General features: G+C 34.8%; 2 protein-coding genes across 2 annotated transcripts; one reads left to right on the forward strand and one right to left on the reverse strand.

The window, feature by feature from the left end:
* Nucleotides 1-10,438: 10,438 nt before the first annotated feature.
* On the reverse strand, nt 10,439-31,904 carry LOC140860932 (uncharacterized). Its single transcript, XM_073263930.1, has 5 exons — nt 31,569-31,904; nt 30,970-31,035; nt 30,753-30,891; nt 24,480-24,664; nt 10,439-10,576 (listed from the first exon to the last, which is right to left on the reverse strand). Exons 1-5 carry the CDS (start codon nt 31,665-31,667, stop codon nt 10,439-10,441), a joined length of 627 nt encoding a protein of 208 aa, XP_073120031.1. The 5' UTR covers nt 31,668-31,904.
* On the forward strand, nt 26,285-30,542 carry LOC140867382 (histidine kinase CKI1-like). Its single transcript, XM_073272456.1, has 7 exons — nt 26,285-26,338; nt 26,433-26,672; nt 26,781-27,461; nt 27,548-27,935; nt 28,029-28,606; nt 28,757-29,941; nt 30,336-30,542. Exons 1-7 carry the CDS (start codon nt 26,285-26,287, stop codon nt 30,540-30,542), a joined length of 3,333 nt encoding a protein of 1,110 aa, XP_073128557.1.
* Nucleotides 31,905-59,682: the final 27,778 nt, after the last annotated feature.

The raw sequence follows: 59,682 nt of genomic DNA on the forward strand, positions 1-59,682 counted from the left end.
TGTGCACATTGGTGAAATCGGTTCATCAATCGGAGTCACGATGAATTTTATATTAATTTCTGAACGTGCGGGCTTTGCTTGTCGGGCCCTAACTTATGACTAATGGGCCCTAAGGTGTTAGTGGCCTGCATTATAAATAAGTTATTGCAGTACAGAAATTAGACACAACAGCTCATAATTTTTGAGACAGAAAATCGAAACCCTCCTCTCTCTCAAAAGTTTTCGGCCGTCCCCTCCCTGTTCTCTGCCCGAGAAATTCCGGTCTGTGATTTTGAATTGCAGTCAGGAATAACGAATCAGATTCGTTTAATCTCTTCGCAGAAAACTTCTGATAGATTTTCTAGTGCAATCTATCAGAGGGATTTAAAACCTCATTCGTGGACCTGATTGAAGGAGTTCATCAGTTCCTGGGAGATACAAGAAGCGCAGAGAAATCTGTGTGGTGTCCATTAATCTCGATTCGAGATTGAAGGTAAAATTTAATTAATTGTTATTTGAATTTTACACACACAATAATTTAATCGTTGAATGGTTGATACCCACACCATGGAATTGTTCCATGATAAAAATTTTAAACTTCCGCTGCACCGGGTATCAATCGTGATTGATCTGACCGCCAGTTTTAACCAACAATCAGATGGCTGAGTTGTATGTTAGCAATGTGGTGAGATTGCATGGTGTGCCGAAGTCGATCGTTTCAGACAGAGATCCTAGATTCACTTCGCACTTCTGGCACAGTCTTCAGGGGGCACTTGGTACTCGATTGCATCTTAGTACAACTTATTATCCTCAGACCGATGGACAGTCAGAGCGGACTATCTAGGCGTTAAAGGATATGCTGCGAGCGGTAGTGCTAGACTTTGGCACTAGTTGGCAGGATTCTTTGCCTCTTGTCGAGTTTTCTTACAACAACAGCTTCCAAGCGAGTATCGGTATGGCTCCTTTTGAGGCTTTGTATGGTAGAAAGTGCCGATCTCCGTTGTTTTGGGATGATTTGTCCGAGTCACCAGATTTGGGACCGGAGATGCTTAGAGATATGGCAGAGCAGGTTAAGATCATTCAGACCAGAATGAAGTCAGCTCAAGATAGACAGGCGAAGTATGCGAATGTCAGTCGTAGACCTCTGAGTTTTGATCAGGGAGACCGAGTCTTTTTGAAGATTTCTCCTTTCAGAGGCACTGTCAGATTCGGTAAGAGAGGGAAGTTATCTCCGAGATTCATCAGGCCGTACGAGATTCTCGAGAAGATAGGCGATCTTGCCTACAGACTTGCACTTCCTCCGTCTCTATCTGGTATTCACGACGTTTTTCACGTCTCTATGCTGCGAAAGTATCATCCAGATCCTTCTCATATCCTTCAGCCTGATGAAGCCGAGTTAGACGAGACTCTGAGCTATTTTGAACAACCGATTCAGATCCTTGATCGAAAAGAAAAGCAACTCAGAACCAAGTTGATTTCGTTGGTGAAAGTGCAGTGGAGCCGTCACGGAGTCGAGGAAGCGACTTGGGAGACAGTATCTGACATGAGACATCGATTTTCGGAGTTATTTGGATGACGTGAGTTCTTCTTACTGCCTTTAGTTCTTTATTCTATCTTATGAGTTGTGGTTCTTGTTGATTTCGAGGACGAAATCTCTTCTTAGTGGGGGAGAATTGTAACGCCCCATTTTTTTTTATCTTAAATGAGTTTATTTGAGTTAATCGGAGATTACAGAGTTCACGAGCCGACTTGATTTTGATCAGGGTCTTTTTTGCAAAATTTGGATTTTTCAGGGACTAAAACGCAATTATTGGATTTTATATATTATCTACACTTAGAATTGAGATTGAAAAGTCTTCATCTCCTTCCTTAGCCGGCTCCTCCTCCATTGAAATGCCCCATCACCTTTTCAAGCTTCTAGATTTCAGTCCGAGCTCGATCCGTCCGTTAGAAATTATTTCTGAAGGCAGATTATCGATCACTGCAGTGAGAGCTCTGTTATATCGTAAGTTTTTCTACGATCAGATACATTCTAGTTTTTGGATGTTGTTAGAATCGTTCTAGATTCGAGTATGTTGTTCTCTACAGAGTCCTGATCGTCTATTATCTGTTGGTTTTGAATTTGAGCGACGTTCGGAATTGTTATGATTTTTGGAAGCCATTTTCGAAAATTGTGATTTGAGATTTGTTGGGATTACCTTGTTTTGGTTGTCTTAGAATTGTTATGAGGTTATATCGCTATTGAACTGCTGTCTGCATTGTCGGTTTGTTCAGTTATAGCCGTTATGCCGTCGGTTTGAGTTTTGGAGATTTGAACCATTTTTGAAGTTGTTGAACTTGGCTTGTAAGTCGATCATGGTAATTGATCTTTGATTGTATCTGAACAGATTCATTTGGAGTTGTCAAGCCCTGTGTTAGCAGCATTTGGTCGTCGAGAATTGGACGAAGAACGGTAAAGAGATTACTTGAACCGTTGCCTTTGTTGTTGGATTGTTTAGTTGTTGATTAAACCTTTTGTTGTAGCTTATCCAGAGTTGGAACTACTGCATTGAAAGGTAAAAGCAGACATCGATAGCGGGATAGCATACTCGGGACAGTTGGTTCTCGAGTTTCCCTTAAAATCACATACTTGCATCTACACTCGTTCTAGCATGAGGAACTTGTGTTTTGTTGTTTTGATTGAGCTTTTGTTATATGGCTATGTTTTATGTTTTTGTTATGCATTCATCTTGAGCCAATCTTATTTTCAGCGGGCAGAACCGCCCTTTTTGTTTAGACGTTTGGGAACTATGATTGAGTGGCCTAGGTCGTAGTCGTTTCGCCTAGTGCTAGCATACTCATTATAGTTGCTCAAAGTCTAGAGGAGTGGGATACGTGGCACCACCTCGATTGGGTGAGTCGGTGAGTCGTTACGTAATCTCACCCTCGGGATCCCAAAAGCACAGCAGCAATCCCTCGTTATCAGATTTGATATCCCGATTTAAAGACATGCATTTCATTACATAGTTATTGATTTTGTTGTTGTCTTGAAAGCATGTTTATTGTTGTATTACTTGATATGTTGTTTTTACTGGGATTATCATTCTCACCGGTTATCCGGCTATTGCTTTGTTTTGTATGTGTACTTGGCAACAGGTGGGGCAGGACCAAGTCAACGAAGGCCTGGTTAGCAACAAGAGGGAGAGCTAGTAGTGAGACTCGGTTTAGAAGTCGTGTCAGCATGTCTACCTAGTTGTTTTGGAACATGTTTAGATCTCGAACTTCTTTGTTTATGTTGTATCGATTATGCGAGCCTTATGTTGCATGTTATAGACTGGTTCGTAGTTGATCAACGTTAGCATTTCATGTAATAACTGGAGAAGTTATGTTTTTAATGCATGAATTTGAGTTTGATGTATGGAATAACTTTTAGTTTGAGATGCCAAGCTTTTCTGCTCTGTTCTGTTTCTGCTGCAGGGGGCGCCCGAGCTGCAGTTTTTAGCAGCCCGAGCGCACCCTAGTTCGAGTAATCCAGCAGCGCTGGAGTTTAGGGCGCGCTCGAGCGACAGTTTTTGCCCGCCCGAGCGCACCCCCCTTTAAAAAAAAAAAATTCTTCTTACTTTGGTCTTGGATCTTGTATGCTTAATTGTTGTTTAAGTTGAGATTAGTTGTTTAGAACCGAGGTCTCACAGTGACTATAAGATGTGTTTCATAATAGTGATCTCTCTTTATTCACTATCTCATCTTACTTACACTATAGTATATTCAAGGTCTTTATCAAAACAACAATAGTATATCACAATATAACAATATGAAAAAAGACAAAGAAAATGTCATTAATGAATGTAAATTATATTAAACAAAGATTGTTTATACATAGAGTCATAAAAGCCCTTAGCCACAAGTTGGCTAACCGGGCACCCACTCTTTCACCCTTACCGTAGAATTTTCATTCAGATGCCATTTCTGGTCTAAATTTGACCACTTTCTGAAAACAATCTACAGTCGCCCTGTACTTGGTTAACATGTCTATACCAATAATACAATCGAAATCTGATAACCCAAGTACTATACAATCTATATCAATCACATTCCCTTCATATTGCAAAACACAATTTTGAATCATTCGAACAGAGATAATACCTTCACCCAAAGGTGATGAAATAGAAACAACAGTAGGCAATGGCTCAGATGATAAAGAATGCATCATAACAAATTTTTCAGAGATGAATGTATGTGATACACCTGTATCTATCAAAACATAGGCAGAATAACCATAAATAAAGCAGTTACCTGCTATGACATCGTCAGGTGCTGCCTGTGCCTGTTCCTCAGTAAGTGCAAATACTCGAGCCTGTTGTCTAGGAGGTTGAGTCACAGTCTGGCTTCCTCCTGCTCTGGTCTGTTGTTGAGGCTGGAATGAATGCACTGATTGCCTTTCCGCTTGAGGTGCTGGTCGAGAAGAACTTTCACCAATAGCTCGTTGAGGACATACGTTGGCATAATGACCTGGTTGGCGACAGATATTACAATTTCCTAACACACCTCTACACTGTTCAATTGCATGTCGTCCACCACACTTACCACAAAATGCTCCTGACTCACCAGTTCTCTGCCCTGTACCAAACTGTCTCTGTCCACTAGAACTGGAAGAACTACTGCCTGCCCTCTTGAATTGCTTCCCTTGCGGCCTGAATCTAGAATCCTTTCTGCCACTGATTCCTCCCTCAACTCTGAGAGATGGTTGCTGAAACTGTGGTGGATTCTGTGGAAGTGATGCTGATACAGGCTGTGGTAATGGCTGTGGAATGAACGGTGCTCCTCTTTGTCGTAATAACCCCGCTTCTGCTCCCTTAGCTTTATTCAAGGCGTGAGCAAAAGTATTAGGTCGTCCACTATTCACCAAAGTAAACACATCCGGATTGAGGCCATTGATAAACTGATCTGCCATTGCTTCATCAGTCGCTGCTATATGTGGAGCAAACTTCAAAAGACTTGAAAATTTGGCCACATATTCTTCGATATTCAAGTTTCCTTGCCTTAAATTGGCAAATTCAGCACCCTTATCCTTCCTGTAGGAGACTGGAAAGAAACGTTGATAGAACTAAGTTTTAAATACAGTCCAGGTGATAGTCGTACCTCGTTGTTCCAATGCCCGTTTTTTTGTAATCCACCAACTTTTGGCAACTTCATGAAGTTGATGTATTACCAGTCGGATACGACGATCATCGTTATAATCAAGTGATTCAAACAGCTGTTCTATATCTTCAAGCCAATTTTCACAATCAACTGAATTTTCTGTTCCTTTCAGTTTTGGCGGTTTGAATGACTGAAATCGCTTCAACAAAGTCTCCATTGGAGTAGCAGTAGGATCCATAGGGTCAGCAGATGTACTACCCTGTTCATTCTGAAGTTCAGTAATTGGCGGTGGTACTGGTGCTGGTTCAGCCTGAGGAACCGCTAATGGATATCTAGTGGCCGGTACTTTATGAGGAGGCATATTTGATTGTCAAACAGATTAGTGCATAAACAATATCATATGCAGCAATTTATTTCATCCTTCTCTGATAAGCATTCTCATGCATTCTCATGAGAATTCAGGTTCTGACTGAGGATAATCTGGAATACAATTGCATATATAGCATGCAGTAGCAATAAAAGCACATAATCATGCAATCACATAATTATTGCAATATAAAGCATGCTAACAAATAGTGCACATAATCAGATACAACATGTAATCTCATGTAATATCAAACAATCAGACAGACTCAATCTACCCCGCTCATTACCTTCTATCTAAATCCAGAAACTTACGCTCTGATACCACCTGTTGTGGTGACCCGGGTTGCTAATCAAATCTTATAGGGTAATTAGTAACTAAAAATAGTTAATCTGCAAAACCGGACAATTGGCAACGCAAAACCTAACATTTGGCGATGCAAAAGCACGTCGGAAAAAGATCAACAAATTTTTTTTTTTTTTTTTTAGAACCAAGGTGGCTCGCTCGAGCGAGCCTCACCTCTCGCTCGAGCGAGCGCTGCTCGGGTCTAGGACCCCTTGGCTCGCTCGAGCGAGCCTCGGGCTCCGCTCGAGCGAGCTGCGCTCTGTCCGGCTGCTCAAAAATTGACTTTTTGCTGTCAAATAGAAGTTTGGGATGCCTCAGCTCTTCTAACAACACCATACATGAATAAGAGAAGATGATAACATCAAAACACAACCCAACATGTATATCTAATCTTTGACAAGTTACACAATCAAAGACATGCTCTTTACAAACATAATATGAAGGCTAACTAGTACTTGACAACATCATACAAAGTTCTTGTATCATTCTACCATGTTTCAACAACTCAAAGTACAAGTTGTTCTGCTAAAACCCGAGTCCTCACATGCTAAGACTCTCTCGCGAGCTATCCCTGTCGCTTCTGACCAGCTCCTGCCCCACCTATTGCCATGCACACATACAAAACAAAGCAATAGCCGGATACCTCCGATGAGAATAAAATCCCAGTATAAACAACATAATGCGCGAGATAATAAACGTGAATGAAATGCATATGACAAAAGAGACTATCAAGCTGATATCAATAGGATATAAGTTCTTGGGATCCCGAGGAAATAAAATCGTCAACAAACACCAACTCACCCAGTCGAGGTGAAGTTAAATCCTTTATTTCCTCTGACTTTGGTGCAACTATAGTGAGTCTTCTGGCTCTGGAAGTAAGTCTACATTCCGTGCCACTCAACTACAATCCGTCAAACGTCATATGCACTCTAGGCTTTTCAACCCTCTGTGCTTATCAGGCTGGAGTTCAAGATGAATGCAATATGGTTTGTATGCATTAAATGCTATAAAACACCTTGAACATGTACTTAAATAAGCAAGCAAAACAATCAAATCATTTAATCACATAAAACACATAATCAACCAAGTATGTGATTAACAAGAGAATACTCGAAACAATAGCTATTTCGAGCGTTCTATCCCATCTGGATTAGCTGTCATTTATACCTTTCAATGACACGTCTGAAAGTACTTCAAATCTACAATGACATCAATGATAAATTATATCAAAAGGCTGCTCAACGTCTCAACTCAATCTTAAGTGTAAATGCTAGCAAACCTTGCTTCAAATCCTTCTCGGTTCGAATCGAAGATCTCGAGTTCGGAAACTTCAAACACAAGGCTGAAATGAAGTGTTTGAAACAATAATATCAGCTTCAACTCAATACAATACACCATTCATTCAACAAGTTCAAACGTAGATCAATTCTGAAATCGGCGGCGTAACGGCTAAACACCGACAATCCAAATGATATCCACATCAATCTACCAAGCCATACCAACCATAATCTCTATCATATCAGCTCAATAACATAAAAATCAGCAACATTCAGATATGGTAGTGTTCGAATTTTTGCTTATAAATTCATATAAAATCCGAACGACAGTCTTTTCCCGAACCGTCTGCGAATACACAATCGGTACAGCTCATATATGCTTATATCTTAAAATCATGAATTTCCATCTTCAGCATAAAAATAAAATCTGAGAAATCTCAATAAAAGTTGTACCAAAACGAAGGTCTCGGAGCAGTGATCGCAGATATATATTTATCTGGAATTTCTGACAGCCGGATCACAAATTATCGAAGCTTTTGTAGGCTGAAAATGTCGTGAAAATGTGTTTCAGCCGTCTCTGTTCTTTCCCCCTTTCCTTCTGATTGTTTCCACGTGAGAATGGAAATAATTTAAGTGAGAATAGATAAATATAAGCATATTTGCAGTTTAGTCCTTGAACTTTTGGCTATTTGCAATTCAATCCCCGAAAAAGCGATTTAATTCAATTTCAATCCTTATTCATTTAAGAATATTAGAATTTAATTCTAAACTCTAAATATTCCAAAATTATATATTCTCGGATTAAAATTAAATAATCCCGGGCCTTACAGTTTTTTAATTCTTTCAATTCTGTTGGAGCCATTCGGTATGGTGCTTTCGAGATAGGTGTAGCACCAGGTACCAAATTAATTTCAAATTCCACTTCGCGGTCGGGAATTACCCCAGGAAGTTCTTCGGGGAACACATCCGAAAATTCTTGAACTACTGCAATATCTTCTAATGAAAGTGTAACTTCTTCCTTTGCCTCGCTTACCATTGCTAGGTATACTTCTTCGCCACTTTTCATAGCTTTCCAAGTTTGAGAAGCAGATAAAAGAGACTTCTGCTCCTTGACTTTTCCATGATAAATGACTTCGTCGAGATTTGCAGCTCTCAATTTGACATTCTTCATGCGGCAATCTACTAAAGCATGGTTATTTGCTAGCCAATCCATTCCTAAGATGACATCAAATTCTACCATGTTTAGTTGAATGAGTTCAGCGTGAAATACGTGTTCATTGATGTTAATTACGCAATCTCTGTGAACCCTATGTGTTACAATTGGGTTGCTAGTGGGAGTTGCTACTCTAAAAGGTTCCACAAGTGTCTCAGGAGTAAGTCCTAACTTCTTAGCAAACCTCTTAGATATAAATGAATGCGTAGCACCACAATCAAACAACACATAAGCAGAAGTTTTGTTGATTAGAATGGTACCTGCTACAACGTCATTTGCATTCTCGACCTCCTCTTGGGTTATGGAAAAAACTCGGGCATTCGGCTTGTTCTCCTTTGGTTTATTCGGAGTAGAGCTGCCTTTTGCCTCAGTTTCTTTGCCCTTGTTTTCTGGACAATCTGCAATGCGGTGCCCAGTCTTCCCACATCCAAAACAGGCGCCACTTGCTCTGCGGCATTCTCCAAAGTGTTTAAATCCACAGGTACTACATGGTTTGAATTCTTGATTGCTTGGTTTTGAAGGAGCGCTCTTGTTTGTTCCAGTAAATTGATATGGTTTCTTGAATGGCTGTTTTCCTGTTGAAGATTGCCCCACAAGAGGTCTCTTGTTCGTGTTCTAGTCTTCCCTTTGCTTGATATCGGTCTCAGCTCGAATTGCAGCTCCCATTAAATCAGCAAAACTTGTGGCATGGTATACTGCTAAAGCTGTCTGAATACGACTGCTCAAACCTCTTTTGAAATGGTGCATCTTCAAGACATCATCAGCCATGATAGTAGGAGCATACGTTCCGAGTGAATTGAATTTTGAAGTGTATTCAACCACTGACATATCCTGAGTTTGAGTGAAATTTTCGAACTCACTTAATTTTTTCAATCTGAATTCCGCAGGATAATACTGCTTCAGGAACACATCCTTAAATTGTCGCCACGTGATTGGACCGGCTTCAATCATAGGTGGTGAAACTGTCTCCCACCACTTGGCTGCTTTTTCTTCCAAAAATGGTGTCACGACATCTACTTTAAACTCATCAGGAATCTCGAGTAGGCGAAGTTGAGTCTCAATATTCTTGAGCCAATTTTGGTCAACCTCAGGATCTGGATCTCCTTTAAAGGTTTGGGCTCGATTCTTTCTCAGTGACTTGTAATGATACTTCACCCCTTGCACCTGTTGTACTGCCTGTGGTGGTGAATTTCCATTGGCAGGCGGGTTTCCCAACCCTTGAATGGTGATAGCCACAATGGTTGCTATGGCCATCAAATCTGCTTGATTCAAGCCTAACCCTGGTGGTGGTGGTGGATTCACTTCATTGTTGTTGTTGCGGTTTCGATAGCGTGGGTTACGATTGTTGCGTACCGGCCTCTCGTCCATGTCCTACAATCGCGTAAAGTTTCTAAGATTTTGATAGATTTATGTATTAGAAGCATAACTGGACAAGTTGGACACATAAATAATCAAAAGATCATTCATTGAATCTCAAAATAACACTGAATCAAAATAACAACTGATAGTTTTTGTTGGAATTTAAAACAACAATAGAATTGAAAATAAGTGACAAAGAAACACAGCTGAATAGTGACTAAAGCATCCATAGTAATCTAAGTCTATAACTTTTCCATCCCCCACGGCCTCGACAGGCTCTTCCTCAACCTCTATCTCTTCCGGATCCTCCTCCGGATCTTCCTCGGGTTCTTCCTCAGAATCCTCTTCTTGCAGCTGATTTACAGCCTGAAGTAGAATAACATTATGATTATTCAAGTTTGCCACTGTACCCTGCAATTGCTGGACTTGAGCTTTCAGCTGCTGGATACGATCTCGAATCTGTTGATGACGCTGCCCATGTTTTGCGCAGGACTGCTGCCCCAACTGCTTCTCATGCTTCACTTGTTTAGTCAAGTGGCTAACAACACCAGACAACTCTGCTATGGTGTCTTGTGTTGTCCCCAATCTGTATTTTGTCTGCTTATGCTCTATCTCAGCTGCCTCCATTTTTCCTTTCATTTTGTTATGCTCTTCTTCAGACTTAATCACTTGGTTGCGCAGAGCTTCCTCACGGAAGTGATTAAGGTCCATGTCATCACGGAGATATATGTTATCCCCCCTCACTTGCTCTAACTCATAAAAGTACTTGTTGGCCCTCTTCTCTCATTCTCGCTGCTCACGCCTAGCAAGAACAACCTTAGCGCAAAATCGAGTAATCTTATGCTTCTGGTTATCAATAACCAGTTGTTTCATGCGAAAGATGGAATGGGCACGGGTACGAGAAAAACTGGGCGCCATTTTCTGAAAGAAAACAAATGGAAAGGCAAGGCTTAGAACAAAATATTAGAAATCAGCAATTACACAACACATGAACAGTTTGCAATAATTACAAACGAAACGGGGCTCTTCGGAAAAATTTTCCAAAAATGGAAAATTTTGAGATTATTAGTTGAGCTGACAGTATCGATTGTGAGAATCGTGACACAATCGACGGAATTGGATTTCGAGTTTTTTTTATAAAAAGTTATAAGCATTCTAAATCTTTCCTAAAACGGAAAAAACGCGATTTTGGAGGCCTAAACAAATGAATTCGGCCGAAATAAGAGTTACCTCATGGCAAAATGTAACTTTGATTTGTGAGATCGTTTCGGAGGGGACTACATTGGCCTTTTGGCCTACTATGAGAAACTGCCAAAAATTTTCTAAGGAATTCCCACCCGGATTATGAACCTGGCTCTGATAGAGCCGTCAATTTGGGTTAGGCCCGCCGGGTCGGCCCGGCCCGCCACACAATTTAAGTGGGTTGGGTTGACATTTTTTCAACCCAACAAAAGGTGGGCCTAGATGGGCCAACCCGCCAAGGCCCACGACCCGCGCGGGTTGGCCCGCCGCGGACCTGGGTTGACCCGCGGGCCTGGAGGATTAATAATTTTTTTTATTTTTATTATGATATATGTATTTTTTTAATAAAAGTTATGAATTTTTTTTGTATTAATTACTTTATATAAAATTTACACACATGAAATCAATAATTTAAAATTTTATTAATATATTTCTATTAATATTTATTTATGAAATGATATTCATAATTAATTATAATTTTTTTTATTTATTTATATTTGTCATGAGTCAACCCGCGGGCCGGCCCGCCTAACCCGCAACCCACCTTGGGGTGGGTTGGGTTGAGGATTTCCGGCCCACCATCGACCCACCAAAAGGTGGGTTTTTTGTGGGCCGGCCCGCCCCGCCATGGGTTGGCCCGTTTGACAGCTCTAGGCTCTGATACCACAAAAATGTCACGCCCCGAGATCGGAACGCAGCATCGGCATTGTTAACAATTTTAAACTGTAGAATAACAAGCCATGTAGTGTATAAATAGCCTTCAACCAGTCTTTTACAAATCCAAAAATGTCTTTACAATATCAAAACATGACAATAGCGGAAGCGAAACGTAAAAGATAATAAAACTAATCAGACTGCTAGCATTTCCATAATTTTAGACTTGATCACCAACCCCAGAATGCGTGTTGCTCATCGTCATCCAACTGCTCTTCGGTATCTGGGAAGGGAAGTAAGGGGGATGAGTGTTTTGGAAAACACTCAGCAAGAGGGGGCCAATCGTACATGCAAATGTCGAATATACATATATATAGAAGTTCGAAGGGAGCATGTTCCAACACATGTCACAACATAAATCAAGACAAGACAAAACTTGAAACTGAGCATCAACACATATCATGAATGAAACATAAACTTAGACATAGAACTGTTATTCATCTCGTTAAGCATGGCTACTGACCAGTCCCTAATTTTTACTCCTCTAAGGGGGCGAGACCTTAAACAATTATTATAACCCACCGCATCAGGGCCATATAATATCTTATCATGTTTTCAGAATTCCTTACCAATTCTTAAGTCGAATTCTAACAGTGCATAACAAGGAGTTTCATGTAATAAACTTGTACATAATTCAAACAAATATAAACCAGGAGATGTACGATTGAACTTTCACAAACAAGATCATGAACGTTTTTAAAACATATATAGGTATAATCCCTCTTACCTTAAGTGATTTGTAAGAAAATCGTGCAGAAATATGAGTTGCTCGGTTCTGGACAGAAAATGCAGTTCCCTGATCAACTTTGGCACTGCTTCTTGGATCAACTTCGGTCAGCTTCTTGGCTTAGCTTGTTGTAGGTGATTGATTGAAACTGGAACAGGAAGTATGCTCGAATTTGGACAGAATTCTGCTGCTTAGAAATGGCAGAAAGCTGGAGCTCAAAATGTGCGGTGTTTTACTTGGAACTTGGTGCTCGAAAATGATGTGGTTTTCCTTCATAATCTGCCACTATTTATAGGTGTAAGCAACAGTTGAAAGGCATCCCATTCATGGACACTAACAGCCATCATTCCTCATTATTTTAGCTGTTACAACTCTTGGTTTCTAGCTGTTACAATCCTTGGCTATTACATGCAACATTAATCTGCATATTCATTGTGGCTGTTACAATCCTTGGCTGTTACAATCCTTGCTTATGCAACTATGACAAAAACGTGGCTTCACAGATGATTTCGTAATGTGGGAGAAATTCGGCCAATCACAAAGGCCTAAGTCAATGAAATGAGCTACAAAAGCAATAACTTCACTAAATTTTTGTGTTTAATCTTTTGGTCACCAAACAAATCATTCTCTCAACTAACATATGTAATGGAATTTTATACTTTTTGAGCATTATATATAGTGATGTTTGACATACAATGGATTTTTGTATCATGTACATAAAAATATTCTTGTATGTATAATATAATTTTAAAAGGGGTGATGATATTAGAGTAATTTCTTGCCTATCTAGTTTAGTTTGTTAACCTTTTATTTTATTATGTTCTCTTAAAAACAAGAGTAGCCTGGGAAGGAAGTATTTCGGGGGCAAAAAAATTTATTGCATTTTAGAGAACCAAATTGGCTTTGATATAATTATTATAATTGCTATGGTATATAATATTTACTAGTGTCCGTGACACACGCTAACATAATATTTGAATATTCACTATATTTGACAGTGTTATAAAAAGTGGAGCCTAGGACAAGGCGGTTGTCCACCGCCTCGATTTTTAAACATTTGAAGCTTCTGGAAATTATTACATTAATTGACCGTTTAGGCCTCATGATCTCCGCCTAGACGCCTCAAAATCCGCTTAGGCGGCTGCCTAGATTAACATATAATATTTTTTATTTTAATTTTTTTAAAAAAATTATTTGACATATGTGTCCATCAATTTTTATTTGATGAAAACAAGAAATGTGTCATGTAATTCGAGTTTGAATTCGATAAAGAGAATTATTGAAGAAATATTAAGATAAACGAGAATAATTAGATATTTAGAACAAAAAAACACCACGTAGGCAAGTGAATTCGATAAAAAGAATTATTAAAAAAATATTAAGATAGAACGGATTAGAATAATTAAATATTTATGCTAAAAAAAACTGTCTAGGTCCCGCCTAAGCGTCTAAGCGATAGGCGGTGGGTGACCGCCTGCCTACCGCCTTTTAGAACATTGATATTTTAATACAACGACTTTCTCATATATTTTAACTATGTATTTAAATAGGTGGGACATATACTGTAACTTTTGTGGATAGTTAATATTTTTTGGGATAAATTATAATTAATTAAAAATAAAAGAGATAAATATAATTTTTAAGTGGTCATACCAAAACAGTTATTCTAAAAGTTTTCCACTTTATAATATAGTAATTAAGATAGTAAGATGTAATATATTTTTTCCCATGTGTGTGGTACGTCTATCAAAGTTGCAATTATTTATCTATTTATTTATATTCTTAAAAGGTCAAAGTTGCATGTTGGTATTTTGAAGAATGAGAATAACTCTATTGATGCAGCTCACAGATTAATATAAAAAAACGCATTTCAGTAAAATAGTAAAAAAAATTTAAGAATAAGCACAACTAGCTCACAGGTTTTGGTTTTGGTTTTGTTTTGTTTTTTTTAATGAGATGTTGATTTGATATTAAATACGTCAATAATATCCGACGACGTGTCAACTATCAGCACTTGATATAATATTAACAATATGATATCACGTTGCCATCAATATATCTGATACCATGCACATTAACCGAATTGGACCTCCTGATATAGTACAAATCAGTTTCTATGAGAAAATCGCACAAAATTTATGATTTATAAAAAAAATATTTATTATTTATTAAAAAAAATTTAGTAAATCAATTACAAAAAATTCTAGATAGAATTGGGCTCGATCAGTCACGATTTTTTTGGACTACATGCATTGTCATCCTCTTGAAATTTTTCTAGACTTTACTAAGCCCTTGCCAAATTTGAGTTCATATAATTTTTTTCAAGAATTCAGAAAATTTGATATCATAAAATCAAGCTTTTCGTATCATAAAATACGTTTTAAATTTTTTTTACGATACAAAATCTTAAATTAAAATTTATGAGTCATTGCCAACTTTAAATTTAGAAAAACGAAACACGCATTAACTTTAAAATTACAAAATTGGACTGTATTTTGTGTATTTCAACTATAATTTAAGGGTAAATGATTTAAAAATCCCTACCAACCCTTCAATCTTTATCTTAACTCTCTAACCATAATTTTTTTTTATTTCAACTCCCTAGTGGTCTCCATTTTTGAATTAAATATTATTTAGTAATTAATCCTTTGTACGTGGCATTGTTAACTTATCGAACCAGTCCCGACCATGCAAGACTATCAGTTACGCAAGATTTCCAGCTGACATACTTCGAATTAGGGTCCAACATGCTTTCGTAAGATGAATTAAATTCAAATACCTCTTTGACCAAAATGTCGTCGGGTCATACCTGCCGAGTTTTACGAAGTGCTCCTCACACTCCAATCACGCAGTCGCAACAGATGGTTTTTGCACAAGCTCCTTCAACGACACCCATCACAACCTTAATTCGTTTTCTACCTTAAGGCGTATGATATATAAATTTAATTATAAAATATGAGCATGAAAGAACAAGAGGCTTTAAAGAAATTATTCAGACATAATATTATTAAATAAATCAACTCCTTTGAAGAGGAGAAGACAACTTGTTTAGCTACTTATAGTAGCTTTGTTCTTGAAATACATGAAAAAAAACTTAATACAATAGAAAGATAAATATTACAACAATTTATTTGTAAGAAAACTGAAGAGAATGATCGATATCTTCAGCTTCCTTGAACGCTTGTATTTATAGCTGAGGTTCCACTCGTTTCACCGAGAAACTTCAGGAAATCTTACAGCTGTCTTGTATTTCTTTATGCCATTATTGATGGCATATTTTACTAGTGGAGGAGGCAGCTGTCTTGTATTCTTTATGCTATTATTGATGGCATCTTTTACTAGTGGAGGAATCACATGTCTGCCACTTTCTTTTGACTTTATTCTCCTCACATGTTTGCTTTTTGTTGTCGGGGCATCTTTTGCTTTTGAAGTAGGCCCCTGTGAAAACGCATCTTCAGTGGTCCTTGTCCACCTTTGCTTGTCTCGGAAAAATCCTTTCGATCAGTTCGGGGTCTAAAGGTTTTTCCAAATTCTGGCTCCTTCTGATTTGGGCATTTTGAGCAGATATTCTATGACCATCGTCCAATATGAGCCATGTTACAAAATTTTCGGCGAGTTTCTTTACTCCCCGGCAGCTTGTTGTTCCACAAAAGATTTCTCTTCTTTTCAAAGAGTTCTTCCACAAAGACTGTAGTTTTCCCTGTCATTGTGCTTAACAGGAACGATCCATTCACAGAATTCTGATAAAATTTAAATGAAAACTTGACTTTGTCCATCTGATCAGTAAGACAGACCCAAATACCCCATGCCCATCTGGTTGAGATCTCATTTTCCCCGAAAGTGGACACTAACGGTATTTCTTCAGTTTTAGGATCCTTGATAAATTTGTGACTATTTATATCAGGTCTCCTTAGCTTGATGAAATGAAAGGATTCATGTGATCCTTTCACTGTTGATTCCGGAGCTGCAATGAAAAAGTATAACTTAAGCACACCTCCTCTGGACAAATGGTCGTTATTTGCCCATGTTTCTTGGACTGCTTCCTGAATCCATTTTGGTAACTGAGATATCTCCGGGAAGCTTGGTGACGTTGTATAAACTGAGGCCAAGGCTCCAAATTCATACCAGAGCTTTACATCCTTAGGATTGACATTGTTTTTTAGCCAAACCCTTGGATATATCCCTGCCACATCAACCCTACAAGTGTTAGGGTTAATTTCACTTCTTGTACTTAATTTCTCCCACCTTTGTTGATAAACCTGAAATGGAGAAATAATAATTGGGTTAGTATCGATCTTAGATTTGCCCTTGTCAGTGTTGGGCCTAAGATTGATCTCTTCCTCTTTTACCCCAGAGGTGGAGGGTTGACTTGATGAGGAATCCTCATCAATTGTTGCTTCATCTAGATCATCAAAAGCTGATGATAGATTAACACTTGTTTCTTGAGTTTTAGCTTCCTCAACATCTTGTTTCCCAACCGGTGGTTGTATTTCTTGTTTTTGTAAAATCAATGGTTTTATCATATCTTGTTTATGAGAAACCAATGGTTTCTCTATAGCCTTCACAATTGGCCCTTGAATAGCAGCACATAGTTGTGTTTGAGCTTGCATACATCCTGTAATTCGATTAGATACTTTGATCCGATCAGCTTGTTGTAACCTGCCGACCATTTCAGCATTAATGGCTAACTGGTTGAACTCGGTTTGAAGCAACCCAAGGTGTTCCCTGATATGCCTCTGCATTTTCATGATGGAATCCACGTCACTGCCTTCCATCTCTTGTTAAGAAATCTGCAAGAATATTTTCATGAGATTTAATAATAACAATATCAAAAATATAATTTTGACATAATGCTTGCCATCTTAATAACCTAGCTTTATCAGGTTTAGATTCAATTTTATTTCTTAGAAAAACTTTTACCTGGGTGTTATCAACCTTCAGAGTGAATTTTTTAGCAAGTAAAAATAATGGCCATTTTTCAAAAGCCCTTTTAACTGCATAAAATTCTTTTTCGTTGATATGTCATCTGATGGCCTCTGATTCTGAAAAAAGACCGCTACAGTATCTGCATGGTATTTCCCCATCTGGAGTGATCTTGGTAAGGACTGCTGCCCACCAATCGTCACTGGCATCCGTAAATAATACCAGATCATCTTCATCTAAGGGTATAACCATTTTTGGGAGATTCTTATATATCTCTTTTAATTGGTTTACCCTTTTAGTATGGTCATCGGTCCATATAAACCTAGCATCCTTTTTTAACAAAGGACTGAACACCTTTCTGTACATTGCTAGGTTGTTAATGAACATCCTTGCAAAATTAACTACTCCAAGAAAACTCTGGAGTTGTTTTACGTCTTTGAGTTTATCTGAAAAATTCTTTACCTTTTTCACAATATGGGGTTGCAGAATTATTCCAGTTTCATCAATCTCAATACCAAGGAATTCAATTTTTCTTGTTGCTATGACTGCTTTTTTTTTTTTCAGATAAGACCAGTCCTTCTTGTTTACAAATTTTAGAGAAAATCTCTAAGTGTTTAACATGTTTGTCTATGTTTTTTGATGCTATCAGAATATCATCAATATAAACAAACATAAAGTTGAAATAATCTTTAAAAAAGTTATCCATCTTTCTTTGAAATATCTGGGGTGCATTAGCCAATCCCATAGGCATAACTTCCCAAATATAGTGTCCTTGTGGAGTGGAGAAGGCTGTGAATTTCTTACTGCCTTCTTCCATTCGAATTTGGTAAAATCCAGACTTACAATCAAATTTTGAGAACACTCTAGAATTTCGTACACATCTAATTAGGTGTTCTCTACTTGGTATGAAGTACCCATCAAACTCCAGGATTTTATTAATACCTTGGTAGTTAATAACTAGTCTGGGTTTTCCTCTTTTTATTTCACCATGATTTCTAACCAGAAAACCTGGGCTTCTATATGGTGAAACTCCTTCTTTGATTAAACCAAGGTCCAAATGTTCCTTGATAATCATTCTCATATCCTTTTGATCTGTTATGTTCATCGGGATAGGCTTATATCTGACGAATTCATACTATTTTCCTTCCTTTAGAGTAAAACTGACTTTGAGTTGATTTCTATCCCATCATGCCAAAGGATGCTCGTTGTAACTTTCTTTGAGTCTCTTTTTGACATCTTCAAGGGATACCTTATTTTTTAACTCTATATCTCTGTGATTTAGAGTTACCTTGAGAAGCTCCATATCCTCTGTTTGGAGTTCTTGTTATGTTGTTATTTTCAACATGGTTTCTCCAAACCTTCTTGGATCTTTCATTTTCGGGTGAAAAAGTTGTCTTTTATCACCACGCTGGCTGCAAAATATTATCGGCAATTGTCGATAAAAAGCAACCTTGAGTCTTTGAACTATAATTTTATGATCACAAATTGTAGTGAACATAAGTTTTCTTGACTCATTGTCTTGTGTGTACTTCTTAAACATTTGTAAGAAGTTATTTTCTAACAGGATATCAGCTCATGTATCATGGAAATAGATTGGTGGTGTTTTTACCTTGTACCAAGGTGTTTGACCTGCACCTCCGATAAGGATCTCTACTTGTTTTATTCCTTTGCAAATAATTAAAATTCTTCGAGAGAAATCTCGTCCAGCAATTTTTGGAAATTCTTCTTCACATTCTTCAGGGAAGACTCCTCTTTTTGCTGTACAAATTCCTGCTTCCGAGTCAATATAAACTGCAAAGTACTCAGCCTTATATTGTTCATACAACATCCCTATCGGAATGTATATGGAGAAAGGACTTGTTGTCATTTTTTAAAGGGATTACTAAATGGCCCCGCCATTTTTAACAGACTGTGTTGTAATTCAGTAATCCGATTAAGACTATTTACCTTTAGTTTTTCTAAGGCCTCAGAAGGTAGAGTATGGTTACACATTTCTACTTCTTCAATGCGTTCTAGTAAATCATGTTCATGACTTACTAATTTCAGCAGTTGCTTCTTCCTCTGTTTGTGAACAGAGTTTTCGAATCTGATTAAGGGATTGTCCCTTATCCAATTCTCTTGGTTTTCTATTTCGTAGAATTCTTATTGAATCCTCCAAGTCTTTTTTTTTGTCATGAACTCTATTCCCTTTTCAAGGCGTTTCCATGGTTTATGGTCCTCCAGAAATTCTAGACCAAGAATGAGCTGATCCATTTCTTTTCCTGAAATTCCCCAGATTTGAACTTCCAATTCTCCAATATTTATCACTCCTTGGTAAGTTTATTTTTCCTGTTGTTCCAAATAGTAAATCGAGTTACAAGGGAACTGGTTCCGATGACTTGTAATTTCGAATACTATTTTCACTTCTTTTCATCCTTCTGGAGATCTAAGTTTTCCTATTATAGAAAACTCTTTTTCTTCTGGTGGAATTTCTTGAATAGGAGATTTTCATCTCTTGCTTGTCATTATGTCTCCTTGGAAAGACAATCTTCGGGGTTTTATTTTAAGGTCTCTGTATAGAACCGGTATGTCTTGAATTTGAATGTTTGTTTCCTGAATTAAAGAAAACTCGATTCTTTCCGGGTATATTGCTTGAGCAACTTTCCCAAAGATCTCTGGAATTTCAATGAACTCATTTCTAATAAATAATTCAGAATGGTGAGTATTAGAAAGAGAATATGAAATTTGATACGTAATAGAATATGGCATATTACCTTCCTTCATTAGTCTTTTTCCCTTGAAGTTTTGATGCAACGTCAAAGCTCGACTAAAATCTCTATCAGCTAAATTGTAGGCTATTCTTGGATAAATAACTCCCACAATTTTTCCTGCACACAAATTTCCCGAGATAGTTCCTAGAACCGCATCTTGTATATTCCCCATTCTTTTATCGCATACTACGATATCTATGGGTGAATCTATTTCCTCTTTAAAAGTAGCTTTGATCATAATCTGGATTGCTCCAATATGAATCCAAGACATTGTCTTTGCTACTTCTGCTTTTAATTTCTGTAATTCCTCTCGAATTTCCTCAAAGGGAATTAACTGCATCTCAATTTGATTACTGGTTAATTCCATAGGGATCTCTATTTCCCTTCTGGATACCTTATAAATCAAATTATGTCTTCTTTGTCTTAGCTCTAGGTTTCCTAAGACCCTTTCAACTTGTCCTGCCGAAAATCCTTGGTACTTTTGTAATGTTGGATTTTCTCTCATAATCCTTTGGACCATATTATGAGATATCGTGGTTTGACTAAAGAACTCAGCCAAACTTTCATGTGTTTCATGCCGAAACACTTCCTCTTTACTCTGATTCTAATTCTAATTCATCCTCAGAAACTTCTCGACTAAACAATATCTCTTCTTCGTATATGCTTTCATCTGAGGGGATATCCTCAAATTGATATACTTGGACTAGATCTTGAAAGAAGACCGCATCATCCATATCTGGTGTTGCTTCAAAGAGTTTAACTCCTTTTTTCTCGTTTTTTGGACAATTATGTCCTCTTGCTCCACATGTCCAGCAGTTGCAATCCTTGAAACTTTCACTTGCTTTTGTATGAGTTCTTCTGAAAGTTCTTCTTGATGGTGTTCTTCCCCTGCTTTGTGATAAGCCTGTTGTTGGGGATGTTCTTGTAGGTCCACTTTTTTTACCCGATCTATAGGATCTGGCCTTTTGTTTGGACCAAAATGTTCTTGGTTTCCAAGAACTTTCATTCTTTTATTATAGGTATTATTTCTGAATTTCTTTCTTTTAAATCCCTGTGATCTGTTTCCAATGATCGTTGGAAGATCATTTTCTCTACAACACAAAGGTGTACGCTTATCTATACCCCTTATTTTCTTGTAGTTCTTCTGTAATGCTGCCATATGGCACCATTCTGATAATTTTCCTTTCGAAAAGGAGGCACGTCTTGCCAATGTATCAAGATTACCTGGAACATATTCTTTGATCAACATTTCTCTCCAGGGACTTAACATTTTTGCGAAAAATAGCTGAATAGCTATATTTTCCTCGACTCCCGAATTTCATCTGTATTTAGTGAATAACATAATGTATTCATCAACTAAACAGATATCATGTAACTCGAGGCTATAAAGAGCTTGAGTATATCTTCTCTTTTTCTCTGTATCTTGATTATTGAAATAATCTACCCCTATGAATTGTGCTTTAAATAGGGTGGCCATTCTTTCTCCAATCTCGCTGAGGGATTCTCCTGCTAAGATTGATTTCTTAGTTTCTAGCATAGTAATCTCCCATGCGATCTTAATAGATCCCATTAGACTCATTTCTATAAGTTTAATGAATCATTCTTTATTGAGATCTAATGTCTCTGCTGCTATTCTCATAGCTGACGTCCAATCATCTATAAGATCTTATCTGTTTTTGAAGTCCAAAACATCAAGGTTTAACATAACCCCGTAAGGATGTATTGGATCTAAAACAGTTTTTCCATAAGGAGTTTGATGGAATGGGATTTTACTCCTTCTTGATCTGGTTCCTGCTGGATGTGAATTTTCTCCAACCTGAAACTCACTATGCGGTTCTTCTGTTTTAACCACATATCTTGGGGGATTCCCTATGGGTTGTTCACCCTCAGGAAAATTCATTTTTAGATCTACTACTTTCAGATTCGCAAATGAATCCGCAAGATCTTGTAGATCTTCGAGATTTAATCTTTCTAAAGTAGTCATCAGATAGTGTTTTTCTCTGATACTGCTTTTATAAGATTAATCATCATTTCATCATTGGTTAAAGGTTTTTGAACCATTTTGGTTTTACCTTTCTGATGTAACAAAGGTTCGGTACCAAATGAGAGTGGTAACCTTCCTCCTGTATTTCCTTTTCTAGAACCCGAAGTGTGTTCTAGATTTATGATTTTATTTTGAAGATCCTTTAGAGTTCCAAGAATTTCTTCTTGTTTCTTAAGGATTTCATCAATTTGCCGAGGTATTTCATACAGCTGATTGCTATAATATTGTACCGTCTTTTGAATTTCTCTAAGATCTCCGGAGAGTTTAGAGGAATCTGGGCTAATCTCTAAAAATTGAGAGTTAGAAATCATTTTTCTTTATCTCTTCAAAATTAAGAGCATTAATCACAACAAATCTATTGTGAATAGATTAACTTGTTTATAGGATTTCATATGGATAAAATCTTCTTGATTCAAACCTTCGTTTGAAGTCATCTTTTGTAGAAATCTTCTCCTCAACAAAGAAAAGCATGAATTAACGAATAATATTACGTCTGAATAATTAACCTAAAACTTTGATACCATTTTGCGGATAATTCTTTATACTGCAAATGAGCACAAAATCTCCAGATTCAAGCATAAAACCTTTAAATTTTAAGCATAAAACCTATAGATTTCAAGCATAGATTATCATAAATCAAGTACAAGAATTAAACATTAAAATATTCAAGTTTGGTGGTCCTAGGGAGTTATAGTAAAGAATTTTTTGGCTAGAGAGTTATAATAAAGTTAGGAAGGGTATTAGGGATTTTAGGACAATTCACTCATAATTTAACTCATATAATAATTAACATTTAAATAAATATAATTTATTTTACCTAAATCATAATAATTACTGTTGGCATTTTAAATTTATTTTTATTATAATTTTTAAATTTTAAGACATAAATATTTCCATGTGCACCTTATCTTAACTTGAAACCTTAAGTCATTTTGCTGTCTTTGCATTCAAACTGAGATTATTTTATGCTACATTTGGAGTACTTCTTCTTCCATGATATGGTCAAATATCAACCATTGGATCATCAAGACATATGTCAATTTTCATAAAAATATATGAGTCTCACGTGATCTAATAATATTGAAATAGGGGGAGAAACACTCCCGGTGTAGCATAGACCAACTCTTCAAACTGATAATGAAATGGTGGTTGGTGATGAGCATGACTTCCCCCCACGATCCTCTCAACTTTCTATAGTACAAATATATAGTTTTCACTCCTTTTCATGATAAATAAACAGATGAAAATATTAAAATAAGAGGTTTAAAAATTAGAATCTTCAAAATATTTTCATTGTTTGATACATAATTTTTAGGGCAGAATGAAATAATTGCCCATGTTGTGTACCAACATGTGACACTTGAATTATTGTATAATTTAAAAGATCGGAATTGCTGCATTACCATTGATTATAGCTTTTAGTTAAACGAAAAATTGTTGAAAGTTATACGATGTTATTGATATATATTAACATTGAAAAATATAACCTTTTACAATTGTTGGATGTTACATATATGATTTTTATAAAAAATATGATCATGCAATCATATATTAAATATATGTTTCTTTGTTTTTTCTTACATAACTTGAAGATCAAAATTAGAATTTTGTAAAGGAAAGACTGAGAAATGTTTCCTAGAAATTCTTCTTAACACTATCTTAATCTCTTCCTACATACTATCTATCCAAAACTAATTTTTCATGCATAACATTTGTTCGAGATTGTAATTTTAATTTTTGTTTTGTCACATGTTTATGTAATTATGTTAGTATATATGTTGTTTTGAGAAGAGATTCATCTGATACTTAACATCGGGTGCCCAATATTTTTCTCGTTGGATACCCGTTTATAATTATTCGAATTTAACAAAACCCGATCCGCAGTCACCCCTACTTGTAGAAATTAGAATCAGAAAATGGGGGCAAAATAAAAATAAATAAATAAATAAAGAAAGAAAGAACGAAATGGTGATGGAGGAAAAAAATATATACTCCTTAAAAGCATAATTATATATAGAACTAATTCATAGATTTACCCACGAATTTAAAATTTCCATGTGTGTACAGTTTAATTTCCTAAAATATATACAAATCAATTGTTGTATTACTATCTACAAAAATTATTCCGGATTCTACCTCTTCATTAAATTTTTGTATTGTTTAATTTCCTAAAATAATTATTGCAAAAGGGGGATTGATTAATTTTGGATCTCGACATTGTTATTTATTTATTATTATTATTTTGAATAATCGACATGGTTATTTATTATTATGCCAAAATACATAATTGTGCACGCTTCAGGAATTTTACATCTCTACCATGAATTTAAAATTTTTGAATTTCCATGCGTGTATGCGAATGGTATTGATGTTTTATTTTTTTGCCATCTTTACATGGTATCTTTGGCAAGTATTGAAATGCACCATACGGACATGAAAATACCAAAAAATATATATGTAACTACACAAAAATATACATAGAAAACATTCCAAAACATTAATATTAATATCCATATCATATCCATTAAAAGCAGAAGTTCTCAATGATGTGGAAGACTCCATCAGCATAGTGAATGGCCTTGGCAAATCTCTCGAATAGAAGTAGCTTCCTGTAAAAAAAATTGATCATTCGTTACGGCTTGAGGTACTACCGAATACAAGAATATACTATGTTTTTGTGCAAATTCTTTCTTCTTGGATTTTGATATTTTTGGCCTATCACAGAGCTATTTCATCTACATTCAATGAACGAATTCCTGCAATGATCCTGTACAATACTTCTATGAATTCATAGTTTCTAAACTCATCAAATTAAAATGTTCATTAATTTGAATTGAATGAATCAATCTCACGAAATGCAAACACATTTATCTGCTAAATCGACTATAGAAAACAATCAACACAGAAACCAAATATACTGATTTAATCAATGATATTAAACTGGAACCTTTTTCATTTCACATTTTGAAATGCCAGGAATCTCTAAAGAAACAATAATCAAACACCTTACTGCAAAGGCAAGAGAACACGACATAGGGGAATGCAGAAATCAATCTCCGAATAATCAAATCCCAATACAACATACTGTCCCAATAATAAAACCAACAAACACAAGTCTCATCCACTTGCAACCAATAAAAGCAGGTCCAAACAAGTTCTCAGAATTGCCACCCAAAATACATTTTCCAAACACCTGAAAGATGAAAATATTTGGGAACCGATGATTGGAACACATCTGAACTCATAAGCCAAAATTCAATAACCAAATTAGGTATTGGGCTATTTTCATCCCTTGAACTTATTAGAAACTTGCACATTAACACTAGCTACTATGGTTCGAACTTAGCCAAGAACAAAACCACATGGAGCAAGAATGTTCTTTTCCGCATTTTAAAATCATTCCTTGTTTCTCAATTCTTACGGAGCGGTCTTGTTCTAATAGTTGAGCAATTTCGTTTTGACCAAATTTGAAACATCTACCATTTGTGACTTGTGAGCAGTGTAATCAGTTAATTTGACAAAAGTTATTATCTCTTTTTAGAAAACTGAAAATAAAAGAAGCATATAGCTTTAGTGAAACAATCATAAAATTTGATATCAGTTCTTGGTAACACTATGTCTCCCACTGTGCAACCATCACCAACTCTAACTCTCTTGGAATAAATGCAAGAAGCCAGCATGAGATTCAACTTCGAAATCAAGCAACTGGGAATATGTCAAAACTTACACCAATAATCAAGAAAAAACAAACTCAACATACAAGGTCACGAAAGTAAAAATGAAACTTCTAACACCACATTGCAGGAAATTTGTCAAAAAACGCATAAAACAAGTAGGATTGCAGCAATAGCACTGAGATCTTTGCAATTCCTAACAAGAACATTGCATTACCATAGTTATTTATCCATCTAAGATAAGATACGATATTAATCACAATAACAGCATACAAAATTTATCCTTTCGGATTGAGGAAGACCAACAGTGGGGGCATATCCGTTGTCCGCTGATTTTAGCAAAACCCGGACTCCAGAACAACTTCTTGTGCAGCAGAAGTTGCGTAAAGAGAAGAATACACAATTGAGTGCATGATGTTCAAATAATTGTATTTATAGATATATAGAACAGATTAGATATATTCATAAATGTGTACGTATTCTATTAATGAATGTACGTGCAAGAAATTAATTTCAGGTGCATTGATCTATAGTGATTGAGCAATCAAGAACAAAATGAAGCCGACCTCATGCATAGTGTTGAGGCCAGTTTCTTGTATTTTTTTCCTGGTATGTCTTTAAAAATTAGTTCCCGTGTGATAAACATGTAGAATTTCTTCTATATGATTCAGGCCGACTGGTTCATTAATTTGCTTTAATGCAGATGTTTGTTGTGCTATCCCTAGCTGGCTTGTTGATCCCCTTGTGGATTAATCGTGTCAGAAGGATTGAAAATGAAGTAAATTCAATTGTCTATAACATCAATCAAGAATCGTTTTCTGGGATTCAGCGAACAAGAACATTATTTTCTCCGATCAATGCATCCGCCATTAATTTAGTACACTTCTTGAGGTCATCCGTGGACGAAAATGAACTTCGATCTTTCTCCCATATCCAATCTAAGGTCAGTATACATGTATTTTCACTTGTTGGTATGCTTTTGCTTACTGTATGTGTGTGTGCATGCATGAGGTTTGTTAAAAAAATAAAGGTGATTATTTTGATAATGTAGGTGGCTCATACATTATTTCTAGCTCTATCAACAGTACCACACATTTCTGAAGTAGCATACATTGGAGTGGATGGCTTATTCTTTGGCTACTATCTGAAAGGTGGTCAGCCTTTTGCAGTGTACTCGAATTCTACTTTTTCTTCCACCCAAAATGTCCCAAAAGACTTCACTTGGTACACACAACCAGCAAATTCCAGGGGGGAACTATACGGTGAAGCCATTATATTTCTTCCATCTGATGTGATTGACACAATCTGGTTTCAAAGTGCATTAAACAATTCAAGTGTTTATGCCTCAGTAGAGACTGACTGGGCTGATTCTAAAGATTTAATGTTGCTAGTTAATGCTGGTATGGATCGAACAGGAGCCATCACATTTGGGTATTCGGTGAAATCATTGATTGATTTCTTCACCGCTGGCATTTGCTTTTACAGTGGAAGCTTGATTTTAGCCACCAAAGATGGGATTATGCTCACTGAGGGAATTCCAAACACTCGAATGATCTTGACTGATAATCGAGCCTCATTTGACTTGGTAGGCCCTGATGGTGATCGAGTAGGCGCAGTTGGAGATATAACATGTCAGTTTGATAAAGGGACGTTGACAGAGTCTGTGTTAAGCATTTGGGGTAGGAAATACGTGATAAGTTGTTCGTCGGTTGAAATTGCCGGACTCCAACTGGTATGAGTTTATTCTTATGATCATATGAGTTATTCATTAATTTTGTAGTTCATAAGTTTCCAGTCTTAGATTTGTTTCTGTTTCAGGTTTATGTTTTGGCTCTACCACATAGTCAGTTGTCAGACTTCATTCACAATAACATCATGTCCGCATTTATACTTCTGTTGATATTCATCGGTTGTATGATAATTACCATATGCACTTTTGTGTATTTGATCGTTCTAGCGGCAAGAAGAGAAATGAATCTCTGTGGTGCACTGATAAAACAAATGGAAGCAACTCGACAGGCAGAAAGAAAGAGTATGAACAAAAGTCTAGCTTTTGCTACTGCGAGCCACGATATTCGTGCTTCCTTAGCAGGCATCACAGGATTGATTGAAATGTCCCAAAACATAGTCCCTAAACGACATCCTTCAGGAGCAGAGTTGCATACAAATCTACTCCAAATGGAAGCTTGTGGCAAAGATCTTCTAGGTTCGTTTTTCTTGAATTTCGTATATTGTTATTGTTACTATATATACATTAGTTGCATCATTTTTTTTGGTTGTTGAATTATTTGTTACTCAGGTATATTGAACACGATCCTTGATACGACGAAGATAGATGCCGGTAAAATGCAACTCGAGGAGGAAGAATTTGACATAGACCAGTTACTAGAAGATGTGGTTGATTTGTTTCATCCTGTTGGTATGAAGAAAGGGGTGGACTTAATCTTGGATCCTTTTGATGGTTCTATCATGAAATACTCCCGTGTGAGAGGGGACCGAGTGAAACTAAAGCAGATTTTGTGCAACTTACTGAGTAATGCAGTAAAGTTTACTTCAGAAGGGCATGTGGTGGTTCGAGCTTGGGCAAGACAATCGAGTCCTGAAACGGACATTCTTGCTTATAACAAAAGCTACATCTTGGTAAGATGCTTGTCATGCTTGTTTTTCCAGGTTGATAGAGCGTATAGGGAGTCAGAAGTTGTGAAAAGTATTCAGCTGGATCCCAATTGCGTGGAATTTGTATTCGAGGTGAATGACACAGGAAAAGGGATTCCAAAAGAGCAGCAAAAATCTGTATTTGAAAACTATGTTCAACTCAAAGAGACATCATTTGGGACAAAAGGCACCGGTTTAGGACTCGGCATTGTTCAATCCTTGGTACGCTATCTAATGTGATTTCTTTGCATCCGAAATTACTCATTTACCGACTAAAAGTCCAACTTTAATTTGATTAACTGCTACTGCGTGGCACTACTGATTTACTTTAATGTATAGATTCTTTAATCTCTGTACATTTTTTGGATGCAGGTTCGTCTAATGGGAGGAGAGATAGAAATCATGGATAAAGAAGTTGGCGAGAAGGGAACTTGCTTCAGATTTAACACATTCTTCAGAATACGCAGTACAGATATTTCAGCAAATGCCAGAGAAGTAGATGTCGAGGCTCATGGTGTTTACATTTCAAGTGATTTTTTTCGACATTCCGGATCGGTCATCCGGACACAAAGCCCGAAATCCGAAGTATCCCAAGTCATACTTTTGCTCCAGAGTGCTAAAAGAAGTGACATTTTGAAGAATTACATGGAGAGACAAGGCATAAAGGTGCATACAGTGAAACAATATCACCAACTTTCTCCAACTCTGAAGAAAATCAAGCGAAAGCTCAGACTTTCGCAATACAGCTCTTCCACTAAATCTGACGTAAATTCAAGAAGTGATGGCCACACATCTCGTGCTTCCAGCACAAAATCATTAAAGGAAGTGCCACTCAGTGCTTTGGATGGCACAAACAAAGGTGTACACTTTCACAGTAAGCCTTGTATGACGGGTAGCTCGGTTAGCTTCATTTTGATAGTGATTGACACTAGTGCAGGACCTTTTCGAGAGATCAGCAGAGCTATAGCTGAGTTCAGAAGGGATTCAAACAATGGTTGTTGCATTAGGATCGTTTGGCTTGACAAACCGGGCTCGGAAAGCTCAAATTTCCGGGGCCTCAGCGAGCATGCTCTGCCTCAATCTGATATAGTCATGTCCAAGCCTTTCCATGGATCCCGTTTGTATCAAACCATCGGTTTTCTACCTGAACTTCATGGCATGCCACTTCCTAGAAAAGGAGAAACAACTTACAACTTTGAAAATATCGATGCTCTCGGAGTGGCTGGCACATCTGGGAGCACTACGAACACTACCAAGAAGGGTGTGAAAGAACAATATTCCACAGATGATGTTGGAATTCAAAAGGTCGAGGAAATCGAAGTGCAAGAGACTAGCAAAATTAAACCTCTGACTGGGAAGAAAATCTTGGTGGCAGACGACGACCCTGTGGGACGTAGGATAGCTACGTCTGTGGCTTTACAGCTTGGTGCTGTGACTTCTTCATGTAGAAATGGAGAAGAAGCTTTGGAGCTTGTTCGCAAAAGTCTCAAGGATGAAACAATTACCGGAGCTTCTACAAATTTAAAACCTTTTGATTGTATACTAATGGACTGCGAGGTTAGTAGAGTCAAACACTGTTAGTTCTCTAGACATAGTTACTTGTGCAACATGCTGTCAAATTTTAATCTTGGTCAGCTATCTTTAAACAGAAAAAAAATTAGTCATCTTTTCACGTGGTCCTGATGTCAATGACATAGTTCTGACAAGGGTGACATGTTCAGTGGCACAAAAACATTCTCCTGGAAAGATGACTAACATTGCAAAATAAAGTATCAAAGTCCAAAAATGAATAGTTTAGGAATATTACTCAATCAATTATGACAACATAGCAAGCCAAAAGTCAGGAGGTAAACATAGAAAACACAAAATGCAATTTCCCCATTCTTTAATTTAAAACATTACTTATATTTTGTGTAGATTTTGAAGGTTTCTGTTTTTGTCCTTTTAACAGATGCCTATAATGAATGGACTTGAAGCAACAAGGAGAATAAGACAAGAAGAGGGATTTCACGGCGTCCACATCCCCATTGTTGCATTAACAGCCCATGTTTGGGGCGAAGAGATAGATAAGATGATTGAGGCTGGAGTAGATGATCTTTTAACCAAGCCACTCAACAAGGAAAATCTTATGAAAGCTGTATCAAAGTTTATCTTTTGAACCACACACTCGGGAGGTGTATTTTTCTTTATTTGGCTTCGTGATAGATAATTTAAATGTACATTGGTAACTCGAAGCCCATCAGTCACCCATGTAAATCTACTGGCATATTAAAAGAATTTTGTAACCACATCTCATGATTTCAAAGAATAATTGAGAAAAACAACCAAAACCATGAGGACATTTTATTGAATCTCAAGATAATCATACCAGTATAGAAGCAGTCCAAAAGCTCTGTAAGGAATGTACTGTGGCCAGCCATAATATGATCTTTAGCACCCATTTGAACAAAAATTCGGTCAATAGGAGACAGCTCAAAACTTTCTGCTGGCACATCAGCTCCTATGACCTATCTGGAACATTCATGTGAAGCCATTGATAAAGAAATAGGACATTTCAGAGATACTTCACAGTTCCAAAAACTGACCTGGGCCAAAATCACAGCCAAGCAAACTTGGCGCAAGAGAGTAGACTTCCCACCGATGTTAGGACCCTTAAGAAATATAAAACTGGCATCGTCAAAACCACCAAGTGTTCATAGTATTCATTTTCCATAGATAAGCTGATCAAAACATCCAGTTCTGAAAAATGTGAATGCCATATGAGATATTGCCCCACAGCCTCTCCTTTGAACAACTCTTGGATAACTTTATGCTACTTAGAGAGGTTACTCAAATAGAATGAAGTCAGATACAGCATGAAGTTGAAAATTTTGCTCACTAATGGAAATGCAGGGTATTAAGAAGTCCTCCACCAAAATTTTCTTTACAACATAAATTCCCGTTTCTCAAATATCCAGAGCCAAAAATAGCTAAAGACTCCATATTTGTTTTGTCTTACCTTCTTGATGGTCTTAAGACAAACTTTCTGGCACTTCCAAAAGATACCGAGTCTTTCCCAACAATTACATAAGTGATCTAAATCAAATATTAATAAACTTATAGGATATGATGAACTAAGATGCTATGACTGTCACAGTACCAAGCGTAAGCTTAGAGTAACAGTATAATGTGGGAAAGTTCTTACAGATGCATCACCAAGTAATTTGTTCTGTTCTTTCAAATGCTTTCTCGGATCGGATTCAATGCCATTCAATTTTTGACACGCAGCATTCATACTCGACATCAGCCTCCACTCGCCCCGAATTATCCGCTTCTTCCCAATCACTTGTTTTCAACAAAAAAAGATTTCACATTTCCTCCCCGGAATCACACGAAAATGCGCAGGAGAAAGAGCGGGAACGGAACGTCGCATCCCGGAACCGCGGCGAACAAAGGCGGGAAACTGCCGCCGCTCGAGCCATCGGCCCACCGGGCCTTTCGGCGGGCTGGTTGATTCTTTGGGCAAGTAGCCCAATAACTTATATCGATATGTCCAAATATGTAAGATAGTTGTTGAGGCCTGCTGACCAAAATATTAAATATCTTTCACTCACATTTAATTAAATTTATTTATTTATATGTTACTAAAATTGTAAACTTATCCGATGTCAAGCTCCTAATTTTAGAATATGATATATGTTTATAAATCTTGAAACAATTCTTGTTTTTGTTATTTTCTTTAATTGTTGGGCACATTGTAATGTAATAAATTTTTATAATTGACATTGGACGTTTTAGATATAAATACTGCGCTAAATAAAAGTGAAAAGAGAAAATAGCATTTATTTTGTCTCGCAATTTGTATATTTTCCACTTTTGTTTATGTCATCGACCAATTCACGATTTTAGTTTATTAACTTGCGCATATGTATGCATTTTTTTTATATGTTGTATTCTGAATAAAATCTCATGCATGGACCCTAATTCTCTACGATGACAAAGAAATTCACAGGTAAAAAATTAACAACGAATATTATTATCCAATTCGAAAATTGATGCTGACGTTTTAACTTCAATTATTATTCGTTTTTTTTTGTTTTTTTATTTAATACTTAAAGATTTCAATGTAACCTTAAAGGATCGGATAATCTTAATTCTTAACTTGAAACCTTAACCAAGTCATTGCATTCAAATTGATAGTGAAATGGTGGTTGGTGATGAAAATTTGTACTGTCTCCAACAACCCCTTTTTAACTTTGAGTAGGTTTGCTCGTACACAGTTTTACATATTTATATATTTGAGACGGTTTCATCTTATTTATGTAATGAAAAAATGATATGTTTTTCTTGATTCGGATTGAATCGATGTTTCATTTCATAAAATTGATTGTGAGACGATTTCATAAGAGTTTTTATTTCTAAATTTTTATACATATACAAATGTATATATATATATAGTTTTTGCTTTGCGTGATAAATAGTTGCAAACTTTCAAATACAAGTTGTGTCATGGTTCGATCACTCTTTCAGTAGGGACAATTATTGTATCACTATAATTTTACTCTCAATAATTGCACTCATTGCGATCAATGGAAATCGAACCCATGACCTTGACTTTGATATATTAATTGTAGGATCAAACGCTTCTCGCTTTACTAAAATCTATAGCTAATGGTAATAGTGCAACTTAAATCTTTTAAACCGCACAGCAGCCCAATCATCATGGTTCAATCGCTCTACTAATAGAGATAATATTTATTGCACTCCAACAAGTTGAAAACAAATAAAATCTTTAAAATAATTTTATATATATATATATATATATATATATATATATAGTTTATTGGGGTGAAATATTTATCCATGTTTTGTGTTAACACACTTTAATTATTATAGGATTTAAAAAAGGGCAACTTACAAATCACTTCCCAAAACCAAACTTAACTTTGTGTTTACTCCCTAGTTGTTTAAACTTTGTTTCAACTCCTTATTGCTTAAATTGTTTCAAAAATGTCCTTGTTCTTAATTTAATCATTATTATTTTCTGAATTATCAAATGTGGAATCGAATTCGAAATCTGATTTACTTGATTCATCAAGATAATAAATATTTTCATCTTTTGATAAACATTCAATTGTTTCTACTGGATAAAATCCAAGAGTGTATAATTCTTCTAAAAGTTTAACTTTGTTTTATTTTTCATTTCGTTTTGGACATTCATTTGCATAATGACCTTCTTCATTGCACAACCAAAATGTGCAGTTCTTTCCTTTACCTTTTGGGCAAGGTGGTTTTTTATTATCAAACTTTTTATAAAATTTTCTTTTATAAGGTTTTCTGAAGAAATTCCTTCTAAATTTATTTTTCTTATAGGGAATAAATTTTTTATTAAAAGATTTATAAGTTTTATTAAATTTATTTTGTTTCTGTCGTTTTGAATGTTTGTGTGACATGTTTGTTTTGCAACCGTATTCTTTTACTGTGAATTCTATTTTGTCACAACAAAGTTTGTTGTTTTGTTTGTAAGATCTGATATTCTTTTATTTAATGTTACTTCATGACATTTTTTTGTTATAACATCTTTAATAAATTTAATAACTCCTCCTAGTGTTTTGGCATAAGTGCTAGTTAAGAATTCATCTTTACTATTTATTGGTATATTAAGTATTTTATTAAAAATACTTAATTTATAATGTTTTTTTTTATCAGCATCTATTAACTGATAATAGTTTGTTTCATAATCACATATAAATTCTTCTAGATAACATAAATTACATAATTTTATATTATCCAGAATAAAGATTGCTCTATTTTGTTCTATATTTTTTGCTACTAAATTAGCGTCATTATTAGAAACTCCTAAAAATTCTTGGTACAAGGCATCAACAAATAGTTCGAAATATCGATGTCCTGTCATTCCTTGTGGTAGATTAGTAATTACTAGGTTTTCACCTCAAGTTCTTACTGCTCCTACCAGTGTCATTTTTATCATCCCATGAGTTAAAACTTGAATATTCTCACTTTTGTCTAATAATGGTGTTAATTGAATTTGTACTGATAGTTCATTTGCCCAATGATTTATTTTTGATTTTCTTTCTTTAGCTGTTGAACAACCTAAATCTAAGATATTTTGTTTCACAAATCCTGATGTTTTTTATTCTCTAAGAATATCTCTAACATCTTTATAAGATCCAGAGTATTGGTCTCTATTATATTTAAATTTTTCATCATCTCTTCCACCACTACCTTCTACATTCGTTCGTAGATTTAATCGTGGTCTAGAATCATATTCAGATTCTGATTCTGAAATATCCATATCTCTGTATTGTTCTGATTCCTGATGTGAATGATATAATTCTTCTGTATTTACTCATATTTGTTCAAAATCAGATTTGTCTATTTCACTAAACATCTCCATATTTATGTTTGCCATAACTAAGGGGATTTCTATACCATGATTCAATTTTGAATGGTAGTTCTTCTTCCATTTTCCATTTTCCTTTATCTATTGGAAGAACTTCCTTAAGATAGTTTAATATTTCATTACTATGTCTTTCTTGTTTAATTATTAATCTAGTCGTTGCTAAATCAATATATTCTTTGAAATTCTTCTCTAATTCTTGTATTGATAGATTGATCTTATTAATATTATTTTCTAAATCTCCTAAATATTTTTTTAATTTTATTAAGGACGTCATTGCGATGAGGTTGACTTATTAACAATAGCTTGTTTAATTTTAAGAATATTTTGATTCATGGTTCCAATCTTTTCAAGAATATCTTCATCATTTCTAGCGAATGATAATGATCTTCTAGGTACGGACTGTTTTGTGATTTGGAGGTCATCTGAACTCCATATTTTATAGGGATTTATTTCTTCAATAAATTCTTTTCGAGGGTGTTCAATTCTTGTAATATTTTCGAACATTCTTTCAACATAAATAGTTGGTTTTGTTGAAATTATCCTGTTTGAGAATTATTACTCATTGCTACGCCGACAACATAGTTTATATTGATTGGATGGTTTCCTGTTAACATAAGATTATTTCTATAAAAGTAATAATCTAGTGTTAAAACGTCATTTATATTTTTATCAAAAAGAGATATATTGTATTGCGGATAAATACAAAATTTCATCTTTTTGTAACATAAGTTTCCTTTATTTTTTTCAAGGATAGAATCCTCAAAATTACGTATCCTTTTGTCACGAACAGTGATTTCAATTGGTGTATCTATTCCTTCTCGGTAGTGAGCTGATACTATTATTTCAATTTCTCCGATATGAACATATTTCAGTTCAGATCGTTCTTTTTCACTAGCTTTTGCCATGATGGTATCAATATCTTGAGTTGTTAACAACTTCAGAGTATTAGACCTTAATTCATTATTTATTTTGCATGATCGTTCTTTTGTACAAATCGAATAATAAATTAAATTTTTTTTGGGATTAATAAAATTTGAAATCTTGCTTAATATTCCTGGTTGATCTATTAGATTAGTTTTTGAATTAGAAAATTCTGTTTTCTGTATGTCAGCAAACTTATTTTGATTAAATATAATATTCAAATTATACTCTTGGTTTTCTTCAGATTCATCAATCTGGTTGTTTTGATTTGGAATTGTTACTTCTGTCATTTTAACAGATGATAGAACTTCTTAATTTTCTTAAAGCTATTAGAAGTCTTTTTGTTGAATCTATTTGTTCTAATAGATTCTGAAAATCTTCGAAATTATCAATTGAAGATTGGCAATTCTTGAGATATTTCAAATTGTTTTCACAATTTTCTATATCAAAATTTATATTTTGAGAATATAAATTAAAGATATTTGCTTTTGTATTTTCATATATTTTCCATTTAGTAAAAATTGTTACTTTTATTATTTTGTTTTTTTTGATCGGGTTTCGATAACAAAGTTTATTCTTATTCATAACAGATTGTTATTTCTTCAATTTCTTCATTTTCAGAAATTTGTATTATCATTTTTCAGGTGCTTGAAAAATGTTTCTTTTTATGATTTTTGAAATATAGGGTTTGTAGATCTTTTATTATATTCCAATATTCATTTATTTGGCTTGAATCTTTTAATAAGATTATTTTATCAAATAAATTTTTAATCTCAATATCTAAAGTTAATCCAGACATTAATAATCTACTTTAACCGCTTTGATACCAGGTTGCGGAATTCTTATGAATTTCTCATTCATGTTTTACAGATCTGATTCATTTATAACAGATACATGTTTTCAGATTAATTTGGTTTCATTCATAGGTTATTATTACAAATTTTAGTTGATAAATTGATTCAAATATGGTTAAATCAGAAGTATTTAAACGATATTCATGAAATGTATCATATTATGATCATCTTCTATTTCAAACCCCAGTTTTTTTATTATTAATCTTCCATTTCTTATAAAGGATGATGACATGATTAATGTATTTTGACTATTTCTTTAAATTAAGGGCTGTAGGAGATTTGGGAAGGTTACCTTGATTGAATGAGTCTTGGTTTTGAGCAGAGGCCAAATCCTTGCTTTCCCTTAACGATCGCTTGATCAACTGGTACTTACTCTATGGATTTCCAGGTTTACTCTAACCATGAATCTTCAATGGTTGGCTTCCAACCTTATCCTCCTTACGCCCTGCTTGTTTAGTTATTAGCCATAAGGCTTAATTTTGTTTCTGATTTTATGTTTCTTAGTTTCTGATAGTTTTCATACGTCTTGTATGAACTAGATTGTAAGAAACTTAAGAAGAGAGAGAGATACTCAAACTTCACTTCCTTATTTACAACACAAACATATCCTTTTATAGGCATGGAGAAACGCATACAAAATTAAAATAAAGGAAAAGAGGGGGACCACCCGACACTACATAATGGAAGACAGCTCATTTTACATCTGAGTGGATGTCTTTCACATGTGGTGTGGTCCACGATTTCTTTTGTTTTTACATTGTGTCACTATCTGACTCACTGGCACATTCGGACCATTTCTTTATTGGTTTGTCTTCTTTGACAGCTGTTTCTTCTGTCTGAATTGTTTGGCAATGTCCACATTTGTGAGTGAATATCATTGTTCTTAGTCTTTGACATAGCATTTGTTGGGTTTCTCGGGTCATGTCAACTCTTGCTTCATAGATTGAAGCTTCGAATTGAGCTAACATGGCTTGTTCTTTCTTTTGGATTGTCTCCTTGTATCCAGTGGTTAATAAAATTTTACTGGTTGCAAAATTTATTTTAACCTTTGAGTTTCCATCAATCTTTCCTGTCTTTGAGATCATGTCAATCAATGTCTTTATTCTTATCTCAGGAAGTGTTGAGATATCCATTATTGGTTTCTCTTCATTTGATCCTTCAAATAAGAACTTGTCTTTATTTCTTCGACATTGGATGTATATCATCGGTTGATAGAATTTGTCATTTTTCCAATCTGAAAGGGTTGAATGAATACTTAATGTTAACACTGGATCGTCTTTGAAGACTGTTTTCTTGAACTGGATAATACTATTTCTCAGTTGATATGGAAATAGTTCTATCTCTTGATTGTTGGGACTGACTTCTAATCCGCTTAATAATCCATTTGAAAAGAATCTTGCGACTTCATGTGCTGGAGCACCCTACAGTGTTCTTGCTCTTGATATGCTCTGTGTGTCACAAGTTTGTAGCCAAGATCCTGCAGATGGTTTGGCTATTCTCAAATAATTTAGTGTTTCAAAGAATTCAGTCTTGAGTTTTTCTGAAAAATTTGTTTTTTCAAAAATTGGTTTCTGTGGTCGCAAATTGATCATCTTTCTTTCTCTTGTTTCAAGGGCGCTTTTAAACGTTCTTTCTTTTTTTTCATTTTTCTTGGTGTTGGCTGTGACCACCGATTCTTTTTTCTTTTCTTTTTCTTTGTTGTCAGTGTTGGCTGTGACCACTGACTGTTTCTCATTCATCTCCATTATTTTATCAAATGGAGTTGCTATCTTTTTTGGTGTTCTTGGTGAGGATGATGATGACGAGGTTGTCATCTTCTCTTTTATCCTCTGAATTTTTTCAATTATATTCTTTTTTTTTTGTTGAAGAATTTGAATTTCTTTCTGTATGTCGATCAATATTTCCTCTAATTTATTTAGTTTGTCCATCCTGCACGAGAAAACATATATATATATAATGGTTAGAAATTTAACTCTTTATCGTGAGTAATTCGGATAGTTTTATTATGCGTATCGTTGCATTTATGAATTCTTTTGCAAGAATTGAACCAATCTTTATGAGATTGATTATTTTACTCATAGAGTAATTCATGTTTTTGAATATAAATCTCATTTCATCAATTTATATTCCCCATGCTTTCTGAGGCATGTTCGGATGACTTGAAGCCATAAAATAATTCATGTTTCTGAATATAAATCTCATTTCATCAATTTATATTTCTCATGCTTTCTGAGGCATGTTCGGATGACTTGTAGTCATTTTCTGGATTACTTAGGATCTCCTTTGTTATCTCGTTACTACGGATAGTATAATTTGGATGAAGTTTCCTGGTTAATGCATCGGGTAATGAATTATCCGTTCCTTTGACTCTCGAACTGATAATGGTTTAGTTCCAATTGCCATCTAATTAGTCTTGCTGCATTTCTCCCTGCATTTCTCGATATTTTCCTTGTCTTGAAATATGTTAAATTCATATTATCTGTTCTTCTAAAAATAGTTTAGAGATAAGATAAATTTCATAAGTCCTAATTATAAATATTAAGGCTAATAATTTCTTTTCATTCGAGTGATAATTTAGTTGTGCGCCTTGAAAAGTTTCTGATGTATAATTACATAATTGATCTTCATTATTCCTGGTAGCTGTTTTGGTTAGCTCTTCTAAATTTCTTTCTCCTGTATAAGCTTTTAAACATGCTCCCCAGTATTCATCTGAAGCGTCTGTTTTAATTATTATTATGTCTTTATTGGAAGGAAAATATAACTCAGGAAGATTACTAATTATTTTCTTTTTAATAGTGTCTATATAATTAGTATCTTCTTTAGACCATTTTCACTTATAGTCCTGTTTAAGTTTTGCCTGAAGAGGTTTTATGATTTCTGCAAGTTTCTTAATATAATTTCCAGAATAAGTTAATAATCCTAAGAATCTTCTTAATTGATCTTTATCCTTGATTTCACTAGGAAAATAGTGAATTTTCTTAAGTATATGCTGTTGTAAACAATGTTTTCCGTCTTCTATTTGTAGTCCTAAATAATTTATTTTTGTTTTAAACAATTGTGCTTTCTTTTCAGAAAGTATAATTTAATCTTTATGACAAATATCTAATATAGTCATGAGGTCTTTATAATGTTGATCTAGTGTTTTTGAGTAAATTAATATGTCATCTATGTAAACACAACAAAAATCTACATATGATTTAAAAGATTCATCCATATATCTTTGAAAGATACCTGGTGCTTGTTTGAGTTCGAAAGGTAATACAGTCCATTGATACTGTCCTTTTGGACAACTGAATGCTGTAAGTAATTGTGTTTGTGGTTCTAGCTGAATTTGCCAGAATCCTGATTTACAATCTAGACTGGAATAATATTTCATTTCTCCTATATAAGATAGTAAATCATTCTTATTTGGGATATATTATCCGTCCATAATTGTTGCTTTATTCATTTTTCGATAATCAATTACCATTCTTTTCTTATCAGTATCTTTTTTACTGACATAAAAGGCTGGTGAAGAGTGTGGACTCTTACTAGGGATGATTATCTTAAGTTTTAATAATTCTTGAACTTCTTTTTCGAATATTTTTACATCATCCATGTTGCATCTTCTTGGTGCTTCACGAATTGTGATATTAGGGTCTTTGAGTTTTATTGAAGCAATAAATTGTTTTCTTTTCTTAATTTTGTCCTGAGGATTTTCAGAACAAATATCATGAAATTTCTTCATGATTTCTTTTTCAGGATTAATATTTAAAATATTTTCTATTTTTAGTTCTATTGGATTTGTATTTCGTTTATGAAAATTCTTTGTAAATCCTTCATTTTCTACACGAAATGTTGTTCGTATTTTAGGAATGTAAATCATTGATGATCCTTTGTTTAAAGTTATGTGATTTTCAAATTGTGTAAAAGGAAGATATTCTCTTAAAAAGTTATTTTCTATTATAATATTCATTCCTGATTCTATTTGGTATATAATAGGTATTACAAATTTTGTTTCCTCAATTTCTATTTTTAATTTTTCTGCTACTGTATCAAGCATGATTATTAATCCATCTCCTATTCGAACTTTTAATCATTTATCATATTTCTTCCAATAATGATTTGGAAGTATATGTTTGCTTCCTAAACACATACTTTGCTCCTGTATCAACATAAGCATGTATATGATATGGTTTATGTTCTTTGATTTTAATTTAAATTTTTATATATATACTATTTGGATTAGTTTTGTTTTTATTATCCATTCTTTCATATATTTTTTTATTTTTTATTTTTTATTATTATTATTTTTTAAAAAAAATAACGGTATATTGGGGATTTGTGGAAAAAATTTCTCTTTCCAGGGAGTGGAAACTAAGTTTTAATTAGGTAGGGATTTATAAATAAGTTGATTATAGGTTTAGGGATTTATAAGCAATTTACCCTTAAAAAAATTGGAGTTGTACTACTATCACTAATGATAATTTTTAATAAAACAACAAAAATTAAACTTAATCGATATGAGAGTCACCTATAGCTAAAGTGGTGTCAACCACCAAAAACATACATTTTTAGAAAAATATAATGACATTTGAGACTTGACTTTCCTTCCAAATGCCACCTAAATTTGACGATTAAACCACAAAGCTATATTGTACACAACAAAAAAGAAAAGAAAAGAAAAGAAAAGAAAAGAAAAGAAAGGAAAGGAAAGGAAAGGAAAACGTACACGAAGCTTGATTGCACCCAACATTCTTCTTATTATACCTAATCCCATTCAAAGAACTTCTTTTTCAACAATCGAATATTTAGTTTACATGTTAGGTGATATATCAGATATGAAACTATTTAAGTGCATGTGTAGAAAAAAATTAAACCTTCTTAACTCTAACAAAAAAATTACGACAAAGTTATATGATGATAAATTATTCAAATTTATTTATTATCTAACAAATCTCACAATTCTCAATTCTTAAATTATAATTCACTTTCACTTTCACTTTAAATCTTTAGCTACACACACACACACACATAGTGCACATAATTTATATATGTGCGTCTAACATATAAATTTATTGGTATTTTAAAGTGTTCCCTAAATCCGTGATTAGATTAATGCGAATTGGTACGCTTCATATAATATACTAAAACATTCCTGCTGGAAAAAAAAAACCATTAATCTTAAGAAAAAAATATTAAAATTAAACATCAAATAAACATCACAAATTTTATTTAAAAAATTAAATTAAACACCCAAAAATAACATAAAAAAATTCCACCACCCTTAAAATACAAAAATAAGAAATAAAAAAAGGAAAACAAAGTGATCAAAAGAACTCTGATTAAAAATTAAGAGCACGGATTTAGTCAAACAAAATAAAAGGAAAAATAAAATTTGGACATACAGTTATTTTACATTAAATATTAACTATATACAAAAAAAATATGGTGTTGTAAATACGAGGTAGATGATCTATAGCTCTCATAACACAAGGATTTTAAGCTTGGAAGGATGTCTTTTAGAAATTGAGATCAGTTAAATTATAATAAATTATTCGGCAACTCAAGACAAATAATGCACCAACATCAAATTACATATATAGCCTATAAAAATATTTATTCAATTCTATATCTTGTTGAAAAATAAAGAGATCGAAATCAAAATTATATTCTCGATACTATCTATACAATCTTATAATGCACGAGGGTGTTAGAGTAATCGTTTTTGATCATTTTAATGGTTGTACCAAATTACCCCTACTACTATTCACTAAATATAGCATATATTACCTCAATTTCTCACATTCTTCCCCATATTCTTTTTTTAACCACTTTTTTGTAATAGTGAGAAATAAACCACGTTAATATATATATATATATATATATATATATATATATATATATATACACACACACATACACACACATATATATATATATACCTATTTAAAAGTGTAAATAAAATGTCAAAGTTTTAGAATTGTGAAATAACAACTTTGTCCTTTTATTTACACTATAAGCAAAACCATATAAAAATATATAGGGTTATGAAAGTAAAAACAACATTTTAGTTAGGGCATAAACGTAAATTAATATATATATTATATGTAAAATTGATTATTATGATAAGGTTAAAATTGACAAAGTGTGTGCATATTAGATAAGGATTCAATTTCCAAAAAAATTGAAATACCAAAATAGTGTATTTTCTATTTTCTTGTAGATAAATGATAAGATCAAAATTGACAAAGTGTGTACATATTAGATAATAAGGATTCAGTTTCCAAAAAAATTGAAAGAAACACCAGATATTTTATTTTTATTTGTTTGTAGACTGGATAAACGTATTTTTTTTAAAAATCTTATATATTTTAATTTGTGTAAGGACCTATTGAGATAAATAATTATATCATGAGGTTATATTTAAATATAAAAAATATTAGATTTTTAAAGTATTAATATATAAATATATGTTAATTAAATTACACACTCGTGTTGAAATAAATCAATTCAAGTAGAGTCAAGTTTTAATATAAAATAATAAATACAAAATATACCAACACATACATATCATATATACAAAAGTTGAAATTAAAAAAAAAAAAAAGTTAACTAATTTTCCTCCTCATAAAAGCTAAAACCATTAAAAACATTATGAGATAGTCTTACAATTAATTAAGAAATATTAAATACACCAAAATAAATAAGAATAGGGCATGCATTTACTCTCAAAATAGAAAAAAAGGTTTAAATAAAAGATGAAATGTAAACATTTTTAACTAATGACTGAAAATTCAATCAAAAATTTCGGCAACGAAAACATTATAAGCAAAAGGAGATAATTAGATTTTGAAAAACAATAAATTAAAAAGAAAAGAGGATGTCCAACAATTACATCAATCATTAACGATATTGACATACAAGTAATAGAAGACGATACATACCAAAATATAGTTGTAAACGATGAAATTATTGTTATTCTTGTAACTAAAAATTTTTAGTAATAAAAAAATTATGTCCAGTGAAAAAATAAAATAATAACGATATTAAAAAGTAAATGATTGATAGAAAAAGGCATCATCACAAAAATTCTATTAAGATGATGTGTATATTGATTCTTTCATAGAGAAATAAAAAACGGATGGTAAATGGAAAAAAAAGTGAGAGAGAAAATTTCAAAATATAAAAGGAAAAAATAATTGCGCAATAATTTAAATTAAGGTTTAGAATGCATTATCTATATTACATTTGTTTTTCATAAATCAATAGTCACAAAATAAATAAACAACACATAAGATAAGAAATTACAAAATAAATATTTAATTTAATTAAATTATCTCACTTATTAACAAATACAGAATAAATAATATTGCTTGAAAACATACATACATGAGTTAAAAAATAAGACAAATTCATGATAAGAAACATACCATAATTGCACAAGAATAAAAAAAATAGTAAACACTAGTTGTAATGATTGCATAGGTTTCAATATCAATATTGTGATAAGGTAAAACTACATTAAATACTATATTTATAATCTTACATGAGTTATTGATAATGTCTTATTCTAAACTGTTGATTTAGATATAAAATAATGATGACCATAAATAAAAAAGATTATTGAAACTCGGGGTTACATTGTTCGAAAATATTGTAAATTTTTTTATTAGTTGCAGTGTTAAAGTTTATATTGATTCCATAACTAAACATGTAATAGTTTTTGTTTCAAATAGTATATATATTACCAATTATTATAAAATATACTTTATTTAAAGAACGACAACACTTCAATAAAGGGATGATAATGGACCGGTTCTAAACTTAGCCCTGTATTAAACCTGCGAAAGAGAGACAAGTTTAGACTCGCACAAACGTGTTCACAAACAGGTCCGCGTGGGTCTTCGCGTTTGGCCATACCCACCATAGAAATTGCTATTAATAAATATGATAAGAATATTGATTTTTTCATAGAGAAAAAATAATACATGATACATGAAAAAAAATCGTGAAATAGATAAAAATTCAACATATAGAGGAAAAATATTTATTAATAATTTAAATTAAGGTTTAGAATGCATTATATATGTTATTATTATTATAATTATTATTATTATTATTACATAAATCAATACTCGTAAAAATAGTAATTAACACATAAATTAGAACATTACAAAATAAATATTTTATTTTATTTGATTAACATATCTCATTTATTTGCAAATACATAATAAATCATATCGATTCAGAGCATACATACATAAGAAAGAAAATAAAACAAATGCATGGTACCAAACATATCATACTTGCTCAATATTAATCAATCAAATGATGGAAACTCGAGTTAATAATTGATTCTTTCACAGAGAAATAAGAAAACGGATGGTAAATGGAAAAAAAAACTGAGAGAGAAAAATTCAAAATATAAAAGGAAAAATAATTGCGCAATAATTTAAATTAAGGTTTAGAATGCATTATCTATATTACATTTGTTTTCCATAAATCAATAGTCACAAAGTAAATAATCAACACTGAAGATAAGAAATTACAAAATAAATATTTAATTTAATTAACTTATCTCACTTATTATCAGATACAGAATAAAGAATATTGTTTGAAAGCATACATAAATGAGTTAGAAAATAAGACGAATTCAAGATACGAAACAAACCATAATTGCTTAAGATTAATCAAGAAAACAATAGAAAACACTAATTGTAATAATTGAATATGTTTCAATATCAACATTGTGACAAGGCAAAACTACATTAAAAATACTATATTTATAAACTTACATGAGTTATTGATAATATCTTATTTTAAACTGTTAATGTAGATATAAAATAATGATGACCATAAATGATAAAAATATTGAAACTTAGGGGTTATATTGTTCGAAAATATTGCAAATTTTTTTATGAGTTTCAATGTTAAATATTATATTGATTCCATAACTAAACATGTAATAGTTTTTCTTTCAAATAGTGTTGGGATCGGTTCAGAGGGTAGAGGGGGGGGGGGGGGTGAATACACTCTGAAACTTATTTTCTTTCTTTTTAAAATGATCAAGTGAAGTTTAGTTCACTTAATCTGTTTTCTCAACTTCTAAAACGGTTTGAACAACTTAAATAGTGCGGAAATAGTTCAGAGGTTTTAGTGATGCTAAGGTAAGTTATAACACGATGTATGAGCAATATATAAGATAAATATGCAATAAAGACTAAGGCACGATTTATGGAAGTTCGAAGGCTTAATCCTTCTACGTCTCCCCTTCTTCCACTTAGGAAGGAATTCACTAGAAGACTTTGGTTATTACAACGTCTTGCAATACACCCACTTCAGACTTAGGACTTATCCAATGCCTAATCCGAAACTCCTAGATTTACACAGATAAGATTCTCAGTTCTTATCAGACTGGTGAAAGCTTTCAGAGTAGCTTCAGGTCTCTTCAATAATGAATACAGTCCGGTTGAGCTTCTCAAACTGCAGAGCGGTCGAGAGGATTGGAAACCCTAGGATGATCTTTGAAGATCAGATATGTAAACTGTAGGCGAGGGTTTATTTGAGCAGCAAGTGAATGATCTTGTAAGTGTGCTCAAGTATTGCTTTAGTATATCAGATGAGGACTTCTGATAGTATTCAAGTGATTGAGTTGATTGAGATTTTTCGTGTTGCTTGTCTTCTTGTCACTTCTTGAGCAATCTTCCCTTTATATAGGTCAATCAACAACGTCTTTATTTTTGAACGTTCTGATGCTGCATTGAATGCACATTTAATGCTTCATAAATGCATTGATGATTCTGCATGAAGATCGTACACTTTTTTAAATGCAGACAACTTCCAGGGTCCAAAACTGGTATAAACGGTCGAATGCTTTATCTGTAGCCATTCTGCGTTTTTGCCATTTTAGTGCAACATGTTGTCTCGATGCAAGAGTCAACAGATCTTCTGATACGCCGGTTCTTCTTTTGATAAAAGATCTTGCAATGAACGTCTTATCTCAAGTATTTGTCTTGAGATATCTTGATAAGCAGTTGGCATTCTACCGGTAGATAGATTTATCCTCTGCTGGTTTGAATAACCAGTCGATAGGCTTGTGACTGCAACCGGTCGAGAGACAAAGGCGGTTGACAAGCTTCCGGTAGATAACTTGAAGGGTTTAGACGGTTGCGGTAGGAGTTGTAGTAGATTCCTGAAATACAAAAGATTGGCAGCACATTCCTATACAATGAGTTGTTGTTTGTTATCACCAAAATATCGGATTCAACAATTTCCCCCTTTTTGGTGATGACAAAACTTAAGTGCTCCGAAAACAATATGAAAGCATTAAAATGAACTTCATTGAGAGAATGAATTTCATTAATTACAATAAGCATTCTTATTACACCTACTGAAGAAAAACAAAATGAGATACAGTTGCGATAAGTAAAGAAGAGACAAGTTGTTCATCTTTTGAACCAACTGGCTCCTCCTGACCTATCTCCTTCTCTTCTTCTTCTGTCGGCTTCTTCCTTTCTTCTGGATTCTTCTTCACGTCTTCTTGCCTCTGCTGCTCTTCGTTGCTCTTCTTCCCCTTTTTTGGCATCACCTTGGTTGAGTCAAAGGATGATCTCAGTGAGTTGAGTGCCAAGGCAGGCTTGCATAGTATCAATTTTTGCATCTAGTTGAGCAATTAGAGTAGCTTGCATAGTGTCCATCCGATCATTCAACTGCCTATGAAGGCGGTTTTCGGATCTGACAACTTGTTCGGAGACGGTAGAGAGCGTTTTGATTTGAGTGCGATGATGGGCAGTGATCTCTTTGGACAGATGAGCAAGGTCTCTAGACACGGTCTCAAAATGCCGAATCATCGTCTTGCGTGAACTGTAAACCCATGAGGATGTGTTTGTGATGTCTTGTGAAAAGGATCGAACTGTTTGCATGAGCTCATGAAGCCTATTTATCAATGTGTGATCCAGAGCTGCTGCCATGGCTTCAATATATGAGTCATCAGTCTGAAGCATTTGACTCTGTGTGTCATTCCTTGGTGAAGCCGGGCCAGACTCAAGATGATGTGGTGCTGGTGATCTGGCTGGTGAGCTAGCTGATGTACCTTCCAATAGTGATACAGTTGGAGATGTAGGGGTCTCGACTGCAGCCAAGATGGTTGGTGGAGTAGCAGGATCAGCACTCGGTTCATCCATTAGGAGATCTTCCACAAACTTTTCAGTAGATGGAGACGGTTGAAGTGCTGGGTCAGCATCAGTCACTGGCTGTTTTGGAGGTGCAAGTGATACAATAGTGCTTGGTATCTCTGTTGGGGGCACTACTGCTTCACTGCTGCAAGGAGCCTCTGTCACAGAGGTGACAGGAATTTCTTGTTCAATCACTTCTAAAAAATCTTGTAGACGACTGGGAGAGGTGTGAGCGGTCGCCGCTGGAGATGAGTGAGCAGTCACAGCTGCTTCCGGTTGAATTACTGCTTGGACTGCGGTTGAGGCGGGGTCGACCGATGAAGATGCTGCCACACTCGATCTTAGAGCGGATGATTGAAACAGGTCAGCAGTGATGAGACCGGTCAGAATCCCATCTGAAAGAGTAATAGCAGAGATGTCTTCTTCACCCTGATCTTGGGTAAGAAAAGTCTTCATCATCACCTGTGCTTCCAGTCCATAAGCCTGTAAACAAGCTGCTGAAGCTGTCGTCTTTACGTTGTTAAGAGCTTGGAAGTGCTGAAGTAGTTGAGTGATTTGACGTAGACTATTCTGTAGTCCAGTCAAAATCACAAAGTCATCGGCGGCGGTAGGACTCTTGGATTTGAAGTTATTGACACGCTCAGTAATCAACAGAGATATCAGGCTTCCTCGAAGCTTCAAGTCGATGAGCTGTCTTCTTCCCAGAGCCTCCACGATGTCTTCAGTGTCAGCAAAAAGAAGCATCTTCTGCTCAATAACGTTCAGAGCTTTCCACTTAGGAAATATTTGAGCAAGTGTCAGGTGAGTACGGGAATGATGTCATCTGTCAAAGCGCTGTAGGTGACGCTTGACAGTGCGGAGAACGTGAGAGATGATCAAGTTGAGCTCTACAGTAGCTGTTGGTTGAGCCTTAGGTGAGTAGATCATCACACCTTTCCCTTTGTCCTTGGGATCAGCGAGAGTGACCTTTGGAGTTGATGAGGCACCTTCCCTGATTATCACACCCTTGGTAGGACGTGGAGCAGTAGTAGCAGTAGTGGTAGTAGTCTCGACCGTTGGCAGAATTGGTGTTGGAACGGTAGGAGCAAGTCCAGAAAGGGACTTTAACTTCTTGTGCTGCCTCTTCTTCTCGCCTGCAGGCGTGGATGGCACAGCTGCTTTGGAGACAGAAGGAGATGACTTGCTGAAGGCTTGAATCAGTGGAACGTTCTCACATGATTCTTCTTCAGAGTCAGACTCTATGATAAGTTGACGCTTGACAGATTTCTTGGTATGGGCTGGTTTGGCCGCTACTGGGACTGTTGAAAGCGGTTGAGTGACAGCAACAACACTTGCGGTTGAAGGCAGAGTGTCGACCGCAACCTCTTTCTTGTTCAGAAACTTGAAGATTGTAGACTTGTTGAGCCATTTGGTGGGATGCAGAGGCTCAGTCTTGGAGAAGTCTACTCCAAGGACGCTCAAGATGTGGCAAATTTGCAGAGCAAATCCCTCGGATTGCCCTTTTCCCCTGATCATTTCACATAAAGTAGTGAACAATATGTCTGACCAGTTGATGTTGATTTTGGAGGCGATACAAGCCATGTATTGGAATTTCTCCATCGTCACCTTGTCGTACGATCCAGCCTTGGCAAGAAGATTCTTGGCCACGATGTTGGTCAATAGCCTGAATGGAGCTTTAAGAGATGTCTTCTGAGCCGGCAGTTTGATCGGAGCATCAGTGGTTGAGAATTCCTTCAACCAGTATGAGCAGTTACCATCGGGAAGATCCGCGCATTTTGTCAAACCCCTGGAAGGCAGATCAAATGTGCTGGCGAAGAACTTTTGATTGAAGGAGTAGGACTCTGTCCGGATCAAGCATTTGACAGTCCCATGCTCGATTTGAGCGGTTGCAAAGAACTCCTTCAAGACAGGCAGATCGCAGATGGCGCTGCTTCCCAAAAACTTCTTCAGTCCAGAGGCTTCAAGCATGGTGAAGACCTCAGTGATTCCTGCATTGTTTGCCTCAATAACGGAATCAAAGTTGATTGCGAGGCAAGTCTTCTGGATCGACATGATAGCTGTAGATAAGAACTCGAGCAGAGAGTAAACAAAAGCTTGATAGTAATACGATAGAACTTTTAATGCAATATGAAAGCTTTAGCAACGGTGAAAGGTTGATATACGAGTGTAAAGAAGTATATATAGGAACCTATGGGCCATATGGTGATGTCATGAAAAGTATTTTTGAAATTCAAAAAGTTTTGAAGAGTATAATCACCGCGCCCAATCAATGTCATTTGGTTCAAAGCACAAAGCTGCTAGTACGGAGCCTGTCAGAGACTGGCTAAAGGCGGATGATATGCCAACATTTATGGCAATGTAACAGCTAAGCTATTAACGTCATACTAGCAATAATTCCCCCTAAAAGCATGCATACTAACTTAGATCTACTAAGCCAAGAATATTTCGAAAATATGAAAACTTAGCATCCGGTAAAGGCTTGGTGAATATGTCTGCTGCTTGCTGATCGGTAGAGATGTATTCCAGCCTGATTTCCTTCTTTAAGACATGATCTCGGATAAAGTGATGCCTGACATCAATGTGCTTTGTCCTAGAGTGCATCACTGGATTGTGAGTGATGGCTATGGCACTTGTATTGTCACAGTAGATTGGAGCTTCACTCGACCGGATTCCATAATCATTAAGCTGCTGTTGAATCCAGAGTATTTGAGCACAACAGCTGCCAGCAGCAAGGTATTCTGCTTCGGCGGTCGAGGTAGCAATTGATGTCTGCTTCTTACTTGACCACGAAATTAGTCTATCTCCAAGGAATTGACATGTGTCACTTGTACTTTTGCGATCAATTCTACAACCTGCATAATCTGCATCTGAATAGCCAATAAGATTAAGATTTGAATCTTTGGGATACCAAAGACCCACATTAGTATTTCCTTTAATATATTTAATTATTCGTTTGGCGGCAATGAAATGAGATTGCTTAGGTGCTGCTTGAAATCTAGAACATAAACAAACTGAATACATGATATCCGGTCGACTGGCAGTCAAATAAAGCAATGAGCCAATAAGGCCTCGATACATTGTTACCTCGACCGGGATTCCCCCTTCATCTTTATCAAGCTTGATTGATGCACTCATGGGGGTAGATACAGTTGAGCACTGTTCCATTCCAAACTTCTTTACCAATTCCTTGGCATACTTGGATTGATTGATAAATATTCCAGTTTCAAGTTGCTTCACTTGCAATCCAAGAAAGAAATTTAGCTCGCCCATCATGCTCATTTCAAATTTCTCCTGCATCATCTTAGAGAACTTTGAGCACAACTTGGGGTTAGTTGACCCAAATATAATGTCATCAACATAAATTTGTACTAGTAACACATGATCACCTTTTACAAATTTAAACAAGGTCTTATCGACCGTTCCAATTTGGAAATCATGTTCCAGTAAAAATTTTAGTAATGTATCATACCATGCACGCGGTGCTTGTTTTAATCCATAGAGGGCTTTGTCAAGTTTATAGATATATTGAGGATGAGTAGGATTGACAAAACCTGGTGGTTGTTCAACGTACACCTCTTCTTGAAGTAGACCATTGAGGAATGCAGACTTGACATCCATTTGATAAACTTTAAAGTCCTTGAAAGCTGCATAGGCAAGAAAGATGCGGATTGCTTCTAGTCTTGCAACTGGCGCGAAGGATTCCTCAAAGTCTATGCCTTCTTCTTGTCTGAATCCTTGTGCAACAAGCCGAGCTTTGTTACGCACAACAGTTCCATGTTCATCGAGCTTGTTACGAAACACCCATCTAGTTCCAATCACATTTTGATTTTCCGGTCGAGGAACTAGAAGCCAAACATTGTTGCGGGTGAATTGATTCAACTCTTCTTGCATAGCTTCAATCCAGCTGGCATCTGATAGAGCTTCATCTATCTTCTTGGGCTCTACCTGAGATATGAAAGCTGCATGCAAGAATTCGTTAATCATTTGACCACGTGTTTTTCGAGGAGCAGAAGGGTCACCTATGACCAACCCAGGTGGATGATCTTTGTTCCACCTAAAATAATTCCCTAAAGGGTTGTCATCAATTGGTTGACGAACGTCCTCGTTTACTGGATCATCATTGGCAGGAGGATCGTTATCAACTGGTGGATCCTCTTCTGGCCTTGTTTGATCACACACGGTAGAGGGAACTGGATCATCCTTCTTTGGAGGATATGGATCACTGTCACTCTCTTCCTGTAGATTTGTGTTTTCCAGTCTATGACTCAGATCATTTATGCTCTCTTGAGTTTGTTCTGTACAAAGAGTAGATTCATCAAAAACAACATGAATGGTTTCCTCGACCGTTAGTGATCTTTGATTGAACACTCGATAAGCTCTGCTAACGGCTGAGTAACCAATAAAAGTTCCTTCGTCTGCTTTGGCATCGAAGGCTGTCAAATGATTTTTGCCATTGTTGTGGATAAAGCATTTGCACCCAAAAATTTTGAAGTATGAAATATCAGGTTTTGTGCCATTCCAGATCTCATATGGAGTTTTGTTAAATCGTTTATTAATCATAGATCTGTTTTGAGTATAGCAAGCTGTGTTAACTGCTTCTGCCCAAAGCCTTTGAGAAACATTTGAATCAGCAATCATAGTTCTGGCTGCTTCTTTTAAAGTACGGTTCCTTCTTTCAGCCACCCCATTTTGCTGTGGGGATCTAGCAGCTGACAACTCATGCTTGATTCCCTGATCATCTAGATAAGTCATAAGAGTGGTGTTTAAAAATTCAGTCCCTCTATCACTCCTGACTCTATCTATCACAGTAGATTGTTCATTTTGCAAGCGTTTAAAAAGCTTAATCGGGTGAGGTGCAGTTTGATCTTTTGAAGAGAGAAAGATGACCCAAGTAAATCGAGAAAAGTCATCTATAACAACAAGAGCATATCTCATTCCCCCTATGCTTCTTACTGGTATAGGACCAAATAGGTCCATGTGAAGTAAATCTAAGCATTTGGAAGAAGACATACACCCTTTATTTTTAAAGGTTGCTCTCACCTGCTTTCCTAGTTGACAAGCAGGACAAACTTTGTCTTTTATAAAATCTCCTTCAGGCAGACCAGAAACCAAATCATGCTTCCTCAAGTTAGAGATGGACTTAAAATTTAGATGATTTAACCGCTTATGCCACAACCAATGTTTATCATGATGAGCAGTAAGACAAGTAGGTGAAGAAATATGTGAGCAAGACCAGTTTACCTTGTAGGTGTTTAGGTCTCTTACACCGGTCATAAGAGTCTCACCTTTGTCATTTTTGATGATGCAAGTGTGTTTGTGAAACTCGACCGAATGATCATTGTCACATAGTTGACTAATACTTATCAAATTATAGCACAGTTTGTCAACAAGCAACACATCTTTAATAATGATGTTACCATGGATAATCTTACCCTTACCCACGGTTTTACCTTTGGAGTTGTCTCCAAAGCTGATCTTTGGTCCTTTGCACAGCACAACTTCTGTTAGAAGTTCTGGATTCCCTGTCATGTGCCGTGAGCAACCACTATCTAAGTACCAGGTAGTGTCCTTGATAGAAGTGGTCTTCTCGCCCGTTTGGACTTTTAGTACCTGCAAAAAGTGAAGAACTTTTCGTACCCATATCTAGTAGGGTCCAGGTCGGATTAGCCCTTTCGGGACCCACACCTGGAACACCCTTACAGGTTTGCCCGTGTGTGTGTCCAAAAATCTGTGCGGTCGATAAGCAGTAAATGTGTGTGCTTGTGAGGTTGCTGTGTGCTGCTTGCCTTTTTGATCTTTATCAGTTAGCATGTACCTCTTTTGAACTAGCCTGCAATTAAAGTACTGGTAAGGCTTCTCCTTTGACCATCTTCTCTTAGAGTAGTTAGACTCATTCCATGGCCTTTTGAAATTAGATTGGTTTCCCTTTCTTCTTTCATTAGGTTTTGGTTTAATCCAAGTTCCTCTTTGATTAGAGATCTGGGGATCCACATATCCCAGCCCTCTATGCTTAGAGCTTCGTTTGTTAGATACTTTCTGATTTTTGTCAAAGCTGCACTCATCATGTTCATATATCGTGCTGGACCTGACAAATCTTATTTTGTTAAGATTGTCTTTGTCCAGGCTTGACTGAATACAAGATTCCATATACTGTTCATTTGTTCCAAACCCTAGACCGGTTTTGTCATGTGCCGGTCTTTGGATTTCTTGAATCTTGTCAATGGTTACAGAAGATTTATTCCAAGCCTTAATTGTTTCAAGTAGTTTTTTGTTCTCAGTCAAGGTTGTTTGGAACACTCTTTTCAAGGTGTCATTCTCAGTAGCCAGCAGACTTAGCTTGACCTTAAGACCATCAAGCTCTTTTCGCTGCATGCAGCTTGATTCGCTTGACTTATCTTTTAGGTCAGCTCTTTCTGCCTTTACCTCCTCGAATTCCTTGGATAATGCTTTGTATTCATTAGCCATTTCGTGTAAAGCAGTAACTAGATCACTGTGAGTAAATTCAGGTGAACCAAAGTCAAATACCTCCTCAGCTTCTTCTTCGATGTCAGCCATAAGGCATTCCACCTTTTCATCATCGCTGTCATCTGAAGAGCTTCCGGTATTGGGGTTGTCAGAGTCAGACTCAACTCACTTGCTTTTGCTTTCGTCTGCTACTAAAACCCTTTGGTCTCTTCCTTTTCTAAGCGTCCTCTTGTCCTCCTTGCCCCTTCTTCTTTCGAAGAATTGCTTCTGATCATTTCTCTTAGGCTTGGTGCAATCTGCAATGAAGTGGCCTGGCTTGCCACAGTTAAAACAAGTAGGACCATCGTCTGTATGGTCCGATTTATGATAATTTTTAAATTTAGAATTGTTTTTACGCATAAATCTACCAAATTTCTTGACAAAAAGTGTCATGGCTTCGTTGCTGATTTGCTCAGCTGATTTCTTTGGAGCTTCCTCGACCGGTGGACGCATCACCATTGAGGTTAAGGCCTTGGTTGGTTGAGAGGTAGATGGTTCATCTTCTGTCCTCAAGTTGAGCTCGAACTCGTAGGCTTTGAGATCTGCAAAGAGATCATGCAGTTCAACCTTGCTTAAGTCTTTTGACTCCCTCATGGCCACTGTCTTGATCTCCCATTCTTTGGGCAAAGCTCTCATAACCTTCACAACAATTTCACGGTTAGTATAAGTTTTTCCTAAAGCAATAAGATCACAAATGATACTACTGAACCGTTCATCAAATTCAGCCATGGTTTCCCCTGGCTTCATTTTGGCATTGTCATATTTTTGAATGGGCATGGTGAGCTTGTTTTCTTTGGTCTGGTCATTTCCTTCACATAGCTGAGTGAGCTTCTCCCAAATCTCCTTTGCTGTGGAGCATGACTTGATTTTGCTGAACATGTTCTTGTCCAGTGTTTTGTATAGGATGTCCCGGGCCACATTGTCAAGATTGGCCTTCTTTTTGTCCTCAGTAGTCCACTCAGCTCTTGGTTTCTCAATCATTTGTCCTGCACCATCGGTTAGAGCTGGGTTGACCTTCATGATTTTGATAGGACCGTCTGTTATGACATATAGCATGTCATCGTCCTGTGCTGCAAGATGTGCCTGCATGCGAATTTTCCAATCATCATAATCTTCTTTAGAAAACATAGGAATTTTGTTGAAAGAAGTCATGATTTTAAAACTTTAGATCAACAGTTGAGAAAGGAACCCGCTCTGATACCACTTGTTGGGATCGGTTCAGAGGGTAGAGGGGGGGGGGGGGGTGAATACACTCTAAAACTTATTTTCTTTCTTTTTAAAATGATCAAGTGAAGTTTAGTTCACTTAATCTGTTTTCTCAACTTCTAAAACGGTTTGAACAACTTAAATAGTGCGGAAATAGTTCAGAGGTTTTAGTGATGCTAAGGTAAGTTATAACACGATGTATGAGCAATATATAAGATAAATATACAGTAAAGACTAAGGCACGATTTATGGAAGTTCGAAGGCTTAATCCTTCTACGTCTCCCCTTCTTCCAGTTAGGAAGGAATTCACTAGAAGACTTTGGTTATTACAACGTCTTGCAATACACCCACTTCAGACTTAGGACTTATCCAATGCCTAATCCGAAACTCCTAGATTTACACAGATAAGATTCTCAGTTCTTATCAGACTGGTGGAAGCTTTCAGAGTAGCTTCAGGTCTCTTCAATAATGAATACAGTCCGGTTGAGCTTCTCAAACTGCAGAGCGGTCGAGAGGCTTGGAAACCCTAGGATGATCCTTGAAGATCAGATATGTAAACTGTAGGCGAGGGTTTATTTGAGCAGCAAGTGAATGATCTTGTAAGTGTGCTCAAGTATTGCTTTAGTATATCAGATGAGGACTTCTGATAGTATTCAAGTGATTGAGTTGATTGAGATTTTTCGTGTTGCTTGTCTTCTTGTCACTTCTTGAGCAATCTTCCCTTTATATAGGTCAATCAACAACGTCTTTATTTTTGAACGTTCTGATGCTGCATTGAATGCACATTTAATGCTTCATAAATGCATTGATGATTCTGCATGAAGATCGTACACTTCTTTAAATGCAGACAACTTCCAGGGTCCAAAACTGGTATAAACGGTCGAATGCTTTATCTGTAGCCATTCTGCGTTTTTGCCATTTTAGTGCAACCTGTTGTCTCGATGCAAGAGTCAACAGATCTTCTGATACGCCGGTTCTTCTTTTGATAAAAGATCTTGCAATGAACGTCTTGTCTCAAGTATTTGTCTTGAGATATCTTGATAAGCAGTTGGCATTCTACCGGTAGATAGATTTATCCTCTGCTGGTTTGAATAACCAGTCGATAGGCTTGTGACTGCAACCGGTCGAGAGACAAAGGCGGTTGACAAGCTTCCGGTAGATAACTTGAAGGGTTTAGACGGTTGCGGTAGGAGTTGTAGTAGATTCCTGAAATACAAAAGATTGGCAGCACATTCCTATACAATGAGTTGTTGTTTGCAGTATATATATTATCAATTATTATAAAATATATTTTATTTAAAGAACGACAACACTTCAATAAAAGGAAGATAATGGACTGGGTCTAAACTTAGCCTTGTATTAAACCTGCTCCGGAGATACGATTTTAGACTCGCCCAAACTTGTTCACAAACAGGTCCGGGTGGGTCTTCGTGTTTGGCCAGACCCACGATATAAATTGATATTATTAAAGATGATAAGAATATTGAATTTTTCATAGAGAAAAAATAATGCATGATAAATAGAAAAGAAATCGTGAAAGAGATAAAAATTCAACATATAGTGTAAAAAATATTTATTAATAATTTAAATTAAGTTTTAGAATGCATTATTATTATTATTATTATTATTATTATTATTATTATTATTATTATTATTATTATTATTATTGCATAAATCAATACTTGTAAAACAAGTAATTAACACATTAAATTAGAACATTACAAAATGAATATTTTATTTAATTTGATTAACATATCTCACTTATTATCAAATACATAATAAATCATATCGATTCAGAGCATACATACATAAGAAAGAAAATAAAACAAATGCATGGTACCAAACATTTCATACTTGCTCAATATTAATCAATCAAATGATGAAAACTCGAGTTAATAATTGTATAAGAATCAATATCAATATTGTGCCAAAATAAAACTATATTAAATATTATATTTATAGGCTAACATGAGTTATTGATAATGTATTATTTTAAACTGTTAATATATATAGCTATAGAATAGCGATAACTGTAAGTGATGAACATTGAAACTGTAAGCTTTTAGTAAAGTGACAAGCGATCAGTCCTACAATTGGTATCAGAGCTAAGGTCATGAGATCGATTCTCATTTATTACAAGGGGTGCAAAGAAGATTGTTGAATGCAATAATTGTCCTTGACGGGTAAAACAATCGAACCATGACGCTTGGCTGCTGTGCGGTTTAAAAGATTTGAGTTGCACTATTACCGCCAGTTATAGCTTTTGATAAAGCAGCAAGCGATCGGTCCTATATATTGTTACAAATTATTAATAAAATCTTATTTATTTATAGGACAACATCACTTCAATATACTACAAGATTTTAGAGACACAAAATAAAAAATATACATTTATTCTCAAAATGGATAAGACGGTTGAAATACAAGACAAAATGTTAACATTTTTAATCAAAAGCATTCAAAATTCGAGCAAAAATTTAGCAACAAAAATTATTGCAATAGTAGATTTTGAACAACTTAGCATGAAATTAAAAATAAAAAAAATGTCCAATAACATATTGATTATTAACGATATTGACTTACAAGTAATAGAAGATAATAACACAAGAATGGAGATTGGAGAAAATGAAATTATTTATACTCTTGCAAAGAATTATTTCAGCGTGATCCAACAAAAGAATCAAAGAATAAAGATATAAAAATAAAAATAATTGATAGAGAAAAAATCACAAGAATTATTTTCGAATATGATAAGAAAATTAATTTTTTTAAGAATAAATAATGGATGGCAAACGAAAAAATCATGAAAGAAGAAAAATGGTTATGTAAAGAAAGAAAAAAACGCTGTAATTTAATTTAGAGTTTAGAATGCATTATCTTTATTATTATTATTTTCTCAAAATCAGTAGTGGTTAAAAAATTTTCAACACTATGTATTATTTATTATATTTTTTTCTTAAATTTTATTTATTAAATATGTCATGACATCAAATTATATATTTTCCTCAATGTCTAATTTAAAAAAAATTATAGTATTTGTTACAACCATTATTTGCAATAACGTCTATAAATTCAATTAGACTTGTAACATATAAAATATTTAAACAAAGATTATTCGTACTCATTTTATAAAAAATGTTGTAAAGATCATAGGGCAAAATCCCGGTTCAGTCCTAAATATTTGGACACATTTTTGGTTCAGTCCTAAATGTTAGGACGTTCCCGGTTTGGTCCTAAATGTTTCTTAAAAGTTTTCGGTTCAGTCCTAAATATTTTTACATTGCCGATTTTGTGCCAAATATTTCTCAAAATTTCCCGGTTTGATCATTCCATCTACTTGTGTGTTAAAACTAACACCGCGTAGTGTTATATCAATATTTATGATTGAGTTTTATATTATTTATTATATATTTAACATTAAACAAGTTGTAAATAAAACACAAATTTATTAGAGTTTTTATCCAAATTTAAATCAATTTTACACAATGTTCAAAATGAAAATATTAAATTCATGATGCTACAAAATAAAAACTTAAATAAAATAAACAAAACTTGAGGAATTAAAATTTAATAATGTTATTTCACATTTCTATTAATTTTGTTATATTCTCATTCATGATGCTTGCACGTTTAAGAAAAAAATTTGGAGGTTGGAAAAAGATATATATATTTTTAAAACTATTTTTATAATTTAAATTATTATTTGAGAAAAATTTACTATTAAACAAAACTTAATTTCATATCACTACTTTAACGGTGGTCAAATAATTCATTATATTTTCTCAATTGTTAACCATAAGTATTTTTCTCTTGAAAAATTTATTGAAAATTTCAAATATTTTGTGAAATAAGTAATACTAGTTATTTGCTAAAACATTTGTTTATTTGTTTGTGATTGATAATGTTTTTAACTATAAGATTGCATGGTTCAATTATTTTTTTATTCTATAATTTTATTTTGCATAATTTATATTATATTTTCATTTGGAAGAAATTATTGTTCATTTATTATTATTATTATTATTATTATTATTATTATTATTATTATTATTATTATTATTATTATTATTATTATTATTATTTTATTTAACTTTTTTTTTTGTTTGTAAGTTTTTTTTATCATGCTTTGTTTGTAGATGGAAGGACCAAACCGAAAAATTTTGAAAAATATTTAGGACGAAATCTGGAACGTAAAATATTTAGGACTGAACTGGAAACTTTTTAAAACATTTGGGACCAAACCGGAAACATAAA

The sequence above is a fragment of the Henckelia pumila genome, chromosome 4 (genome assembly GCF_033568475.1).
Source record: "Henckelia pumila isolate YLH828 chromosome 4, ASM3356847v2, whole genome shotgun sequence".
In the NCBI taxonomy this organism is placed as follows: Eukaryota; Viridiplantae; Streptophyta; class Magnoliopsida; order Lamiales; family Gesneriaceae; genus Henckelia; species Henckelia pumila.

Excerpts from the sequence above, each read along its gene's own strand:
- LOC140867382 (XM_073272456.1), top strand. The coding sequence starts at position 26,285 with ATGAAGCCGACCTCATGCATAGTGTTGAGGCCAGTTTCTTGTATTTTT. Across the intron at positions 27,462-27,547 it reads AAATTGCCGGACTCCAACTG|GTTTATGTTTTGGCTCTACC; the intron begins GTATGAGTTTAT and ends TTTCTGTTTCAG. Across the intron at positions 28,607-28,756 it reads TCGGCATTGTTCAATCCTTG|GTTCGTCTAATGGGAGGAGA; the intron begins GTACGCTATCTA and ends TTTTGGATGCAG.
- LOC140860932 (XM_073263930.1), bottom strand. The coding sequence starts at position 31,667 with ATGTCGAGTATGAATGCTGCGTGTCAAAAATTGAATGGCATTGAATCC. Across the intron at positions 31,036-31,568 it reads AATTACTTGGTGATGCATCT|GGTCCTAACATCGGTGGGAA; the intron begins GTAAGAACTTTC and ends ATATTTCTTAAG. Across the intron at positions 30,892-30,969 it reads TGGCTGTGATTTTGGCCCAG|GTCATAGGAGCTGATGTGCC; the intron begins GTCAGTTTTTGG and ends TGTTCCAGATAG.